Below are 72,089 nucleotides of genomic sequence, written 5' to 3' on the forward strand. Positions count from 1 at the left end.
AACCCTAAAATGTGACATTCAAGGATTTCTTAGATCTAACCTCAAACTATCTGAACAATCTTATGTTCCCCTCATTCTTTGTCATATAACTCACATTTACCCACATTGAGCTGCTTGATTTTTCCCAAACAAACTCTGTATTTTCCACCTTGGTTTTCATGCTCACTCAGATCTCCCTGCCAGCAGACTTTTTTTAGTCCTTGAACTTTTGAAATCCTATGCAACCTTGGACATCCTTTAAAAAAAATTACCCAATATTAAGGAAGAAACCCTCGTTAGCTCCTAAATCCATCCAGTCTGCTGGGTTTACTCCTAAGGCTGGGTTAAGTCAACCTTCAGAGCCGAGCGAGCTAGTCTCAGATTCCACCCAGGAAACCGCAAGCCGAATTCAGAGACTGAGTCTAGGCTGCCACCTGGTGGTCATTAGGAATATCTTCGTTTGAAGCGTTCCTTTGTGAGCCCGTTTTGCGGGATGGGGAGTCAGGACACAGATTCTGCTTGCAGTCTCATTCAATCCATCTGTGGGTTATAAAAATCCACTTCATGGATCGTTTTGAGACTAAAGTTAAGATATATTCATTGTTTTTCACAGAATATTCACTCAATAAATGAGAGCTATTATAATTAGAAACATAAAATAGTATATACTGGAATCATAAAGACCATTTATTTCCATTTATCATTTTATAGTTAAGGAACATGAAATCCAGGAGAGATGCAGAGCAAGGCATAAAAGACAGACTTTTGACCCCTCACTCCTTTAACAAATGTAGGTCCGAAGAAACAAGCTCATTATTGGCATGGCAAAAACTATGATAGGTAATCACAGAAAGTTTTGAGTGGTCTAAATCTTTCATACCCGTCCTCTCATTTACTTCTACCTTCTAAGGTAGAGTGCCAGCTGCTAGCTCCAAGTGGGTAAGGGCAGGAGGGGACTCCAGAGCAGGAGGGAGGAGGACGATGCTTGCGGCAGGGGCAGCTGCCTGGGGAAGGGTGCCATGTTTCCTCCGATGAGGTAGACCAGAGCAATCTGGGTGGTTATGCTTCACTTTCACTTTCTCTTGTGTGTGAATCTCTTCCTTTCAGATTCTCCCCCTGTGCTTCCGTCTGGCTCAGTGTCTCTTCTTTCTTCCTCTCCACCTCTTCCTCCTTTTCTCTAAACCTAACAAAGAGATGTGTCCTTGGCGCCAAGACTCCTGCACAGACCAAGGGCTGGGGTTAACACATACACCATTTCCCCTCCTACAGCTCTCCCTCTGATCAGCAGATGACGGTTATCCCACTTCCTCTGATTAACTGACACAACACTGATACAGCATGATAACGTCTTCCCAGAAATCCTGGTTTGTTCTCCAGTCCATCACTGGGTTCTGCTCCACACACTCTTTCTGCTCGCCAGGGTCTCTAGTCCACTGTGACTGAGGAACAGTCTGACTTTGGTAGGATGGCCCCAGAGCTTCAGGGCTTCCCTTCTGGAGAGATGAGAGAAGAACACGGGCTTAGAAAAGAGCCATCCCTCCCTCCAATCTATTAAACTCTTGCCCCATCTCACTGTAACCCAAGGGCTCATGCTCTACCTCTACACTTGATCTCATATTTGCCCTACATTTTTTTCTCTTCCACCAAATCTACAGCAGCTCCCAAATTCTACCTGCGGTGGTAGCTTTTCATGCCTATCCCTTTAAAGATGTTAGAGTGTTGGACCCAAAGACTCCAGGTTTAAACGTTCCTCAAATCCATGAGGTCACTAACCTCCCGGTGCGTATTCCATAATTCCTCCAAGGTTCAACCCACCTTGAACGTTTTTTTTTTAAGGGTAACTGTATTTATTTATTTATTTATTTATTTATTTATTTATTTAGAGTGCGTGCATGAGCAGGGAGGAAGGGGCAATGGGAGAGGGAGAGAGAGAACCTTAAGCAGGCTCCACGCTCAGTGCAGAGCCCAACACGGGGCTTGATCTCATGACCTCAAGATCATGACCTGAGCTGAAATCAAGAGTCAGATGCTCAACTGACTGAGCCACCCAGGTGCTCCCTTAAATGCTTTTTTACTCAAAAAAATTATACTGCTTTTTTGTCATCCACTCTTTCTTTTCTGCCGCCAATGATATCATTGTTCTGAGTGTCTACTTTACACCAGGTACCTACTAGAAGCCCTCTTCTAAACAGGGAGACCAAGATGAAAATTATTCCACATTTCTTATTCCTCAAGTCCAGGAGGCTGACCTAGCCCCAAAAGAACCCTGACTCTCATCCCCCGACATCCCCAGATCCTTCCTCTTCCACTGAACTTACACTACATCCTATGGGCCCCAGGCTCTGTCTTCCTCAACGGGCTTGTAAAGCACTGAACATTCACTATGTGAGTCCCACTTGAGACGCCAATGAGGCCCTGTGCTTCTAAATTAAACAGGCTTGATCAGAGGAAAGATAGAACATAGCTTACAGGACAATCTTAGGCTCAAAACATCTGAGTGTGATGAAAGACATGTCTATTTAATCTAGAGAAGACAGAACTATAGTGGCTTTAGTGGGGAACAACTTTCCCAAAAATAATTTCCTTGGGATGGTCCTCAAAAAAAATAGACTAACACGTTTGGGAACTACAAACTCTCTCTTTCTAGGAGAGTCACATTCCCTTCAGCTTATTAAAAACTTCAAGAAGCTGTGCCTTAGAATCAGCTTTGTCTTTTGTGTTTCCCCAAACTGTTTAATCTGACTGGAGAGTAAGCCCTCTAAGGGATAGCATTTTATATTGTCTCTCTTCATATCCCCCTGGATCTAGTTTCTTTCTGGCCCTACCCAATAAAATACAATTTGAATAGAATTCTAATTTCAGATCTCTGAAGGAATACTCTCTGCAGAGGCCTGTGACAGATTGCTCTCCCGGTCTACAGGACTTACAAACAGGGAAGCCAGAACAAGACAGAAGGAAGGACTTTCCTGCGACTGAGTTGAGTGATTCAGCGGGAAGGGTGTGTTAGAAAAATTAGCAAGTCCCATTTGTTGGAACCCTGAACTCCCAGAGCATAGAAGCAAAGAGAAGGAGGTGACCTTGGTGGACCCTTTTCTGTCTGGAGAAAGTCTAGAAAACCCTCAATTAGTTGAACCATCACCCTCTCCCCTAAGAGTCTATCCGCTCTCCCCACATTTGAGCCTTTGGTATGGCAAGGAGACAAACTCACTCAAATTCCCACATCGGCGGTGTGAAAGAACCGGACTCAGTGAAGAATGGGTGTTAGCAAAGCCTCGCATCCGAGAAAGGAGAAAAGCTGAGGACTGAAATGAAAGCAGGTCACTTGCATCTGGGTGTGGATGGAAGAGCCCAGCTGCTCGGCCCCGACCAGGGCTAGGAGCTGCAGCTTCTCTGTCACCGGATGGCCTCTCCGAGCAGCTGTCCCGGCTCCAAGGCCCGGATCTGGCTGGGCCTGCTGCCAGCAGAGCGCTCCATCCTGCAGCCTCAGAACCCACCCCCAACTCCAGCTCAGCTGTTGGAGGGACGCATGGGCGTTCAGAAACCATCCTTACCTATCAGCGCTATCCAGCTACCGGTCTGGGGGATAATATCATTCACAAACAATTTTTACATGGCTTTGCCATGGGCATTCTCTATTACCTGCATGATGATTTCTTACCAAAGGTCTGTCACTTAATATTTTCATTTTCCACAATAAATCCATGTAGTCACATGAAAGAAAAGAACAATAGTGCCTGTAGAGGTCATAGATTCCTCGAGGCAAGAGAATCTTTGAAAATATTTCTGTATTTGTCAGAAGAGGAAACTGATGTCCATGAAATTAGGCAACAACCACACGGTTCATGTTAAAGTCTAGGGTCCCTTCTACTCCCAGTTCAATGTTTATACTGAATTCCTTAAGGGCTGAGGGACAGGGCTCCCAGAGGGACACACTGGCCATGTGACGAGGCTTTGTACTGCTAAATCACACAGGCAGTAGGGAGCTAACTCCTCGCCACATTCAGTAGATAGGTTTTTATTTTTAACCAAGAGGGAGAAACAAGCAAAATCTCATTTAAAAAAACTCTGAAATCGGGGCGCCTGGGTGGCTCAGTTGGTTAAGCGTCTGCCTTCGGCTCTGGTTATGATCCCAGGGTCCTGGGATGGAGCCCAGCATCGGGGTCCCTGCTCGGCGGGAAGTCTGGCTTCCCCCTCTGCCCCTTACCCTGCTCATACTTGCTCTCTCTCACTCTCTCTCTCAAATAAATAAAATCTTAAAAAACAAACAAACAAACAAACAAACAAACCTGAAATCCTGGACTGCATTTAGCACCAAAAGGACGACTGGTTTTCAGGATGCATATGTGATAGATGATCAGAGCACTTTACAGTGTCAGGGATGTAGAGGTACTTAATGACTTCAAACATTAGGAAGAGTAGATGAGAGAGATTGCAAGAGAGAGTGAGAGAGAGGGGGAAAAGAAGGAGAGAGAGGGGGAGAGAGAGAGAGAGAGAGATTGGGGGAAAGGGAAATACTCAACAACTGAGAAAGAAGACCAACCCAGAACATGTTTTCCTTCTCCTCCTAGGAATCTCCGTGGGCTTTATTCGGGTCTTCCAGCCACTGCTGGTAAAGAAGGAAACATTTTTTAAAATCCCACACAAATAGCAATTTTCTTTTCTTAGTTAACAAAAAATCTCTAGAAATGTGTTTGAGAAAGGGTTTACTTAAAGAATGAAGTGATTCTGATGTACACAGATACATAGCATGCTGGATAAATTGAAAACAGTATAAAAGAGCTATAAAAAAAATAGCTGTGATTTGTTGAGCATTTGTGGTGAGTAAATACTCTACATTCCTTTATTCCTATAGCTCTGCAACGTCTCCTTTAAGAACATTGTCCCCATTGCACAGACAAGGAAGTTGAGGCCTGGAGATGTCAATTCCTGTGCACTGGACTACAGAGCTACCTAACGGCAGAGTCTGATGCCGAAGCCTGCTCTCCCAACCATGGCACTACCAATGTTGATCAAAAGAAAGAATGTCCAGGGTGCCTGGGTGGCTCAGTTGGTTAAGCAACTGCCTTTGGCTCAGGTCATGATCCTGGAGTCCCGGGATCGAGTCCCGCATCGGACTCCCTGCTCAGCGGGGAGTCTGCTTCTCCCTCTGATCCTCCCCCTCTCATGCTCTCTGTCTCCCATTCTCTCTCTCAGATAAATAAATAAAAAATCTTTAAAAACAAAACAAAACAAAACAAAAGAAAGAATGTCCAATGAAAAAAGACAGTCTCTTCAACAAATGGTGTTGGGAAAATTGGACAGCCACATGCAGAAGAATGAAACTGGACCATTTCCTTACACAACACACAAAAATAGACTCCAAATGGATGAAAGACCTAAATGTGAGACAGGAGTCCATCAACATCCTAAAGGAGAACACAGGCAGCAACCTCTTCAACCTCAGCTACAGCAACTTCTTCCTAGACACATCGCCAAAGGCAAGGGAAGCAAGGGCAAAATGAACTATTGGGACTTCATCAAGATAAAAAGCTTTTGCACAGCAAAACAAACAGTCCACAAAACCAAAAGACAACCGACAGAATGGAAGAAGATATTTGCAAATGACATATCAGATAAAGGGCTAGTATCCAAAATCTATAAAGAACTTATCAAACTCAACACCCAAAGAACAAATAACACAATCAACAAATGGGCAGAAGACATGAACAGACATTTTTCAAAGAAGACATCCAAATGGCCAACAGACACATGAAAAAGTGTTCAACATCACTCGGATTCAGGGAAATCCAAATCAAAACCTCAATGAGATACCACCTCATACCAGTCAGAATGGCTAAAATTAACAAGTCAGGAAATGACAGATGTTGGCGAGGATGCAGAGAAAGGGGAACCCTCCTACACTGTTGGTGGGAATGCAAGCTGGTGCAGCCACTCTGGAAAACAGTATGGAGGTTCCTCAAAAAGTTGAAAGTAGAGCTACCCTACGACCCAGCAATTGCACTACTGGGTATTTACCCCAAAAATAAAAATGTAGTGATCCGAAGGGGTACGTGCACCCCAATGTTTATAGCAGCAATGTCCACAATAGCCAAACTATGGAAAGAGCCAAGATGTCCATAGACAGATGAATGGATAAAGAAGATGTGGTATGTATATACAATGGAATATTATGCAGCCATCAAAAAGATGAAATCTTGCCATTTGCAACAATGTGGATGGAACTATCGGGTATTATGCTAAACGAAATAAGTCAATCAGAGAAAGACAAGTATTGTATGATCTCACTGATATGAGGAATTCTTAATCTCAGGAAACAAACTGAGGGTTGCTGGAGTGGTGGGGGTGGGAGGGATGGGGTGGCTGGGTGATGGACATTGGGGAAGGTTTGTGCTATTGTGAGAGACTGATGAATCACAGACCTGTACCTCTGAAACAAATAATACATTATATGTTTAAAAAAAGAAGAAGAAGATAGTAGGAAGGGAAAAATGAAGGGGGGGAGATCGGAGGGGGAGACGAACCATGAGAGACTATGGACTCTGAGAAACAAACTGAGGGTTTTAGAGGGGAGGGGGCTGGGGGGATGGCTTAACCTGGTGATGGGTATTAAGGAGGGCACGTATTACGTGGAGCACTGGGTGTTATACGCAAACAGTGAATCATGGAACACTACATCAAAAACTAATGATGTAATGTATGGTGATTAACATAACATAATAAAAATAAATAAATAAAAATAAATAAGGGTAAAAAAACTAATGATGTAATGTATGGTGACTAACATAACATAATGAAATAAAATTAAAAAAAAAAAAAGTTAGCATTTTGTCCAGGACAACTGATCATTCCTATGCTGAAAAGTCCTGTACCTTCAAATACATTTAGCATCTTTGGCCCTCAGGCACTGAATACCAGGAGCAGCTTGACTGTCACTCTGAAAATTAAAATGTTCTTCCGTATTTACAAACTGTCTATAGAGGTGCTACTCTCTAGATCCCAACTGTTAAGGAAAATATTGCATTTCAGAAACTTAGGGCTAAAAAGAATTTTAAAGAGTTCCACAAGTTTAGTTGTTTTTGTTGTTGTTTTGTATTGTTTTCATTTTTGTTTTTTTAGAGAGAGAGAGAGCCAGCGAGCTGGAGGGGCAGAGGGAGAGAGAGAATCTTAAAGCAAGCTCAGCGTGGAGCCCAATGCAGGGCTCAATCTCACGACTCTGAGATCATGACCTGAGCCTGAACTAAAAGTCAGGAGCTTACTGACTGAGCCACCAAGGTGCCCCTACTAGTTTAGTTTTTGTAGTTAATTTGTACAGAAAAGAATAGTGATAAAGAAACCAAGAGAATGCTAAGCTTAGTTTTTCTACTTGTTGACTTTGAAGGAATTCTCAAAAAAAAGCACCTACTATGTACTGGAAAATGCATTAGACATTTTCATCCCTACATGTAAATAAATGCATTGTGTGTGTTTGTACATATTTGAAAGAAAAAGAGAATTATTATTTTACTCATATTGTCCTTGAGGAAAATAATGTTTAGAGCACTTCATCTGCTGAGCAAGAATTCTATTTAGGCTTCTTTCCACCATAATACAGCTACACTGTGGATAACCAGTGAAGTCGTCCCATCGGCAATTGGAAATGGAATTTGGGGACATGGTGAAAAGAGACCCAACTGTAGTTATAACCATAAAATTAGAAAGAAAAGAATGGGTATGTGGAAACCAGTTGCATTCAGTACATTTGAGGTGTGCCTTGTACATGAATATTGTGATAAATATTTGTAAATAAATGCTGCAAGGAAGGAAACAGAATAGGATAGGGAAAAAGGGATGGGAGACAGCTGGAATGGTGGACATCAAATGGAGAGAGGGGGAGCAGTCTTGGCAGGAGCTGGAGAAGTGAGGGGACAGCTGGTCATCAATGCTGAAAGCTAGCCAGGGGTGACAGTGATTGAGGGTTGGAGAAAACCTTTCAGAGTTTAAGAAAGCTTCTTGGAACTGAAAGCCAATAAATTGGAGACATCTCCAGGTTGTGACAGAGTTTTAAAAATTCAGCTTTAAAAGTTCCTTGGGAAAGCAATCATTTATTTAGAAAGAAAGAGAGAGAGAAAGAGAAGGAGAGAAAGAGAGGGAGAAAGAGAAAGAGACGAAAGAAAGAAAGAAGGAAGAAAGAGAAAGAAAGAAAGAAAGAAAGAAAGAAAGAAAGAAAGAAAGAAAGAAAGAAAGAAAGAAAGACTTTAAAGTAGTTTGAACATAAAAACAAAGGACTAATAAGTCAACCCCGAAAGAAGTTGTCCACGATGGCATGCAGTATTTGAAAACAAGCTTCTAGAGAATTTACCAGAGTGTGAAAGAGTTATGCAAACTGATCCATTTTGGCTCAGAGCTGTCTCAAGTGTGTGATAGGGCTGTGAGCATTTTCTCTGAGACAAATGTGAGTTAACTTTTAGACACCCATCCTCCTGGGGACAGAAAGCTTTATCACAGTCATGAGATTCCAGTAACATGGTAGGAAGACTCCTACACACGCATTGTTAAATGGGCTGTACCTTTCCCTTAACAGGAAAAGATCTCTTGTTTTACAAAGACCAAGGCAGCCCTCTGACAGGAAGGGCTCCTTAGTGGTGAGCTCAGTGACTGCCGATCTTTTGTTCTTCAGTCTCCTGAGCTAGAGCAAAGGATGTGGCTGAGGTAGGAGGCGGGGACTATGCGTGTGTGTGTGTGCGTGTGTGTGTGTGTGTGTGTGTTCTCATTTCCGCTTCCCCTTTCTGAGCTGGCAACAGCAGTTTAATGAGGACAGAGAGAAAGGTACAACATACAATATGATACTTTGTCACTGTCCTCACTCAGATCCCCATACCTGGGAAGGGCTTGGCCCCACTTTGCTAACCACTATGCCTCAAACTCTGCTCTCTACGCGCGGACAGGTGAGTATAATTTTCACCTTAATTTTAAGACTATACTGATTTGGGATGGTGCCGGGAGACAGGAGAAAACAGGCAGGAGAGAAATCAGGTTGCCAAGAAAAGGGAAAAATCAGGAGAAAATCTCCCACATCCCTGACTTCAATCCCTGACTGTGCTTCTCAGAACAAAAAGGACCCTTTACTTTTTTTTTTTTTCCTTCTTCCTGTTATGGGAGAGGTACTCTATATAGGATCACAAAACATGGGTTCTTTTGATGGTGTGAATTACTATTTAGGAATGTTTCACCTTTTTCATGTGGGAACTTCCTCTCTGTCTTGCTATGCTCCCTTGTGCTGTAACTTTGAAAGGTTCTCAAGGAGAAGTTTCTCACTTCACGGCAGATCCCATTCTAGTGCTCGTAACTGGGAACTAGTAGGAACACCTCGCCTAAATCAGTGCTGTTTTGTGTGGGTGTGACTACTCTGCTCCAAAGCTGCAGAAGAAAGCTGGCCAGGAGATAAGCTACAGCAAGATGTGTTGGGAGTAGACACGAGGAAGAAGTCACACAATTGGACAGTGCCAGGCCAATTTAACTGGAAGGCTCAAGAGGGATAACCACCTGTGGGGATTGCTTCTCAGGCTGTACATCTCGGAGATGGCTATAGGGATACGGTGACCACTTAATGACTTACATCATCTCGGGTGGGGGAGGGTCTGTGCCCCTCCAACATCCCTTGTCTTAGTGGCAGCCGAGCCGAGCATATCACCACCTACACGACTTTTGGGGAAGGTAGAGGAGTGGAAAGATCCTCCACACTGGGGTTTTCCCAGGCCCCTGCTGTGCTGCTGAGCTTTCCAGTGGGTGGAGAAGAGGCGGGTGCTGACACAGAACAGCAACAAGATAAAAGAGCCCCCCAGAAATGGTTTGATAAGATCATGAAGATTTATAAGTACTAGTGACTCTATCACAAATGGCTGCCTGTCTGGGCAAGGGGACTTTTTAGACAGTATGTGGCAGGTGCTGAGGTTATCAGGTTGAAAACTGGAGGCTTTCAGCTTGTGTGTCCAAGCTGCAGATTAACAGTTGTTAGGCTTGAGTGATTGGAGCTAAAAACCTGGTGTGATTCTCCTGTAACAGGAAGCATTACTAGGAGGAGTATAGGCCGGGTTTATTATCTATCTCTACTAGAATATTATCAGAGATAACAAGCAGATGATATAACAAGAGGGATTGAAGGACATCTAACAAAAGAGTTCTTATTCACGGGCACCCCGGAGAGTTTAGAAACTCTTCACAGCCCTACTAATACTGTTTCTCATAACTTCCCCTGGTCCCTGAAAGGGGGATGGAGCCCTGGGATTAAGCATCACATAGTGGCCCTGGGAATCAACACACTCATTTTTAGTTCAGGGTTTCTAATAGAGAATGACTCGTATTCTAATGGAGTTTTGGAGAGGAAGTTTGGTCCCAACTTAGATCATGACTCATGGGTCCACCCTGGGCTCCAGTAAGGGAAAAAGATCAGACACTTACGGCCACTTGATAACTCGCAACTCTTCTGCTTTCCACCTAAAGGACAAAACCAGAGTGGGTATTCCAGTACCCACGGTACTTTGTACCCTACCCACACCCAAGCCCAATGCAGAAAGGCCTAAACCCAGATTCTGATAAGAAAGGGTGCAGACCATTGTGAAAGAAAAAGAGGGGAGAATTAAAATGAGCACCTGAGGGAAAGAGTTGCATTCCCATGCAAACAGGACTGAAGAATTGAAGACTTGGATTCACCGAACTAAGAAATCCGCTCACCCTTACTCCTGTCTCCAGACCAAGCCATCTGCAAACCAGGGCAGGTAAACGGATGTTTCTTCATCCTGCTGTCTTTGTAGCCCATTCAGGTGAAAAAATTTAGTGTCTCCCAACACTGAGAGCACAGGATTACCCTTTTCCAAATGTATAACTTTAATGTTTCCCATGGAACTTCACGAGTCTTCCATAAAACTCATTCAACTGTGGAAGTGGGCATAGAGAAGAAAAAGATGGAGAGCAAAAGAGGTTTTAGATGGTCTTCTTTCAGTATTTACTCAGCTGAAATTATTTATGGGAGAAAGAGGGTAAGAGAGGAGGGTAAAATAGTTACATTCATTCATTGGAATTTTTCTTCATATTATTTATCAAATAACACCCCCTTTTTCCCCGAAATAGATTGACCTGCTGCTTTAGACCATAGGAGGCTCAGAATGCTCAAATGCTATACTCAGGGGAATTTTCGTTCTGAAGGTCTTCTCAACTGCAGTGATATAGAAGAGAACTAGAAATTAGGAATGTATTTCCTATCTGTGAAGGAATGTGAGAGCATATCACAGGTTGGGGGTGTGTGCTGAACAGGGTGCAGTCAACCTGGCTTGAGGTGGAGGTTGTCCTATCTACAGAGAAATGGCTGTCCTGGAATTTCCCACAGCCCTTTGCAATGGCGGTGATACGTGCCTATCTTGGCTGTAAATGCGGATAAGATGCAGAAGGTCTTATGGGCCCCATCATGGAAACTCTGTTTCCTTTTTCTCTCCTCCCACGCTTGTTTTCACTCTCAGTCCCAGTTTACATGCCCTGCTTGGGTGTAGGCACAATACAGACAGAAGAGAAGAGAGGTCTGTCTGATACGTGTTCCTGGGAGGAGGCCCAGAGTGGAAACCAGAGTGGCATGAGGAAGGCAGTGTGATGTAAAGGAAAAAGCATAGACCTGGGGCTCAGATCTTGTGAGTTTCAGTCCCATTTACAACCTTAATAGTCTATGTGATTTCAGATAAACCTCCCCCTCTCTCTTCCTCTCCCCCTCTCTCTCTTTGCACTTTCTTTCCACCCCCCACTCCTTTCTCTTTTTCAAAATGACTGACCAGGATTAGATGATCTCTCGGATCCCTCTTGGCATAAAGTAAGAAGGAAGGAACTACTTGCAGTTTATGTTTTATCTCTGCTCAACAGCAGCGTCCCTCCTTCCGCATCTGGATTTTACATCCACTACTGTATCCTGCTGCTCACTCCTTCTTCCTTCTTATTCCTGAAAGTGTTCTGACTTTAGTGAATGGTTTAGACTGAGGGAAAATTAACAATAATAATTACTATCATTTATTAAGCACTTCCTTTATATTTCAGGGACTTAATATCCATTATCTGATATTGGCCCCCAGTAGCCCAACAAGTTGTGTTATTACCTGTTTTACATATGAAGAAACTTAGGTTTAGAGGGGAAAGGTGATTTTACCAAGGTACATATGCATTAAGTAGATAGAACTGTGATTCCAAACAAGGCTAACTCTGATCCCAAGGCCCTTGCTCTTCCTACAGTTTTCCTTCTCAAGAGTTGGCCCTCCTTACTGGACCCCTTAAAAATATCCCCATGAGACACCTGTAAGCAGAGCTGATATTTGGCAGGTACAAATTGGTAGACCCATAATGATTGTTAAAATATTTCCATACCAGTTTATGATAAGTATCAATTGCCCCCAGCTCACTGAGTGCCCATGACCAACCCGACAATCCCAGCTCTTCCCACAAGGTTCCCCAGACAGGCACCAGAAACTCAATGCCATATACCTGTAGGACCCAGCTACAGGGCTGTGACTGGTGTCAACTCTGATTGGTCTGTGCTGCTCTATAGCCATCCTTAAATGTTCTGAATGGCACAAAAATCTGGAAGCAATGTGGAATCCCAGGCAGACTTTTTGCTCTCAACTAGAACCTAGTTGGACCCTTGCTGCTGAACCGCTCTGTGAGCCCGACAAAGGCAAAATTGCTTCACATAATCTAGTTGGGAGTTAGGAAGGAAAACTATGCTAATAACCAAACAAAGCAACCCTTCCTTCACTAAGATTATCATAAAGCCAAGGGTAAATTAATTTTGGTTTATGCTGCCTCTTCCATACGAGGCTATAAAGGGGAGAGTTTATGTAGCATGTGAAATGGAGAATTTACTGAAATAGTTTCTCTTTTCTTTTATCCCAAATTATATGTGCCACTGATACTTGGGTGAAGATATTAGGCTATTTTCTTGTTCTATAATTAATGGAAAGACCATACAACTAGAGTCAGACCAACCTGAGTTTAATTCTCAACATTATAAGATCCTAATTATATGACCCTAGATAAGTCACACATGTCCCTGAGCTTCACATAACAATAGTTAGCTCAAAGGTGATTGTCAGGATTAAGTGAAATAGTTTACAGGAAGGTTTTATGGATAAATATACAGTACTCTGTACGTCCCAGTTGTTTTAGCACCTATCACTTTGACTGGCCAGTGTTAATATATGCGGAATCTCTGACTACATCCCTTAGAACACAGACTGGAGGTATATGGTGTACTCAGTGCAGTAATAACGACAGACCCATAAAGGTTTCCTCCTGCTACTACACTTGCTGCTTCTGCTGATGATTTGTGTTAGAAGATACTCCTTTCCAAGCTCATAACTCCTAAATCTTCTTTTGTCTAACTTCGATCCTGTCAGCTGAAATTTCTGCTTTGAACTATAACATCCTCAAAACAAAGAGAATTCCCTCCTGCTCTATTTGTTGTAGTCAGATTCCAGAACATTGGCCAGATTGTAGAGAAATATTTAGGGAGTGAACCTCTAGAGATATGTAGGAAAGAGGAAAGGACGAAGGGCTGGAAATGAGAGCAGAAGGGAAAATAAGGCTTTTAAAGAGTGATTCAGGTAAATAGCAATAGAATCAGTGTGGAGTTTTTTGGGTTGGGGGGTGGGCAGTTAGTAGGAAAAAATACCAGCAGCCCAGGACTTCCTTCCTCACAGGAGTTAGATTAAATATAATATCAAATACAATAGATTAAATACAATAAACCAGCATCACGAAAGATGGTTCTCAGATTCCAGAAGGAACTTCTGACCAAGGAGTGGAAACTTCGAACGGAAAACTCTGAAAAAATATTTTTTTAATTTAAAGGATTTGATAGTTTAAGCTTTATAAAATTCAGTGTGACCCCTATGTTTCATCAACAAAAGATCAGCGTGACTATGCCCCAAGCCTCTTTTCTCTTCACTACAAGGTATAAAAATACATATACATTAGGATTTGAGACCCTGTGGAGAGTCGGGAGCCCCTGTCCCATGACATGTGCTAAATGAGGATAATTTTTCAGCACCGGCATGATTCTCGCTCCTCTGCAAGTACAACATCTGCTGAGCCCCTCCTGCTGCAGGTACCCTGCTGGGTCCTGAGATGGGGCTCAGGGGAGGGGTTACAAGGAAGGGGGCATGGTGACCAGACGGGTGACAGCTTCCCTCTTGCCGCATGTGGTGTGAGTATATGTGCTAGTTGTTAGAGGTGGGGAAGAGAAGAGATGACTTGGATAGGCCTTCAAAGTGTAGACAGAATTTGTCTGGATAGAGGGGGAGGTGGATGAAACTGCATAAAGTAAAGGAAAAGTAGCGGAAATGTTCAAACAGTGCTGGAGCTCAGTGAGCAATGCCTAACAGAATCACACTCCTTTGGGCTCCTTCTGGGCCTCCCCCATTCAAGACTCACCACTTTCCTGAGTCCGTGGAAGTTGGAAGTGCAGGCACCTCATAAATCAGTGTCGCTGTGGAAGGGACTCTGCCAAATGGGAAGTAACACCGGAGGCCACGGGACCATTTCCTAATGCTTCTGGGGAAAACCATGCAAAAACATTTTCTTTTCCAGGTATTACCCATACAGATATTTCAAACTCAACTAGAATAAATTCAGATGCATTGGTATTGAAGGCAAATTTGTACAACATTGACTCCTGCCAATTCATTTTCAAGAGGATGAAACTGCTGCCCAAGGAGGAAACCTAACTGACTTGCCAGAGGTCAATGAATTGGACCAAAAGGTTAAAAGAATGCCCACATCTGGGGCACCTGGGTGGCTCAGTCGGTTGGGCGTTTGCCTTCAGCTCAGGGTCATGATCCGGAGTCCCGGGATCGAGCCCAGCATTGGGCTCCCTTCTTGGCAGGGAGTCTGCTTTTCCCTGTGACACTCCCCCTCTTGTGCTCTCTCTCTCTCAAATAAATAAATTTTTTAAAAAATCTTAAAAAAAAAAAGAACGCTCACATCTACTCTGATTCTTAGTAACTACTCTTTTTGCTGCTCCCAACTCTGTTGTACATATAGGTTTACGTGTTTGTATGACTTATCTGAAGGAACTATGTCCGGGCCCCCCTCTCTATTACAAGGAGCCCCAAGACCTTCAAAGGTGCCATCTGCATGCACCCATCCTGCGTGTACCCATCCTGCAATTCTTTTTAAAGCTGTCACCGCTGATGGGCTTGCCTGATATCATTTGCCACTTCCTCCAGATTCCCACAAAGAATACCCAGTTTCTTATCTCTCAGCAACATAGCTTCCTCCTGCGATCTCTAACCAGACAGTTCTATTCCTCCCTCCCTCATAATATCACTGTGCTCATCTTGTTCCCATATAACACCATGAACAGGTCTCTGTGGCAGAGATCAGGGGGAAATGAACTTGTTCAATTCCCTGGGCCCACGTCCAGTCTGCCACATTTGAGATTAGCTTAGATGTGCCTTGCATCTTTTCTTTGACTTCATGAAGAAGGTTTGCTAAGAGCTGGGCTTTGAAAAATGCAGTGTGTCAAAGGCCGAGGGACAGGAAGATGGAGAGGGAAAAGAACATGAGAAAAGCATAAGGTTTAAAAGGAGATAAGCATTTTCAGGGGGCAAAGGGGAAATTAGCCTATATGCATGCAACGTATTTTCAAAGATGCAGGACGAATGTAGAATAGATTCGTATCACAGAGGATATCGAAACCCAAGTAGAGGTCTCTATCTACCATCTCAATTAGCGAGATTCTGGAACTGCACTAAGCATTATGGGGGTTCAGCTATAAAACGGCACATCGGGAGTTAAAATACCAGAAGCATCAAATTTTAGGGCATAATGTCCCAGTTGAGAAACTGAGACCAGAGAAAGGGATCAAATTTTCCAAGGTTATACCACTAGCAAGTGGCAGAGTAAAGTGCAGGAGTCACATCTTCCTTCTTTCCGTCTTTCCTCCTTTCTTTCTTTCTTTCCTTCCTGCCCTCCTTCCTTTCTTCCTTCATTCCCCCCTTCATCTTCCCCCTTCCCTTCTTCCTTCCCTCCTTTCTTCCTGCCCTCCTGCCTTCCTTTTAAATTCCCCTCGTTACCAAAAAAGTCCTTCTTTGTGAGCTGAAGAGTTCTTATGATTTAGATGAGGTCCATTTACTCTGGGAATTAAAGACAGTAGGCAAGTCAGCCTTTGACATTTTCTTTTCTGGACCAACTGACACCAACCTACTCAATATTTCGAAGGTGTAGAATTAGGTAAATAAACCCTGACCAAGGCTTTTTAGATTTCCTAAGTTCTTTCTAGTGGCAGTTTCATCCTCTTTTATCACCTCGCAAGAGCTCTGACTGAAGGGCAAGTTTTCTCTGCGTCCCCCCTTTGTGGTTTCCCTGTGTCACAAGCTGAATTTATTCATTTAATTGCCCTTAAAAGGCCCGGGCAGTGGACAAAGAGCCAGGTGCTCAGGGTTAACAACCTCTCTCCTTGGAGAAGACTGGGCGGTGGGCTGGACCCGAAGTGAAAGAATTTAGATGTATCATTCTTCTCTGGATATGTTTTGTCTCTAGCAAGCAGAGGCATCCAAAACAATTTTATTGCCCTAGGAAGGCGCTTTAGGTTCAGGATGGTCCTTTCAAAAACAGCTATTTTAGGGCCTCCATGGTTCCATGCCTCCCTAATGATTTTGTGTTGAAGTCTTTAAAGAATAGAAGTCTCTGGAAACTGGCACTCTTCTTATTTTTTTTCCTCTTGCTTTCCCTTACTGCAACAATTAAGAGCACAGCTATGAGGATGGAGCTGTTGACGGCAGCTCCGGGGAGCAGAGGGATGAGCCAGTGAAGAGCACTGGTCGGGCTCCTCCGTGTCCACTGTAGCAGGCTGAGTGTGGCAGGTGAGGGAGAGGCAGGAGGATGGAGCATCAGCCAATGAATGTGCATTGGCCTCAAGGCTTTTTAAGTCCTAGTCGGACAACTGAGAGATTCTTCCCCTCTTTCTTCCTCTTTGAATAAGTGGCTAGTGCCATCAGAACGTATCTTTTGGAAGAACACAGAGATGTTGAGCAGACAGTGTTAAATGAAATATACATGGCATCAATGAACTGAGGAGCTAACTCCTAGCTATGGAGAAACCCACATTGACAAATTAGAAAGGAATGACCCTGAGGGTCGTGACTGCTCATTGAGTAAGGCAACGTCTCCCTGTTGTTTGTATTATGGGATTTTTTTTTTTTTCCCAAGAGAAATCTTACGTGGACCCCTGATATATAAAACAGGAAACAAAACAAAACAAACAACAGACTCAGAATGACAGTAGTTGGAGTGACATCCTGGCTGTGGCACCTTGGAGAAGTTGTCTAAAATTTGAGATCTGGGAATTCTTCATGTATCTTTATGAAGAACAAATAGAGTGAATTTTATCAATTGCCGATTTAAAGATATTCTAATTATAGTGGGAGAGTCTGAAAGACAACATTCTTAAGGATTAAAGAAAGCTGTTTTCTAAGGCAATATGCCAGTCGTTGTGAGAGGTAGCAATTCTTTAAGTTAGGAAGAACTTTCTCAATGTCCCTTAAGTCATAAGATGTTTGAAGTTCCAAGATTCGCTGATTTGAAACACTTGCCTTGGTATATGTCAGAGCATTGGGAGGAAGGGGTTCAGGGGTGGGGGGAGACAGAGGAAGGGCTGGACAACTCCCCCCCCCCTTCCTGAATGGGCAGAGGGGTCATGCTCCTTCATTCAGAGCTGGGAAGATGTTGGGGCAGCCCTGGGGTAGTTTCTGAACAGAGGATGGGGGAGTTATCGCTGTATTTCAGCCCTCAGAGCAGCATTCCTGTGCCGGGAGACCCTGAAGTCTGAGCTGGGGCCATGGAGGGCTCTGTGCTGAGCCCCACATCCTGGGAGAAGCGGCGGGCCTGGCTCCGGCAGAGCCGCCACTGGCAGACCCAGGTCCTGGAGGAGGAGGCCGCGGCTGCCCTGCAAGATGTCTCAGATCCTGAGCCTGCCAGCCTGGATGATGTTTTCCAGGAAGGTAAGAGGCAGTTAGACAGCAGACAGCCTTGCACGTGGCCTCGTGCGGGGGGAAAGGTACCAGGAGCCACAGGTCTGCAGAGTGTCTGCAGCGGGTCCCTTGTTGAGGCTGGGCCTTCAGGGAGGCTCATTTTGATGGGTTCAATGCATTTAAAGGAAGAAGAGTAAAGTAATAAAAAATATAAATTATGGGAGAGAGAGAGATAGGCATAAGATTAGGAAAAATAAAGCACATTTTTGCATCATCCCAAGAAGCTGTCTATAAGGGCCTGAGGTCAGGGTTCTCTTGAATGCTTTGGGGTGTTTTTATTTTGCTTAGGCAACAAAGTGATGCTCAGTTTGGATACCTGGACTCTGGCTGCAACTCTGCTGCTAGCAAGTGGTGTGACCTTTGGCAAGTCACTTACCCCATATTTGTCTAATGGAAGTGGTGGTACCTGAAGTCATAGTAGTACTTTTCCTCCATGCCTCTCAGAGTTTCTTTGAGGTTCGAATGAGACTACAAACCTAAAAGTTAAAGAAAACAAAAACATAAACAAAGCAAAAACAAAAAAACCCTCATATAAATAAACCCATCTTTGCTTCTCTGGCAAAAAACAAAAGCACGAACCCAAGATTGTGATTTTTTGTTGTTGTTTTTTTTCTTTTTATTTATTTTTTATTTTATTTTAAGGAGAAAGATCCACCCCTGTTCCCAAACCTTGGGGAGAAGGGAGCAGTGGGCCTGTGATCCTGGGCATTTTCCAGGTTCTGGGAGGAAGGGGGCGGGAGGCAGAGAGGGAAGCAGCAGCCACTATTTTTATACATGGGTGTATTCCTCTCCTATCTTAAAGAAAAGTTTTATGGGGAGGAAAGTCTTAGGATGTGTCTCACATAAGGATACACTTGCAGAAGGAGGTGGGCTGCAGGGAGGAAGTCTGACCTCCTTCAGCTCTCACGGTGCTCTGACCTCTGACATTTCCAGGGAATCCAGTCAACAAGATTGAAGACTGGCTGCAGGATTGCGGGTAAGTGCTGGAAGGCCCTGGCAATGAATGTGGCAGATGTGTGGATACGCTTGCGGGCACTGACTCTTGGGAACTCAGAGACAGGGAAACGGGTTTGATTTGGGCCTAACAATTAGAAGTGAGGTTGAAATGGTGGGGGGTGGCGGGGGCAGATTATAAGGGTTTGGGGTGAGTGTTACCTGTAACTGGGCCTGGGCTGTAAATGAAGTTTACTCTGGGCTGAGACGAAATTAGGGTGGGGGTCTGGAAATCCAGTCTGGATGCGGTCGAAAGCCCAGAATGACGGAAATGCGCTGCTCTGGGGACTGTCTGGGCTGAGTTGCAGATCCCTATTCTTTCGCTTCTCCTTCAGACTGGAGTCTTACACTGTGTAACAAAAGAGGAGTTAGACACCTCATTGTTCTTATGATCACAGGAATTCATCACTGTGTTTATTTCTACTACAGAACACAGGATGATGGGCTAAAGGTTTATCCCAGTTATTCAAAGCAGTGAAGAACGGGAGCAGGTACTTGAAGGCAAAATGCAGTATCTCCCTCCTCGGAAACACTAAAATAGGAGGCCCCACACCTCATCAGTACCGTTTTAGGCTCAGTCTACCCAGACACAGAGGGAAAGCTTCTGTGCCCTATTTAAACCTGATCATTTGTGTGATAATTCTGAGAATTTATAACTCCTGCCTGCTCCTTCTTTCCCCTCCAGGAAGGTTCCAAACTTTATATAGCCTTTAATCTGAACTCATCCATTAACGCCATCCTTGCTTATTTGGCAGGAAATAAATAGCACTGAATGATCTAGGGCTGTTTATTTCAACTCTGCCCCAGAAGGTAATGCCAGGAAGGATTTATTCTGTGTTTTTGTGGGTTTGCAAAACATACTGTCCTTATTGTCCTGACCTGGTTCACAATTCATTGACTTCACAGTCCGTGAAGGGTCCTCAAAGTTCAGGAAGGGAAGGGATGGTGGTAATAGGAATGTTTGCACATTTTGGTGTGTCACAACTGTCCTAGGATTTGGAATGCCTCACTTGGTATCTACGGGAGAACCAGTCAGCTCAGTTAATGTCTTTATGTCATTAACTACTCTTGAGTCAGTTTACATCACTAATTGTTGACAGCACATTTGCTGATGTCTGATTGTCTAAATGGCTTAGAAGGGGGCCAAGGAGTTTAAAATATGCTCCTTGACTTCAGACATACTACATTCTAGCTGAAAAGAATAAATTCACAGGAATATAAGATTGTAAACTCCAGAGATTACCTTTCCCCACCTATATTCCACAGAGATAAACCCAAAACTTGTGCTGAAAAAGTGGTCTGGTGAGTCAAAAGGCTCAAAGAGTTGAGCCTACCCTTGTGCTAACTATCCATGTAAGCACTTGTCAGAAAAAAACCAAAACTCCTTCTATCTCAGACTCCTCGCCAAAAGGTGGAGACTAGAATAATAATGTTTCAAAGTTTCTTGTGAGATTTAAATGAGATAACATATGCACAAGTGTTCTCTGCCCTGTAGTAAAACGTGAGCAGTGAGGTTTATAAAGGAGAGGCTTTGTGCTACTTTAAAATAGTTCTGCCTATAGACTTAGGATCTATCTGTCTAAATCTCGTTGTTTCTCAGAAAAGTATGTCCAGAAGTGATACACACCAACTCTATGATAGTGATTATCGCTGGGAAGGAAAAAAGTAGGAAGGAATGGGAGTAAAATGAAACTTTAGTTATATTTTTAATATTATATTTATATTTTTATTAACAGAGATCAGAAATGAACATGACAAAACATTTACATGTGTGAAAACAGGGTGGCAAGTGCAAGGGTGTCTGTCACATTTTCTTCCCCTTTCTATGTGTTGAAAAAATGTTAATATTTACACTTTGAAAAGCGCACAGGAAAGTCTCTTAACACACATTTGTCTCTGCAGGGGGAATTTAGGTTCATAAAATAGTTCCCATTTTCTCTATTTTCTAATCCTCCCTAATATATATGTAATAGTTTTTAGTTATATGGGAAAATTAGAAAAATTAAAGGCTGATGATGGTTGATGGTAGCGAGAGAACACTGGATTGTGATAATAGATGATGAAGAAGAGGGGGGAAAGGCATTCCAGATATGCCATTCTGAGTCACACAGTGTTCAGTTCTTAGGCTGTCAAGGCCACAGAGGAAGGAAGATGAACAAGGAACCTACGTTCACTGGACATCCGTCCACTCTGTTGACAGGTGCCTGGGAAGCACTTTTCAAATTTTACTTCAAGACTGTATAGTTCGCATTTTCTTTCCAATGCCAAACAGACATCCTCTGGTAGCAAGACGGTTTTGTTTTCTGACAAGCTCTCCAAGAAAGCCCACCAACTTCCTGGGTGATTGAGAGTCAGTGTCTCTCAGTGTATTGAATCTAGTGGCGGACCATTCTGCTGCAGGTCAAGATCATGTATATCTTTACCTGTCCTTGTGCTTCTTCCTCTTAAGGCTCTCAGGGGAGGTTCTAGGACATGAATGTGTTGCTTGTGAATCATTGGAGGTAGGGTTAGGAGCCTCAAAATCTTCTGTGTGGACCTTAGCTTAAATCTCTGCAGGCAAAATCTATGGAAATTGCTGGAAGAACCTAAAAATAGTCACATCCTTCTCACAATCTGATCCTCCTTCCTACTTTTGTTTATGAATTGGGTATACAGGAGGAGGGGCACCTTGGCTCTTCTATTTCAGACTTGAAATGACGCTAAGGGATCTTTCAGTGGAAGACAGAGAGGGAGGAGCAGCTATAGATCTAGTCCCTAGTCATCAATTTTATGTCCTAAGCAATAACCTATGAAAGGCCTGGGACTTGGGCAATGGCTATGAAGTTTTAAATCGACTTCAGTTCGATCAGTAGATCCAGGCGCATGTCCATACTTCTGTGGTAGATTCCACACACACAGCCTACTGTCCCAAGGCTCATCCTGGGCTGGTCCTCAGAGAATACGTATCTGCCTGCTAGGGCACAACTAGAGAAGAGAAATGTAGGAAGAACACCCAACAGAATTTGTATCTAGTGAATAGTACTGAGTTTTGTTTGGACAAACCAGAAATTTTATCAGAGGTATTTTTTTTTTAATTTCAGAAGGAAGCTTTCTTTTAATTTTTTTAAAGATTTATTTATTTGAGAGAGAGGGAGAGCATGGGCGGGGGGAGGGGCTGAGGGAGAGGGAGAATCTCAAGCAAGTCCCTCGCTGAGCACAGAGCTGGAAGCGGGGCTCAATCTCACAACCCTTAGATCATGCATGCCCTGAGCCGAAATCAAGAGTCAGACGCTTAACCGACTGAATCACCCAGGTGCCCCTATCAGTGGTATTTTTTTAATGTAAATTTTATTGAAGTATAACGTATGTATCAATAGCATTTTTCTTTTTAATGCAACTGTAGTACAACTCAACAGGTAGGAGTTTCAGCTATGCTGGGTGAGTCGGTTCTAGAGATCTGTACAACATGGTACCTGTGGTTAACAGTGCAGTATTGTGCACTTCAAAATTTGTTGAGGGTAGCTCTCATGTTAAATGTTTTTACCTCAAGAAAAAAAAGTCAAAGGGAAGCAAGGAGATTCTGGGAGATGTTAGATATGTCTGTTACCTCAACTGGTAATGATATCATGGGTGTTTGCATATGTCCAATCTCTTAACATGGTATACATTCAATATGTACACTTCTTTGTATGTTATACCTCAACAAAGCTGTTAAAATAATAGCCATGTAAGTTATACTGAAAAATAAAATACTTACTGAAAAATAAACAAAGCCCCATGAATTTTCTCAAAGAGAATACATACGCCCATGAAACTTGAAGCAGAACATTACCAGCATTCCAGAAGTCTCCTTCTGGAAGGTCTTCTTCCATTCACTACCCTGCTTCCAAGGGTAACCAATAACCTGACTTATAACATCATAGAAAAATTTTGTACTTTTTAAACTTGCTATAAATGGAATCATACAATATGTGCTGTTGTATTTTTTAATTTTAATTTTTTATTGAAGTATACTTGACTACAATATTTTATTAGTTTCAGATGTACAACATAGTGATTCAACAATTGTATACATTATGAAATGCTCACCATGATGGGTGTAGTCACTATCTGTTACCACACCAAGTTTTTACAATATTATTGACTAAAGTACCGATGCTGTACTTTTCATCCCCATGACTTATGTATTTTATAACTGGAAGTTAGTACCTCTTTCAATATGTAGTGTTTTGTGTCTGTTTCTTTTACTCAGCATTATGTTTGTGATGTTCGTCCATGTTTTTGCATGCAGTGACAAGTCATTTTTTTTTATTGTTGTGAAGCAGTAAATTGTTTATTTATCATATAATTTATCCACTTTACAACAGAGATTTGGTGTCTCCCAGTTCTGGGTTATTATGAATATTATTTCTCTTGGTGAACAAATACAGGCATTTCCATTGAGTGCAGACCGTGGAATACTAGTGTGTTTTAGTTGTAGTTACAATAACAGTCAGCTTTGGCCCTTGCATTAATGTGTAGCTGCAGCCAAGTATTAAATACAAGAGTAAATCTCAGTATTCTAATAGTTGACTATATAAGTTATGGTGGGTTTTTTTGGAGTAACAGTAAATATAAATTTCTACTGATATTTATAATGGTCTAGAGACTAACATTTATGTTTGTGATATTATCTTAAAATACATTTTTATGTAATTATGTTAGGAAAAGCAGCCATATTTGTAGTTCTAGTTATATTATTAGAGTTACCCATTCTTAGTTAGCTTGGATATTGTTTCACGTTTTATAATGTACCTTGATGTACAGTTTTTTTTTCACGAAGAGATAAAAATGCAGATTTTGGAAAACATGGTTGATTTTTCACTACTGAAAGGAAAGCATCAATAGAAGATGTCTACCCATGCAGTGATTTATCCTGTAAAACTTAAACACAGCTTGATCTATAGATGTTCAATTAGTAAACCCATTGCTATTATTAAACATTTCATTGAGTGATTACATACTGAGATTACATTCAAAGCATCATGTGCAACTTCCCTTTTAAAAACTTTCAGGAAAATGAATTCTATAAAACCCATAACACATTAGTCCTTGAAGCGGACTTAGATAATGATCATAGCGAGGCATCCAAGTCCCCTGGGTAATATTTGAGAACAGAACAGCAGCCAGGAAGCAGGAATGCAAGCCAGGAGCTGTGGTTCCAGTTCACCACTTTCCATAGACTGCTTTACTCACCTTCTTAGACACAGAATTCTTCCTTGTTTGTAAAACTGAGTTGTTTCTTGCCACCCTGTATGCTGATTTCGGTCTATTCCTCTTGTGGAGATGGTAAAAGTTTGATAAGACCCTATCTTAAAATGTAAAATTACAATCTGTAACCAAGATGCCATTTCTGCTGCTTCTTGAGAGATATGATCATCAGCAAGAACCTGCTCAGAGAAAAGGAAGAAGGTGTGGGAAGCTAAGTTGACCTCCTAAAAGTTGAAAAATATCAGTATTTGTATCTGTGATGGCCCCAAGCCCCTGCTTATATAAATGTATTTCTCTGGTTTTGTTTCTATATTCTGTCTTTCCAATTTTACCAAGCACCTGTAGACTTGTTGCTCGCCAAGCCAACTGTGGACAGTGTGGTCAGTACAATGGCAGCCCACTCTACAGTGCATACACATGTACAAAAAACATGGTACGGTGCAGCACAAAATCCCGTGCTCTCCAGTCCCACTTCCCCTGGCTACTTTGGTGAACTTGTCAAGTAACTACTCTTAGTTTGCTTCAACCTAGAAGCGATTAAATACTGCTGAATCTCATTGGAAAATTGTGTGAACTTGTGGGACACATCTGAGGAAAAAGCCCCTTGGAAAATATAATTGTTTCCCACCTGTAAGATTATTTTTGGTCCTCAGATACTCTGAAGAAGGGTTTTTTGAGGAAACAGGACAGTCAAGCTACAATGGTGAGTACAGCTCTGTTCTTTCTTCTGTTGTTCTTCTACCTGGATAGTAACATGGCTCTGTGTGTGTGTGTGTGTATATGTACATGCACGTGCATATGCAGGCATTAAGAATGTTGACTGCCTTTTCACTGTCTGCAAAACACCTATTGGTGATCACAAGGCAGTCCAGGAGATCCAAAAGATGGAGTAAACATTGGCTCAGAGCTGACAGGCTGACTAACGCTTAAAGACTATCTTCTGTTAGTGGTTGCTCAGCTAACAACCACTGCTATGGGAAAAGAGCTTTATAAGATGTGTGTGAGTACACACCCCCATGTGCTCACTATCTGACAGAGGATTGTGTCCACGACTATATGATATAGGGGACAGGTTAATTACAAGTGATTGTTTATGTCTTTCTAAATCAAAATATGAATGTGATTTCCGAGGTAGTACATGTAGAGCTGGGGGAAGTTCTGCAAACGTGATGTCTGACGTGATTACATGGTTATAAATGTTCATACGTGTGTGTGTGTGTGTGTGTGTGTGTGTGTGTGTGAGCACAAGCCTATTCTCTGTGACCTTTGCTTTATTTGACAGGGTGCCTCAGCCGTGGAACCAGCTTTGAAGATGACTTGACCCTCGGAGCAGAGGGTAAGTGGCACAGCCTTCTGACACTGGAATCAAGGAAGAGGCTAAACAGGAGATAAATTAAGGGTAGAATGAAAGGGGGAAACTGTAGAAAGAAGCAACCCGTTCCCTGAGGTCTTACCTGTAGGGAAAGAGCAGTCTCGTTATGATCTAATGTAAAGCTCTTAAAGCTTCGTGTGCCCAGAAATACTCCCTCACCAGCCTGACATGACATCAACCAGTCCATCATTAGGGCTCTCATTTGTCCCCTGGAAAGACAACACATAAAATCACCATAACACTGGTTGCCCAGACATCTTTGAAACTGTTGTCTGTATAGGAAACCCAAAGCAGCCTGAACACTGGGTGTAAGCAGGAGACCACACTGAAGGAGAGAAGAGCTTGAATAAAGGATGGAGATATAGAAACCTAACAATGTCTCCTGGGTCCTGTGGAGACTCAAGCAGTGGGGCAGGAACACTAGCCTAGAGGGCTGAATGATGTTCTCTTCCTCGGGACAGAGAAACTCTTGCCTCAACACCAGTCATGGTGTATAAGTTCAGAGGCTCAGGACCACTTGCTCCCTGCCATATCTGCCCCCCTTCCCGGTCTATGTTTGATGAACTTTAGATACTCCCACAAAGAACAGAGTTCATGGGGTTCAGCTAGCCTGCAGTAGTGGCAGAGGGGAGTGAAGGGGGCTAAGTGTTACATTGAGAGAGGCAGCTTAGGTGATTCATTTTCCCTTCTAACTTTCTCTTTGCCTTTCTGTTCCTTGTCCAGCCACACTGTTGGCCACCAATGGCAAAGTCTTCTCCAGGTAAGTGTTAGGTTCACCCAGACTGAATGATGTCTTCTTCAGGAACTACTGAACTGGTGTAGGTATCAGAGACAGATGAAAAATAAAGAGCTCAAGAGTCACAAGAGAGAGTGAGATTTTCCAACCAGGAACGAGGCCCTAGACTGAGTTTTCCCAGTAGACAATAGAAGGTACCCAGCAGGGAGTAAATATGCCCAGTGGAATGTCTTGGATCCAGGGTGCAGACTGCTTACAAGCTTAGGGTAACATCAACTCTGATCCCTGCAGGAGTTTCCTAGACCCATCCCGGCCCTGGCAGCTCCTCGATCTTGGCTGCAGCTTGGCTTCCAGCAGCATGACTGGTGGCACCAACAAGACTAGCTCAAGGTAGGTACTGGATTTGGCAGGGGTGTAAGGGTGGGGAAGAGGAGAGGCCCAAGAGAATGGAACCAAGAACCATTGTCCATTTTTTTCTGGGATATCTTACTGAAGGTTTTATACACTCACATACTTGAGAAGTATGACCATATTTGCTTCAAGAACACTGGGGGATGTGGAGGAATCTACTGCTCAGAGCTGGATGCTCTGTAAGATAGAGGTGACCTTGTACCCCAGCAGGTGTAGCATGGGGATCATCACAGTCCCTGGACTTACAGTAAGTGCTCAATCAACAATCAATGAAGGTATTGATTGGTTGATTGAATGAAACAATAAAATATTAATTCACTAGGGCAATATCATATCTCCTAATGCAGGCCAGGCATTACTATGTGGAATTGAAAAAGATGAAGCAAAGTGCTTGCCCCCAGGAGCTCAACAATCAAATACGGTGAACAAAAGGCACATGAAAATAACTTTAAAACAAGATGGAAAGTGATGAAAACTAATGTGGTATAATAGAAAGTATTTGGAATTCGGTGTCAAAGTTTGAATTTGAGACCCAGTCCTCGGATTTATTAGCCATGTAACTAACTATCTGTAGTGATTTGTCCTTACTGAGCCACAGCTCTGGCCACACCCCACTTCAATTATGTCAGAATCTCTGGAGATGAGACTCGATATCTGCATGTTTTTATTGAAATACACTTAACATACAAAGTTGTATTCATTTCAGGTGCACAACATAGTGATTCCACAATTGTATACATTATGCTGTGTTCACCATGATAAGGGTAGTCACCAGCTGTCACATACAATGTTATTACAGTAGTACTGACTATATCCCCTATCTTGCACTTTTCATCCCCATGACTTATTTCTGTGGAATGGGTAGTTATTGAGCTCTCATGTCACCCAGCTTGGTGGTACACAGATTTGGATGTAGATACATGTGAGTACCATACCGAGAGAGAGACAGAGAGAACTTGATCTGTAATGCAGGGCTTCTGTCCTGAAAATAGTGCTACGAAGGGGTCTACCTTTCAAAATCAGGTTTTGAACATACCTACACTGGTTAATTTTTACCCTCAGGGTAAGAATAAAAAGAATTTTGTGTTTCTTACACACTTTCTGCCTAGAAGTCCCACACAACCATGAGGTGAAGCTGGGGAGCAAGCTGCAAAGCCCTTGGCAAAAGCCAGCCAAACCGTAGTGTGTGCAGGTGGGAAATGACTGGTTAATAACATAACCACAAGATTTCTTTAAATCTAGAATGCTTTTGATTCTTCAAATCCCTCTCATAGCAAATTTTCATTCATATGTTATGATGTTTAAAGTACTGCGATAGGGGTACCTGGGTGGCTCAGTCAGTTAAATGTCTGCCTCTGGCTCAGGTCATGATCCCGGGGTCCTGGGATCAAGCCCTGTGTCCCACTCCCTGCTCAGCAGGATGTCTGCTTCTCCCTCTACCTCTACCTCTGCCCCCGACTCGTGCTCTCACTTGCTCTCTCTCTCTCTCAAATAAATAAATAAAATCTTTAAAAAATATATAAAGTACTGTGATAGAATCTAATTCAGTTTTTTAAACCAAGGCTGGATTGTCATTCCCATGTTTCAGACAGAAAATGTAGGTTCAAAGAAGTGAAAGTTTTTCTCAAAGTCAGAATGGAAGGTAGAGAAATGATCGGAAAGATAGCTCAGTCTCCTGACACGTTTCTTAAATACTCTGGATGACCCTGTAACTCAAAGTTGCCCCTATTTACCAAACTTCCTCTTTTCAGCATCTCTGAGATTCTGGACAAGGTGCAAGAAGATGCAGAGGATGTCCTCTTCAGTCTGGGCTTTGGCCAAGAGGACCACAAGGACACTTCGCGGATTCCTGCCCGATTTTTCACCACCCCGTCTCAGGCCAAAGGCATCGATTTCCAGCTTTTCCTGAAGGCCCAGGTGCAGAGGATAGAGATGGAGGACCCTTGCCTCATGCTGGCCAGTGAGTGTTCCCATGGATCTGCTCCACTTCTCTGCCATTCACAACAGGGATCAGTGGCTCCAGATCCTACTTTCTCTCAGTCAGTTTCACTCCACCCTTTGTCTCCTGTGTCTATTTCCTGGCATGTTGTTTTCAGTGAAGATGGAGAACTTTGATGTATGCTTCTCCCTCTTAAAGAAATAGTCATCAAGAGACCTCATTTCATTATTGCTTTCTTAGGCCTTCTTTCCTTTAGCTGAATCAAATGAGAATAGTGTCTTTAAATTTTATCCCTGTTTTTATTTCTCAGTTGGAACAGTAGAATGTTCCTCATTTACAGCCACTGTATTTTTGTTTGTTTTTGTACAGCCACTGTATTAAAATCATTTCCTTTTAGGGCAATGTTCTCAAAGTTCTCAAAGTTAGATATGTTAAATTGTCCAGGGACTTTATAAAAATTCATATTCGTAAGTTTTTTTTCCATAGAGGGAAAGGCTCAGGAGTATTTATTTTAAACAAGCACACGGGATTCTTATGTATAATCCTTAGATCACATCCAGGGAAACAATTATTTAAGTTGTCCTGATTTCATACTAAGGAAAGATATGAGAGGATTTCTCTAGCTAGATGAGGCATAAAAGACTCTATTTGATTCTATACATTAGAATATGTTTCAAATTATATTCTCTACACCCCCAATATGATTGTATTTCAGATTCTTTGCATCAGATTCAACTTAAGATAAGCTTGTTAAACCACGCTCCTGAGCTCTACCTGTTGCAACAAAGATTTTGAGTTGGCATATTTTCACAACATTAGATGATTCTTATGCACACTAAAATTAGAGTATAATTGATTGATTTTATTTTATGTGCCATGAACATAACTAGGTGTTAAATTCTGGAAGAACAGGCTAGACAAGAGGAACATGATTCTTAAGCCTTTTGGAAGCTTACAGTTTAAGAGATGTATGGCTTATCACAGTGCTTTTCAAACATGGATGTCCATATGAATTACCAAATGGTATTGTTAAAGTGCTTTGAGATACAGTCTGAGATTCTACATTTATAACAAGTTCCCAAGCAGTGCCAATGCTTCTGGACTAGTGACCACACTTTGTGAAGCAAGGTCTAATTGAATGATAAAGTCGTAAGTGCGAGCCCCACATTCGGCATAGAGTTTACTTAAAAAAAAAAAAAAATGACATCAAAATTTCTGTACCCTAGTCCATTGGCTAGTAATTGCCATTTTTCCAATTTGTTGATACTCCCTTCTAGAACCCTAAAGTTTCGTTACTGTCTAAGAAAATGAGGTTGGTTTTGTCCTTTTTTCTGTCATGTTTGTCATCTAAAGCAAACAGTAATCGAAGCCATTGTTTAGAGTATACTGACAGCAGAAAGGATATGTAAAATCAAGATATAGAAAAGTTTCTCATCCCATATAGAATTAATTTTTGGACTGAAGGAAAATATCTATTCGGGATGGGAGTCAAGAAGTCAAGAAAGTCAAGAAAGGGGATCCTGGGTGTGAGAAATCTAAATGGGAGAAACACTGGTGGGGAAAATGGCATCTTCCTTCTGAATTTTGAGCCTTAGGAAGGCTACTGAAGGAAGACTTACAAGAGATAATTTGCTGATGAGCCCCAGATTCACCATCTTCAACCCTTGTGCCCAGGCAGGTTTAAGCAGGTGCAAACACTGGCGGTCACTGCTGATGCCTTCTTCTGTCTCTACTCCTATGTGTCTAAGACACCTGTCCAAAAGTTCACACCATCCCACATGTTCTGGAATTACAACCCAACTGATGTGCCATCCATCAGGATTCTGGCTCCAGAACCTGAACCTCACTCACCCAGAGAGCGCCTCCGGAAAGCCATCTCCAAGATGTGCCTGTATACAAGCCCCCGAGATCGGCTGTCACCATCCCATAATATCCCCAAAAGGAACAGTTTGGACCAAGTGGTGTGGGAAGTGATGGACAGAGTGAGAGGAGAGAAGCTGGTCTTCCAGCAAGACCCTGGATTTGGGCCAGGCTCAGAAGAAGATCCTGTGCCCCTCATCAGGGATGCAATGCTGCCCACTTCTTCTGGTCCATGTGCCCTTTACCCCAAAGAGGAAACACAGCAGGTGTTGTCCCCAATGCAAGCACCATCACAAACTCTGGATCCTAAACCAGAGGCAACCTGTTGCAGGCATTCTCTGCCCGGAGCAGATCTACAGTGGAGCACAGACCCTGCACCGGTAAAGAGAGAGCTGTGGGGTCTACAAGCCACCAATAAGGAAGTCCATTTGGCCAAGGATGAGACTTTCTGGAAAAGAAAGAGCAGAGCAAGAAAGAGCTTGTTTCAGAGGAATCCCATGAGCAGGACGGTTAAGTCATCGGAACTGTCCATCATCCAGCAGAGCCAAGAGCAACCAGCACTGCACCAATCTCTAACCCAGCAGCTGCAGGACACTTGTGACTTGGAGGAGGTGAGAGGGTTGGGGGCAAGAGAGAGGCTGGCAGAGAAAGGTTCTGGATTCTTGCCTTTCGGAAAAGGGAATCCAGGCTCTCTGTCCTCACCAGATATACCAATTCTTGATTTACATTCAGAAACCTTTGGGAACAGGTTAATAGAGAAGGAGAAAGATAAATGGGCTTGATTTCTTAAGATCATCCAGGTTTTCAGAGCTTTTCTAATTCCTCATCTGATCTGATCTTCATTGAAGTTCCTCATCGAGCACACCTCGCTCTATTATTTGTGGAATCCGCAACAGAGTACAAATAGAGGTTGGTTACACACTAAGCTAAACACTATTAAATAAAATATGCTCTCTTCTACCTTAATAAATATATAACCATAAAGACATGGAAGTCCAGGTTCAAAGTTAATATTCTCAGATTCTTAGGACTTCTGTGCTAGAACATGGCAGTGTAGGCAGAGCCACTCCCCAGCTCTGGCCTAGCCCCTTCTCTTCCCATGCCCAGATCTGTCCTAAACCATTAGGGACATTGCATATAGATGTGTGAGCACCCAGCCTGCATATCCAAAAGCCACACACCCTCTACCCACAAAAATAGCCATCTACTGGTCATCACTCATGCCTGGGGCTGCATACACTAGTAGAGAGGTTGACCCTTTAAGACAACAGACACCAGGCAAAACCAGTGCAATTCCCTGAAGCAGACTTGGGGGGGGCATCTGAGCAGCATATTCGGGTATCCTATGTAACCAGAGCATGTTCTAGAAGGAGTAGTGCAGGATCCAGGTGGACACGTCCTGTCGGTCCACCAACTCTTCATCGTGTGCACTCTCAAGAACTCAAGACTCCTCTTGCCTGGGACTAGCACCAATACTAGCATCAAGTGCTGAGCTCCCTTGGGAAAGCTCTCAGATCCTTGCCACAAGGGAACCTGTGATGATTTGCAATATTGTTCGCATATATGTCACCTCTCATTGGACATAGAGCTGCACCTCAACTCCTGCCTTCCTCACTACTGCATTCCTGCCACAAGAGAAGAAGCCGAGTCTCTCAAGTACACTCAGCCTCTTTCCCCTACGGCTACCTGCCATCCAACACCTCTATGCACTGGCTCTGAGTTCTGCTGGGATCTTGGTTACAGGTGCAAAGCCACAGTGAGGAGGGAGAGCTGCTGGCCCAACAGTCCCAGACACGCCCACCTGTATCAGACTTTTGCTGGCAAAGACTGGAGAAGTAAGTGGGTCTCTCTCTCCTTTCTTTCTCTCTCCCTCCTGCCCTCCCTCAGGCAGTGAGTCTCAAACCTGGCTACATGTTATAATTACCCAGGAAGATTTTTTTTTAAATACCCACAACAAAGGGTCCCACATCCTGTGATTCTGATTTCATTGATAGGGCATGGAAATCAGTGCCTGATTTTTTGTTGTTGTTTTTAAGCTCCTCAGATGATTCTATTATGGCTGGTTAGATACTTCTCTAGATCAGTGGTTCTCAGACTTTAGCCTCACCTGGAGGGCTTGCTAAAATACAAATATCTGGGCCCCAAATCCCAGAGTTTCTGATTGAGAAGCTCTGGGCAGGGCCCAAGAAGCTGCATTTCTAACAAATTCCCAGGTGATGCTGCTGCTGGTCTGGCAACCGTCTGAGAACTGTTCTAGGGTTCTAGAAATGTATAACCTTACTATTCAAACTGTAGTCTGCAGGCCAGCAGCATTAGCATCACTTGGGATTTTGTTAGGAATGTGGAATCTCAGACCCCACCTCAGATTTAAGGTATCACAATTTTATCAAGATCCTAAGATGATTTGTTTGCATGTTGAAGTTTGAGAAGTGCACTGCTATAGTTGTTTTAACAGATGGGAACCAACCATAAAGAGCTTCATCCCGGCTCCTGCTCATAACTACATTCTAATCCGCCAACATCACCACATGGGGAAGACTCCAAGTATCTCACAGCCATGCTCCCTTAGGCTCTGAGTTCCTTCCTGCAGTGAGGACCTGACATCCATAGCTCTCCTTCTCTGACAAGGGAACTCACATAGGTGGTTACTGCAGCTAAAATGTCTTTCCTTTCGCTATGAGTTTTGAGCATTAACTGTATCAGAGGTATCCCTTATACCTTTGAATGTTTTGGCTAAAGATCTGTTATTTAAACCAAGTATAAATGAGGCTCCTATAGTTTTTACCACCTATCCCCTAATACCACAGAGAAGATGGCATCAGGAATAAATAAATAAATAAATAAATAAATAAATAAATAAATAAATATTATAAGATAGTAGAAATTGATATCCTTCTTGAATCAAGTCAATGAGTCTTGCTTAGAGTTCCCTCTGTTTTGAATGTCTTAAGTTTATTGCACTTCCCGGCCCAATAGTTATTTTGGGTCAATACTCTAAATTTGCAGTGTTAATTGTCCAGCATCACAAAATCTTTACACTTCTAGCTCTTTTAATTTTAATTCTCTGTGATTTTAGGGCCCTAGTCACTCTTCTTTCTCTCTTGCTCATTACTTTCATCTCCAGGGATATAAATTATATGTATACAGTAGTCACTCACAAAAGAGGTAAATATCAGAAGGCAGCAATATAATATATTGAATATATATATATATATATTTGGGAAAAGTTTAGGATATGGAGTCAAATGACCGACACTATACTAATTCCGTGATTTTGCAAAATTCACTTGACTTTAATTTTATCCTACATAATAGGAGATGTAGAGTTTCAACACCTTACAGGGAGTGTGTGAAGGTAATATAACATATTAGAATAATAATGGATGTTGCTGCAGCTGCTGCTGATTTTAGAAAAGGTAATCATGGGCATAAAATATTTAGATCAGTGATTCTCAATCCTACAAGATTTTTTTGAATTGCTCTTTTCTGGACTCCAATCAATAGACTTAAATACAAATCTCTAAGGTTTGGACTTGGGCATCATTGTTTCTTCTTCTCTTAAAACTTTCATATTGCTGCATAAGAAGCCACCTAAAATGCAGTGGTATAAAGAAAAAGTTGTTCCTTTTTTGTCACTATTTTGTGGGTTTACTGGAAGGTTCTTCTGCTTGTCTCACCTGGGCTCCCTTATGCAACTGGTTTTGGCTATTTGACTGACCTGGACTGAAAGGTCAAAAATAGACTCCCCCACATGTCTGGAACATTGGTGGTGAGCGGCAGGGGGCGCCCTCTCCGTGTGTTGTGTCATTCCTTGGCAGTCTGGCTTGTCTTATGTGGATGTTCAGCAAAAACTGAAATTGCAATGCTTCCTTTTACGGATGTGTGGCAAGTTTCATAATGTCCCCCCTACCACATTACTGGTTAAATCAAGTCACAAGGCCAACCGAGATTCAAAGGGAAGGAAAACAGACTACATTTTAACAGAGTGGCGAGGTCACAGTGCAAAAAGCCATGTTGAATGGGAGGGTTGTTGTGCCATCTTTATAAACAGTCCATCACATTGACTCCGGTGCACCATGAGGGTGAAGAATAACTGCTTTAATCAAAGGACTTTACCCTCGCATATTAAAGATGCACTGAGGGTAAGCCTTCATGCTACAGCTCATTCAGACTCAGCCACAGCATCTGAATTTGAAAAGGAAATTAACTGGTAGGCTTATCAAATTAAAATAGAAAATGTGGAATATGTCCCTACAGTTTCTATGCCAATAACCTAATTTATTCTAAAATGCAAAGCTTTGCTCAAGTGTTATTTGTCCAGCAGATGTCAGCCTCGCACAAGAATATGCCAAGATACCCACCAAGGCAGGCTGGGTGCAGGACCTATCAAGTTATACTTTTCCGGGCAATACCTGCAATATCCAGGACACCAGTTCCCCTCACACATCTGCCCCACGTTTGGCCAACTGTCAGTGTACAGAAAGATTAGAACTGAACTGCCAGGGAAAAAATATTGCTAGGAGCTATATATTTCAGATAAGGAACTAGATTCCATTTTCCTCTAGGGTTATAGGATCTCAGCACAGCACAAGAGATTGTGGTTAGAAATGGATCACTACATCAAAAATTAATGATGTATTGTATGGTGACTAACATAACATAATAAAATTAAATTAAAAAAAAGAAATGCTGTATCTCACTTATTCTAAGGTGTGCATTTTTCCACATTTTAATATCTCTGAGATAGAAAGGGTCTTAACATTGGCAATGTCAGCCAAGGTCTCTAATTTTTTTCCTCCTTAGTGAAATATAAAATAATTGAGTCTTGCAAAAGATGGCTTATCAGATTCAATGAAACACAGTAACTTTAAGAAATTAAATGTACTTATTCTCTCAGGTAAATGAGGAAATGATTTCACAGATTTCCCTTCTGTGATTCCCTAGAAGACTAAGAGATCTCTTCTTCACTGACACAGTCTTTGGCTGAGATGGGGGTCACAGTGGTTCCCAAATCTTTCAGATGTTCCATACATTAGTTTAATCATCTTTTCACAAAGCTATGAATTATCTCTCTCAATCTGCTCCTCTATCACTCTTTAAGAGATCACAAGAAGGGGGGAATACCTATGAAAGCACCTCAGGACTACCAAGATTAAAAGTTATGTGATAGGGCACCCAGGTGGCTCAGTCATTAAGCATCTACCTTCAGCTCAGGTCATGATCCCAGGGTCCTGGGATCGAGCCCCGCATCGGGCTCCCTGCTCCGCGTGAAGCCTGCTTCTCCCTCTCCCTCTCCCTCTCCCTCTCCCACTCCCCCTGCTTGTGTTCCCTCTCTCTCTCTATCTCTCTCTGTCAAATAAATAAATAAAATCTTTTTAAAAAATTTTTAAAAATAGAAGTTATGTGATAAATATGGAAGGGGGAAATTCACTCACTACCATCAAAGGCAGAGCAAGCTGGGGCAGTTCCTCCGATCGACTGAGAAACAAGTCCTCTCTGCCTCCTCCAGGGTCTATAATTATCTCCCAGGGATTAACGACCTCCCAGGAGCTCTGTAGCAAGTCCCAGTCTTCACCGACGACTTGTCACCAGGCATGAGAGGGATGTGAGCATGAGTAGGAAGGGGTAACAACCCCCAACCAGCCATAGGGTCCAGTTGTGTAGTCCTCACGTTGCACAAAGACTCTCAAAGAGACAAAGGGGGTTGAAATTCAGCTCTGCTGTGCTTACCATCCAAAATCTCAAGGGTCTTCATCTTCTAAGAGGGAGTTCCTTTTTTTTTTTTCTAACTCATCTACATAAGGTGAGTGCCTTTCTGTGGTTAACAAAAGGGGACCTTCTCTTAAAAGAGGATCTTGTCCCCAGCTATCAGCTTTCTTCCCTTCCACTCTCTCATTTAGTCTCTGCAGGAGAAGAAGTCTTAATCTTCCTCCCAGATCTTAGGAAACGATGACCCTCATCATTCCTCATAGTTTGCACCATATTCAAAAATGTCAGATGCACAGCCCTTTCTCTTAGTGCCCCGTTGCTGAAATTTAAGCTGTTTGACCTTTATCAAGTTTATAAGAGGCAGGGCCAAGGTTTTATTTTTTGTTACTGTTTGTTTACTTTACCAGATCTGAGGTAGCACAGGCTAATTTATATTCTATTTGCAAAGTGATCATATCTAGAGACAGGAGTTGCATTTTCTGGGCAGTTCTGCTGGTGGCAGTGGGAGGAGACAGGCAGGATTAGGCAGGGAGGCCTGTGCAGAGCATAGGATAAAGAAGGAAACTAGTCTTAGATGATCCCAAATGGCAGGTAATCCAAAGCTGTCGGTTGGTACTTAGTGGAACCTATATGAGCCAGGTACCTACAGACTTCCTCTTTGCTGTAAGATTTTCCCATGTGACAATATGAACCACAAATGTTTCTATATAGTGCTTACTACATGTCAGGCGTAAGCCTTAGCACTTAATCATTTAATCCAATGATATAACTTTTTTATTGTTCCTCATTTTATAGATGATCACACTGGGCACTGTTATTTTTATATCAAAATAAGTTCTGAAGAGAGACTATCAGATACGAGGTATAGGGAGAGATGGGGAAAGGGAGAGGGGAAGGCAAGAGGATATCATGAGAATGTGACGATTATTTTTCTGCCTCATTCGCAATTCTTACCAAGTTATTTTGCATCTATTGGGGAAATATCATTAAAAATAAAATCTTCTGGAGCACGTGGGTGGCTCAGTTGGTTAAGCATCTGACTTGATCTTGGCTTAGGTCTCAATCTCTGGGTCATGAGTTCAAGCCCCGCATTGGGCTCCGTGCTGGGTGTGGAACCTACTTTAAAAAAAAAAAGTTCTAAAAACAAAATCTTCTACCACCACAGAAAACCTCTCCAGAAAGGTATAAGAAAAAGAAAACAGTTTTATTTTTTAATATGATGTGTGTCAGGGGCCATCCACTAAAGAGATTGCAGAGACAGAAAGAAATCCCTCTTCTATAAGCAGGCAGATAAAACCCCTTACATACATATAATAACTAGTCCTCAAGGAAGATGACTTGGCAGGACCATTTGTCACACACAGTCCATTCTAGATGCACCTCGGAACTGGGGTGGCCAACTATGTTAGCTAATTGCCTTTATCCAAAGGAATAATAAAACTTCTCATATCTTTATGGCAGAGGTGGTTTTGCCAGTGAGAGCCAGGCACCTAAGTTAGACTCCTACCCTCTCGTGGAGACTGAGAGATAGAGGCACGAGGGTCTTTGATGGTTACATTTCAAAGCAATGGCTTCCATAATCCTTGAGAAAGACATGACAAGGAAAATCAACAATTACTTTTATTGAATTTCATTAAATGCCACAGGGACATGGAAAAATGAACTTCCCAGAGGATGACATGTCCAGATGAATCTGGACACATGAGGAAAGGTCAAAGAGGGGAAGAATGGGTGGGGGGGGGGAAGTAGAAGAAGAAGCAATAGGGCACTGATATACTAGATAGAAGGATAAACATTTTCAAAGGCAGAAAGAAATAGAATATCATAATATCTTCAGAAACTACACCTTGTACCACTTGGGAGAAAGGGGATATGTGGGAGATCAAAATTAAGAATAGGAAAGATAAATACAAATTAGATATGAAACAAAAGTCATCAATGTTATTTTAAATGTTTTGATTTAGTCTAGAAAGATAAGGAGCCACTTAAAAATTTACAAAAGAAGTTATACAATTAGATTTATCTTTCAGAAAGATCATTCTGGCAGAAATATGGGAGATGGATAGAATAGGGAGCCAATGGAGAAAGGAAAATCATTTAAAATCCTACCACAGAAGACCGAGAGGAAATGTGACAACCAGAAATAAGACGAGCATACTAGGAATGGAGGGGACGAGTGGCACTTTGAGATATTTAATATGCCCAGTGGCTAAACCAAGGACCAATCATACTTGTGTTTGGGGAGAAGGGGGAGGAAAAGAAAAAAACAGAGAAATTTCCGGGTTTCTTCTTGAGTGACTAAGTGAATATGAATATCTTTTTATTAAGAACAAAATACAGTAGAAGTAGCAAGTTGGAAGGCAAATATTTTAAAGTATAATTTTCAAAAAGGCAAAATAATGACTCTCATGTTAATATAAGACAAACATGTTCAAAGATTTTATTCAACTCATCAATTAATAAGAATTCCAGTAATGTGCTTGAGTTGGTCCAAAGAGTATTTGAGAAGCTAGTTATAAACAGAGAACCTGAGTTAGCCACAAGACTAGTTACCAAGCAGCACACAACAGGCTCTCATCTCTGAGATTATTGGTTACACCAGAAATAAAGTACTTGCATCTCTACTCAACATAAATTTATGAGGTAACTTCTGCCCCAACAGAGTAGTAAAATAGCCCTGGAAAGAGAAACTCAAGAACATCCAGTAATCTTGTGATTACTGAAAGAACATCCAGTAATCTTGTTTGTCTGTTTTCAAGTCTAGAATAATTTTTTTTTAATTTTTTTATTGTTATGTTAATCCCCATACATTACATCATTAGTTTTAGATATAGTGTTCCATGATTCATTGTTTGTACATAACACCCAGTGCTCCATGCAGAACGTGCCCTCCTCAATACCCATCACCAGGCTAACCCATCCTCCCAACCCCCTCCCCTCTAGAACCCTCAGTTTGTTTTTCAGAGTCCATCGTCTCTCATGGTTCTTCTCCCCCTCCGATTCCCCCCCTTCATTCTTCCCCTCCTGCTACATTCTTCTTCTTCTTTTTTTCTTTCTTAACATATATTGCATTATTTGTTTCAGAGGTACAGATCTGAGATTCAACAGTCTTGCACAATTCACAGCGCTTACCAAGGTCTAGAATAATTTGATGAGTTAAGATTTAGATACAATGAATTTGAGGTAGTTCTGAAATACTAAAATAGAGAAAGAAGTCCATAAGGCAACCAGATATATGAACTTGAGGATACAGTTTGTTGGAATTCAAGGCTTACTTATAATAGGTGAAGGCATGAGAGATAATAGTTCACCTAGGGAAAGTATGCAGAGTCAAAAGTTGAAGTGTAAAGGGAACCCTTAGAAATATTAATATTTAAAAATCAATCAAACCCAAGATGTTTATAAAGGAGTAGCCATATGGATTGGAAAAAGAAAGTTTCAGATAGAAGCCAAGTGAGATATGTTTCAAGAAGGAAGGTGTAGTCTTCAGTAACATATGTCATAAAATATACGGAAGGAAGGAGAATGCGAAGATACCATTGGATTTGCAACTACACAATGATTAGAAACATTGATAAGAGAATTTTTATTTGTATGACAGGGCTTTAAAATATTAATGTGAAAAGTGAATAAGAAATTGTGCAAATAAAGTAGATAAGGGAGTCAAGAGACTCTAAGGAGTGTTCTGGGTTTTATTTCAGGATGGGGAAGGTTTAAGCATATATATTTGCTGAAGGGAAAGAATCAACAGGGTGGGGGAGACCATGGTTCAGGAAGGAAAAGAGAATGATGATATGAAGTCACTGGAAAATTGGAACGAGTTAAGATCCAAACCACTTTTGAAAACTTAATTTAAAAGTAAAAACCAAGTGATTTTGGAGGGTTTAGCCATGAGCTAGAGGTACAGATCTTTGACTGAAATTAGAGGAAAGGAAAAAGGACAAGTGTGAATATAGTTACATTGGTCACCTGGAGAAGAAGTGAAGAAATTTCTGCCTATTGGTTTCTCTCATTTTCCTAAAGAAAGGGTCATCCCTAAACAGTGTGAGGCAGGAAATTTGAAGATAATAGTAAAGGTTAGAGATTGTCACTATGAAAAATAAATGAGAAATGTTTATTAGTAGAAGCACATATTAATAGTTGAATAGGTGAATAATATTAGGGTTCAGCTCAAGGTGCAGAATATGCATTGATGAGGATTTAATAATTTTCTCCTAGGGCACCTGGGTGGCTCAGTCAGTTAAGCGTCTGCCTTCCCCTCAGGTCATGATCCCGGAGTCCTGGGATCAAGTCCCGCATCAGGATCCCTGCTCAGCGAGGAGTCTGCTTCTCCCGCTCCCACTGCCCCCCCCACTCATGCTCGCTTGCTCTTTCTCTCCCAAATAAATAAATACAGTCTTTTAAAAAAAAAAATGATTTTCTCCAGCCATGTTCAACAATCCATATAAACAAATAAGGATAAAAGTATATCTTTGTAAGTATAAAAAACTAAGAAGTGAACCCTTCCAGGAACCTTACTTCATGGTGAGCACAGCAGAAACTCTCAGTTACATGAGGGTTTCTTTGCTGCTGCTGCTGCTGCGGCTGCTAATCACTCTAAATGTGACTGTCAGTAGTGAGAAACATTTCAACAGGTGGGGTAGGAAAGCATCTACGAACCTTGGTACCCAGAGGTGTCTCAAAAATTCATGATGTGGGGGGAGGAGCAAGATGGCAGAGGAGTAGGAGACCTGGATTTCATCTGGTCCCAGGAATTCAGCTGGATAGGGATCAAACCATTCTGAACACCTACAAACTGAACAAGAGATCAAAGAAAAGAATAGCAACAACTCTCTGAACAGAAAAGCAACCACTTTTTGGAAGATAAGACGTGTGGAGAAGTGAATCCAAGGCGATATTCGGGAGGATAGACGGCGGGGGACGGGGCCTCCATCCGCCACTTCTAGCAAGTGATAGAGCCGCAGAGCACAAAATCGGAACTTTTAGAAGTCGGCTCCTCTGAGGGACGTCGCTCCAGTGGCTAAGCGGGGGATGGAACCCTCGTGGGACAGTGTGGTCTCAGGACCCTCGGGGTCACAGAAAGACCGGGGATGCCTGAGTGTGGCAGAGCTCCCAGGGATCAGAGTGGGGAAGCCGGCTGCCGAGACGGAGCCGAGGAGCGGGCTCTCAGCTCGGGGTTGCCATAAACCGTGATCCGTGGCACAGTCGGGCCACTGCTCCTCCAGCAGGGACCCAACAAGCAGCAGATCTGGGGAGACACCCCTTCCTCCCCCGGGGAGGAGCAGCGCAGAGCGCACTGCAGGGATCTGCTGGGTTTGGAGACTCCACACGGGGTCGGGTGCCAGAGATAGAAACACTCGGTCACAGGCCGGTGAGCATGGAGTGTGGCCGGAGACCGGGGAGACAGGAGTGATTGACTGCTTTTCTCTGGGGGTGCACTGAGGAGTGGGGCCCCAAGTTCTCGGCTCCTCTTGGGCAGAGATTGGGAGGCCACCATTTTCACTCTCATCCTCAAAAGCTGCACGGAAAGCTTGCACGGAGCAAAAGCTCCCGAGAGCAAACCCGAGCAGATTACTTAGCCTGGACCGGCAAGGGCGGGGCAATTCCGCCTCCGGCAAAGACATTTGGGAACCACAGCAACAGACCCCTCCCCCAGAAGACCAGCAAGAACAGCCAGCCAAGACCAAGTTTACTGATCAATGAGAATGGCAGAACGCCAGCGCTAGGGGAATACTGCACATAGAATTCATGCCTTTTTTCCCAAGATTCTTTAGTCTTTCAAAGTTAATTTTCTTTTTAACTTTCTTTTTTTTCTTTTTGAATTTTTCTTTTTCCCTTTTTCAACCAACATCTTATCAATCCCTTTTTTAAAAAATCTTTTTTATTTTTCATTTTTAGAATAATAATCTATGCCTTCATAGTACTTAACCTTATTTTTGGTATATATATATATAAGTTGTTCTCTCTTTAAAATTTTGGGATACAGTTTCTTCTAACAGATCAAAATATAGCCTAAATCTCTAGTGTAATGCTCTGTTCTAGTCTCCTGCCTGATCACATTCTCTCCCTTTTTTTTTTAAATCCTCTTCTTTCTTTTTTCAACCAACTTCTTATCTTATCATTCCTTTTATAAAATCTTTTATAATTTTCATCTTTACAGTCATATTCCATCCCTTCATCGTATTAACCCTTATTTTGTACATATATAAGTTCTTCTTTCTTTAAAATTATGGGAGGCACTTTCTTCTAACAAACCAAAATATGCCCAAAATCTAGTGTGTGGCACTGATCTATGCACCAGCCTGATCATATTTGATCATATTCTGTTTTTTGTTTTGTTTTGTTTTGTATTTGTTTGTTTGTTTTTATCTTTTTCCTTTTCTTTCTTTTTTTTTTTTTTTCTTTTTTCTTTCTTTCCCTTTCTTTTCCCCCAGTTTCAGGTCTTTTCTGATTTGTTTAGTGTATATTTTCTGGGAACATTGTTACCCTGTTAGCATTTTGTTGTCTCATTCACCTCTTCTCCTCTGGACAAAATGACAAGATGGAAAAAATCACCTCAACAAAAAGAACAAGAGGCAGTACCAACTACAAGGGACCTATCAATACGGACATTAGTAAGATGTCAGAACTAGAGTTCAGAATGATGATTTTAAAGATACTAGCTGGGCTTGAAAAAAGCATGGAAGATATTAGAGAAACCCTTTCTGGAAGAGAAAAGAACTAATTTCTAACCAAGTCGAAATCAAAAAGCCTATTAATGAGGTGCAATCAAAAATGGAGGCTCTAACTGCTAGGATAAATGAAGCAGAAGAGATAATTGGTGATATAGAACACCAAATGATGGAAAATAAAGAAGCTGAGGAAAAGAGAGATAAACAACTACTGGATCATGAGGGCAGAATTCGAGAGATAAGTGATACCATAAGACAAAACAACATTAGAATAATTGGGATCCCAGAAGAAGAAGAAAGAGAGAGAGGGGCAGAAGGTACATTGGAGCAATTTATAGCAGAGAACTTCCCTAATTTGGGGAAGGAAACAGGCATCAAAATCCAGGAGGCACAGAGAACCCTTCTCAAAATCAATAAAAATAGGTCAACACCCCGAAATCTAATAGTAAAACTTCCAAGTCTCAGAGATAAAGAGAAAATCCTGAAAGCAGCTCGGGACAAGAGATCTGTAACCTACAATGGTAGAAACATTAGATTGCAAAAGACCTATCCACAGAAACCTGCCAGGTCAGAAAGGACTGGCATGATCTATTCAGAGCACTAAATGAGAAATATATGCAACCAAGAATACTATATCCAGCTAGGCTGTCATTGAAAATAGAAGGAGAGAGAAAAAGCTTCCAGGAAAAACAAAAACTAAAAGAATTTGCAAACATGAAACCAGCCCTACAAGAAATATTGAAAGGGGTCCTCTAAACAAAGAGAGAGCCTAAAAGTAACATAGACCAGAAAGGAACACAGACAATATACAGTAACAGTCACCTTACAGGCAATACAATGGCACTAAATTCATATCTTTCAATAGTTACCCTGAATGTAAATGGGCTAAATGCCCCAATCAAAAGACACAGGCTATCAGATTGGATAAAAAAACAAGACCCATTGATATGCTGTCTGCAAGAGACACATTTTAGACCCAAAGACACCCCCAGATTGAAAGTGAGAGGGTGGAAAACCATTTACCATGCTAATGGACACCAAAAGAAAGCTGGGGTGGCAATCCTTATATCAGACAAACTAGATTTTAAAACAAAGACTGTAATAAGAGGTGAGGAAGGACACTATATCCTACTTAAAGGGTCTATCCACCAAGAAGATCTAACAATTGTAAATATCTATGCCCCTAAGATGGGAGCAGCCAATTATATGAGCCAATTAATAACAAAAGCAAAGAAACAATACAATAATAGTGGGGGACTTTAACACCCCCTCACTGAAATGGACAGATCATCTAAGTAAAGATCAAAAAGGAAATAAAGACTTTAAATGACACACTGGACCAAATGGACTTCACAGATATATTCAGAACATTCCATCCCAAAGCAACGAATACACATTCTTCTCTAGTGCCCGTGGAACATTCTTTAGAATAGATCACATCCTAGGTCACAAATCAGGTCTCAACCAGTACCAATAGATTGGGATCATTCTCTGCCTATTTTCAGACCGCAATGCTCTGAAACTAGAACTCAATCACAAGAGGAAAGTCAGAAAGAACTCAAATACATGGAGGCTAAAGAGCATCCTACTAAAGAATGAATGAGTCAACCAGGAAATTAAAGAAGAATTAAAAAAATTCATGGAAACCAATGAAAATGAAAACACAACTGTTCAAAATCTTTGGGATGCAGCAAAGGCAGTCCTGAGAGGAAAGTATATAGCTATACAAGCCTTTCTCAAGAAACAAGAAAGGCCTCAAATACACAACCTAACCCTACACCTAAAGGAGCTGGAGAAGAAACAGCAAATAAAGCCTAAACCCAGCAGGAGAAGAGAAATAATAAAGATCAGAACAGAAATCAATGAAATAGAAACTAAAAGAACAGTAGAACAGATCAACAAAACTAGGAGCTGGTTCTTTGAAAGAATTAACAAGATTGATAAACCCCTGGCCAGACTTATCAAAAAGAAAAGAGAAAAGACCCAAATCAACAAAATCATGAATGAAAGAGGAGAGATCACAACCAACACCACAGAAATGCAAACAATTATAAGAACATATTATGAGCAACTATATGCCAGCAAATTAGATAATCTGGGAGAAATGGATGCATTCCTAGAGATGTATCAACTACCAAAACTAACCAGGAAGAAATAGAAAACCTGAACAGACCTATAACCACTAAGGAAATTGAAGCAGTCATCAAAAATCTCCCAAAAAACAAAAGCCCAGGGCCAGATGGCTTCCCAGGGGAATTCTACCAAACATTTAAAGATGAATTAATATGCATTTTCTGAAACTGTTCCAAAAAATAGAAATGGAAGGAAAACTTCCAAACTCGTTTTATGAGGCCACCATTACCTTGATCCCAAAACCAGACAAAGACCCCATCAAAAAGAGAATTACAGACCAGTATCTTTGATGAACATGGATGCAAAAATTCTCACCAAAATACTAGCCAATAGGATCCAACAGTACATTAAAAGGATTATTCACCACGACCAAGTGGGATTTATCCCTGGGCTGCAAGGTTGGTTCAACATCTGCAAATCAATCAACGTGATACAATACATTAACAAAAGAAAGAACAAGAATCGTATGATCCTCTCAATAGATGCAGAAAAAGCATTTGACAAGTACAGCATCCTTTCTTGATCAAAACTCTTCAGAGTATAGGGAGAGAGGGTACATACCTCAATATCACAAAAGCCATCTATGAAAAACCCACAGCGAATATCATTCTCAATGGGGAAAAACTGACAGCTTTCCCCCTAAGGTCAGGAACACAGCAGGGATGTCCACTATCACCACTGCCATTCAACATAGTATTGGAAGTCCGAGCCATAGGAATCAGACAACCAAAAGAAATAAAAGGCATCCGAATCAGCAAAGAAGAAGTCAAACTCTCTCACTGTTTGCAGATGATGTGATACTTTATGTGAAAAACCCATAAGACTCCACCCCAAAACTGCTAGAACTCATACAGGAATTCAGTCAAGTGGCAGGATATAAAATCAAGGCACAGAAATCAGTGGCATTCCTATACACCAAAAACAAGACAGAAGAAAGAGGAATTAAGGAGTCAATCCCATTTACAATTGTATCCAAAACCATAAGATACCTAGGAATAAATCTAAGCAAAGAGGCAAAGGATCTGTACTCAGAAAACTATAAAATACTCATGAAAGAAACTGAGGAAGATACAAAGAAATGGAAAAACGTTCCATGCTCATGGATTGGAAGAACAAATATTGTGAAGATGTCAATGCTACCTAGATCAATCTACACATTCAATGCAATCCTTATCAAAATACCATCCACTTTTTTCAAAGAAATGGAACAAATAATCCTAAAATTTGTATGGAACCAGAAAAGACCCCAAATAGCCAGAGGAATGTTGAAAAAGAAAAGCAAAGCTGGCGGCATCACAATTCCGGACTTCCAGCTCTATTACAAAGCTGTCATCATCATCAAGACAGTATGGTACTGGCACAAAAAGAGAGACATAGATCAATGGAACAGAATAGAGAGCCCAGAAATGGACCCTCAACTCTATGGTCAACTCATCTTCGACAAAGCAGGAAAGAATGTCCAATGGCAAAAAGACAGTCTCTTCAACAAATGGTGTTGGGAAAATTGGACAGCCACATGCAGAAGAATGAAACCGGACCATTTGCTTACACCACACACAAAAATAGACTCAAAATGGTTGAAAGACCTCAATGTGAGACAGGAGTCCATCAAAATCCTAAAGGAGAACACAGGCAGCAACCTCTTCAACCTTAGCCACAGCAACCTCTTCCTAGAAACATCGCCAAAGGCAAGGGAAGCAAGGGCAAAAATGAACTACTGGGACTTCATCAAGATAAAAAGCTTTTGCACAGCAAAAGAAACAGTCCACAAAACCAAAAGACAACTGACAGAATGGGAGAAGATATTTGCAAATGACATATCAGATAAAGGGCTAGTATCCAAAATCTATAAAGAACTTCTTAAACTCAACACCCAAAGAACAAATGATCCAATCAACAAATGGGCAGAAGACATGAACAGACATTTTTCCAAAGAAGACATCCAAATGGCCAACAGACACATGAAAAAGTGCTCAACATTGCTTGGCATCAGGGAAATCCAAACCAAAACCTCAATGAGATACCACCTCACACCAGTCAGAATGGCTAAAATTAACAAGTCAGGAAACGACAGATGTTGGCGGAGATGGGGAGAAAGGGGAACCCTCCTAAACTGTTGGTGGGAATGCAAGCTGGTGTAGCCACCTTGGAAAAAAGTATGGAGGTTCCTCAAAAAGTTGAAAATAGAGCTACCATACGATCCAGCAATTGCACTACTGGGTATTTACTGCAAAGATATAAATGTAGGGATCCGAAGGGGTACCTGAACCCTGATGCTTATAGCAGCAATGTCCACAATAGCCAAACTATGGAAAGAGCCAAGATGTCCATCGACAGATGAATGGATAAAGAAGAAGTGGTATATATATGCAATGGAATATTATGCAGCCATCAAAAGGAATGAAATCTTGCCATTTGCAATGACGTGGATAGAACTGGAGGGTATTATGCTGAGTGAAATAAGTCAAACAGAGAAAGACATGTATCATATGATCTCACTGATATGAGGAATTCTTAATCTCAGGAAACAAACTGAGGGTTGCTGAAGTGGTGGGGGGTAGGAGGGATGGGGTGGCTGGGTGATAGACACTGGGGAGGATATGTTCTATGGTGAGCGCTGTGAATTGTCCAAGACTGTTGAAGCACAAACCTGTACCTCTGAAACAAATAATACATTATATGTTTAAAAAAAAAAGAAAGAAAGAAAGAAAGAAAAAGAAGAAGAAGATAGCAGGAGGGAAGAATGACGGGGGAAATCGGAGGGGGAGACAAACCATGAGAGACTATGGACTCTGAGAAACAGACTGAGGGTTCTAGAGGGGAGGGGGTTGGGGGGATGGGTTAGCCTGGTGATAGGTATTAAGGAGGGCACGTTCTTCATGGAGCCCTGGGTGTTATCCACAAAAAATGAATCATGGAACACTACACCAAAAAAAAAAAAAAGACTGATTTTCCTGGCGAGGAAACTGAGGCTCAGAGGTAAATGGTTTGTCCAAGATCACACCATTAATAAGTTTCAGAAATGAGATTTGAACTCAGGTTTTCCAGAATCCGTATTCTTTTCCCAACACAAGCTGTCTCATCAAGGAAAAGACAACTGCCATATATTGGCAGCAAGGAATTAAGATTGTTCTCAGGCATGAAAAAAAAAATGCATGATGTGTTTCTTTTTATTCCCATTCCAGGCTTTCTCCACCACCACGACCTTACATGCTCTGATAGCACTGGCTTCAGAGAAGAGCCTAATTCCCACCTCCTCTTAGAGGAGGTTGTACTGCGCCCAAATCCCAGCTCCTGCTCCCTGGCCCTACAAAGCCCTGAACTCAGTAGGAGAAAAGCAGCACAGTACACTGGAAAGAAGACCAGACTGAGAGACTTGGAATCTTTGTCCTGAGGCTATGGTGCATGCTGCATGCACAGAGAAAGACCTGACACACGTCACTTCGTTTCTCTGTGCATTGGTTTCTCTACCATTGGCTATCATGACCTGACCTTCAGCTCAGGTCATGTTCCCAGGGTCCTGGGATCGAGCCCCACATCGGGCTCCCTGCTGAGCAGGGAGCCTGCTTCTCTCTCTCCCTCTGCCTGCGGCTCCCCCTGCTTGTGCTCTCTCTCTGTGCCAAATAAATAAAATCTTTAAAAAAAAAAAAAAAAGAATATACAAGATGGACAGTGGTAAACTAGACAAAGACTTAATTTGCTCCCAAGCTTTGACACTGCTTACGCAGTTAGAGGATTTAACAATAGTTGAACAAGGGGAACAAGGATTGCTACTGGAATATTCTCAAAGGACTCAAGCTAAATGAAGAAGGAGAAATCCCACCTTCAGGCTCTGAAACCTTGGTGCACCCAGCCCTGGGATTCTTTGGAGCCTCTCTATATCCTTATGTGTTCCCAATTAAGTTCGAGGAAGTCTCCCACACAATACCAGAGTCCTGTTCTTCTTGAAGCCTCACCTGAAAAGCCTCCCCCTTATCCCAAATTTCTCCCTCTGTCTCAAACTTTATATCTTCATAGGAAAAAAGATGAGTGGGATTCAGCGTTCCTCCTCTTGGCCATTGCAAAACAATCAGTATTTTCTGCTGGCAGAAAACAAAATACAAATAAAAATAGTTTTTAAAACCTTGGCATGTTTTAAAAGAGAATTAACAGTTGTGGCTTGTGTAGTAGGGAAAATATTTTTTTTAACAAACAAGACTTGAGCCCCTATAATACTCTAGCAGGCAGTAGGTGGTACAGAGCGTTTTAGATATGTTCTTCCCCTAAGATAATTTCAGTATAGAGTAGGAGAGGTAATACACACACACACACACACACACACACACACACACACACACACCCCACACGTATATATTTCCTGTAATGTATTACTCAGTTGCCTAATAAATTGCAAGACGGCAAAGACCAGAAGAGAGGGATTTGAGGGAAAGCATCACCATGAGGGTCAAAGAAAAAAAATCATACCAGGTATGACCAGCAGACAGAGGTTGATTTTATTTCAATAATATTACCAGCCAGAGGGGAGAACGTGTGGAGCATTGACCAAGTCTGGTTGTTAAGCTGGATGAAAACAAAGAACTAGAGAGTTTAAGAGCTGGGGTGGAGGGATCTTAGACCACCTATGTTTGCTAATTGGCCTTATCTAAAGGAAAAGTAAGCTTTCTGGCATCTTTATGCCTCCTGGGAGCTACGGCCCCGCTGAAGTTAGGACGCCACCCTTTCACAGAACTTGGAGGATAGGGGCCTATCTTCTTCCTTGATATTTACATTTCAGAGAGATGATTCTCAGGTCCCAGAGAAAGAATTGCCTGGGTTGTAAAATTGGAATGGGTCTGGGAGAAGATTTGTATCTCAAAGGGTCTGAGAAAGGATTTACAGTACAAGCTTTCTAAATTAAACGCTGTAAGAAAACGGAGGTCAGGGCCTAGAGTCAGGAGGGAAAAAAAGTCCAAAATACAGTCAAGCTGAGAGGAATATTAGGGCCACCTTGGTCAGGAAATAGAACAGAAAGATCTGAAATTATTTCATTTAAAGAGCCTAAAGGACAGTATATCTGACCCCCATCTCATTGAGGAAATGGGTTGGGGCTGCAGAAAGAGGCAACCCTGACATTCAGCCTTGCCGGATTCCTTACAGGAGTGAGTTACTGAAGGCTTCTAGAAAGTGCCTCTGGCGGGAGATGGAGCTCGCATTCTGGGGCAGGGTATGGACAGGATAACCTCCTCAGGTCTGTAACTGATGGAACCGCATAGGCAATAACTGAGAGACGGAAAAAAGAATGCATTTGCTTGCTGGTCCCCTCTCAGGCAGATTCCCAAGAACTTGGACAGTAATCAGAATCATTTGGGTAAGACTCCATGATTAGCCTGGGGAACAAAGGCTCCCCCAGCTCCTCTCTCGCCTTAGCTCTCTCCAGCATTTGCCTTGCTCCACCTCCTCCCGTACGCTGCTAAGGACAGCCAGGCAACTCCACCCGTGTCCCCAGTCACAAAACGTCCCCACAGTGACGGTGACGGGGGAAGGTGGGACAGAGCTCCAGGCTGGTCGCAGCTGGATAACTGCTCACAGTTCCCGGGCCAATCCGCAGTTCTCGCCTCTCCCCTCTCTGGTGTGGGTGAGAGGGACTGAGTGGGTAGCAGGGCAGGCGCCCCGTTTAGGAAAAATGGATTGGAGGCGTTAGCAGGTGCTAGGCAGGTGCAAGTGGCTAGGCAGGTGCAAGCGGCGCTCAGGGGCTGTAGTAAAGCTCCCAGAGCCCGATGTACCACTCCTTACCAGTCGTCCCCATCAGGACAACCGAGCTACTACACCCCGGTGAGACCAACAGGGAAGGGGTTGACATTCCCATTCCCACTGAGAAAATCGAGGCCTGAGAATCACTGAATGTCACAGCTTGAAAGGACTAGCTCAATTGTCTGATTGTAAAGAAAAAAGGGCCCAGAGAAAGGGAATAAATGTAACCAAGATCACACTGCGGCAGCCAGGACTAGACTTTTTTCTATTAGATCCATTCTCTGTGCTGTCCAAGCATTTCCACACAATCCTCTTTCACCTAACACCCTTTCAGTGCTGATTTGTCTCTGCCACAACTACTCCTGCCCCACCCCATTGCCCCATTGCCTCATTGCCACTCTGAATTACCTAGGAAACCCTGTGTAAGAAAGAGAGGCCAATCTGGGAGATGGGACCTGCAAGAAACAGGCTGGAGGTCCTACTTGGGACCCCACAAGGCAAAGTGACAAGTATTTATATTCAAATCGGAGTTCTTAAGTAAATTCTAAAAGGATAGGGAATACCAAGGTGGTTGCAGCAAGCAGGTTCAAAGGAAAGTAATGTGAGTGGAAAAGCCTTTAGGAGATGGTTTTCCTGAACTACAGAAAGGCCTCTGAAGGCTGCTTGGTGGAAGGCGGGGAGTTGGGGGTTACTATTGGAATGGGGAGGGAGGGACTAGAGGTACTGAGCAGGGTTGGAGAGGGTATAGGCTTCCAGAGTTGCTAAGATCCGAGATTCTGGTGATTATTTCAAGTTAGCCCTTCCCAGGTATCTGGCTCTAGTCAGATTCACAGCTCTAGAGTGCAGTCAGGATTTGAACCCCAAAGCTTGGGTTTAGAAAGAATAACTCAGAAAGAAATATACTGGGGCGCCTGAGTGGCTCAGTCAGTTAAGCGTCTGCCTTTGGCTCAGTTCATGATCCCAGGGTCTTGGGATCAAGCCCCGCATTGGGCTCCTTGTTCAGCGGGGAGCCTGCTTCTCCCTCTGCCTCTGCCCCCACCCCCTGCTTGTGCTTGTGCTCTCTCTCTCGGTCAAATAAATAAAAATATATATTTATTTATATACATATAAATTTATATAAAAAATATATTTACTTGGATTGTTCACTACCCAGCTGTGTGAATAAGCAAACTGTTTAATATTCCTAAGTTCTCAACTATAAAGATACAATTACTTGTCCTGTCTAGTTTATTGGGTTGGATCAAATGAAATAATGGAATAAAAGTGCTTTAGAGACAGTGATATGTATTCTAGGCAGGATTCAAATGAAACAGAAAACCATGATTCATGACATCAGTATGTCAGCAAAGAGAGGAGGTAGTACTAGAATCAAGGCACTCACTAACTGTGTGATCTTAGGCAAGTGACTCAAGTGTTCTGTGCCTCGGGTTCTTTAATCAGTAAGTTGTAGATAATGTCAAAGTAAAATTGCACCAAAATTAAACAGGCAAGAAAGACTTCACTGTGGTTATTGCAGTAGGGGAGAGAGGACAAAACTAAGTCTGACCTCAACTCTGCTGAAGCAGGGGTGATAGAATTGGGGGGGGTGACAGAATTTTTTTTAAGATTTTATTTATTTAATGGGGGAGGAGCACGAGAGAGCACGAGTGAGTGGGAGGGGCAGAAGGAGAGGGAGGGGGAAAGGGAGAGGGAGAAGCAGGCTGGGGGGGGCGGGGGGCTGGCTCCATCCCGGGACCCTGGGATCATGACCTGAACTGAAAGCAAAAGCTTAAGTGACTGAGCCACCCAGGCACCCCTGGGTGATAGAATTTTTAAGAGCTGGACTGAGCTAATGGAAAAGTACTAGAGGACCTTAAGAGGTAGTCATAGGCCATCTGTATTCTAACTGGCTTTATCAAAAGAAAAATCTCATATCTTTACGACAGGAGATACTTTTGTTACCCGGAGCTAAGCATCCTCTAATGTTAAGCTCTTAGCCTCCCACGGAAATTAGGAGATAAAGGTGCTAATCTTCTTTGATGACTCTATTTCAAAGATATGGCTCCCTGTCCTGGAGAAAGGCTTCAGTGAGTTATAAAACTGGCCAGAGCCTGGGAGGAGATTTACATCTCAAAGGGACAGAGGAAGAATTTACAATGGTGATAAATTCTCTAAAGGAAACACCAGAAGAAAATGGAGGTCAGGGGCCTAAAATCTGGAAGAAGCCTGCCTAAAACCTAGTCAAGTTAAAGGGAACATTAAGGCCATCTTATTCAATAATGATAATACTCACTCCATTCATAAGCTTGCTGTGAGCATTGAATGACTTATTCTATGTAGAGAACAGAGAAGCATGCTTTGCACTTATTAATCACTTTGGGTAAGATTCTATAATTAGCCCAGGGAACAAAGGCTCCCCTTTGAAATTATTAATGTTAAAAATGATGTCTCAGATTTCTTCCATTCTGAGCTTCATTAAATTTTTAGGACACACTGACTTTAAAACAGGAAAAGAGTATTTTCTCATGAAACAACGATCTCAATTACCTGGTCATCAGCTTGTACTCTGGCAGTTTTCCAACGTGCATTTTCTTTTTCTTTTTTTTTAAGATTTTATTTATTTGAGAGAGGGAGAGCAAGAAAGAGTACAAAGGAGAGGGAGAAGCAGACTCCCTGCTGAGCAGGGGACCCAATGTGGGGCTCAATCCCAGGACCCTGGGATCATGACCTGAGCCAAAAGCAGATGCTTAACAAACTGAGCCATCCAGGTGCCCCCCAAGGTGCATTCTCAATTCGCAGCCAGTTTCCTGCCCTCGTTCAGTACATATTCTGCTGCCTGTTCTAAAACCTGCACAGTCCATAGGTCCCAGGAAATATGAATTAACTTCACAGCCTTTATAAACCAAACCACATTAATGACATGAATTTTATAGGGACAGAGAAGTCTGATGGTCAGTGCTTGTTAAGATCTAATTCAAAATGGCTGTTGTTTTATCTGCTGATGCCCATGATCATTTCCCCTAACTGCCTCTTTATTAGTGTGAGGATTGGAATTACTAGCATGTGGGTGGCCAGAGAAAACACCTCCTTTTGATCCGTCTTTCCTTACTTGTGTCTCCAGGCAGAGATGTTTCCATCAAGGCTATGACAGGAGACCTGAACTGAAATGACAAATGGCTCTGAACAATGCCAAAGAAAATTGTTTTATAAAAATTTTTCTCTCATAAGAAAATTTCTTTCACTGTTGTTTAGTGCATGACAAAATTATGATTCTTTAATATAGTTTTCTCCTTCCAAACTCATCGCTAAGACTATAATTGGTCAGTGATAAAAAATTATATGAGAGCAAATGATTTCTGTGCATGAAAGCAAACACACAATGTGGCTGCGTGGGTTCACAGCCTTATAGATCTTGCCTGGGGTACACATCATACTTCAAACAGGTTGATAAGGATAGAGTGGCTTTGTCCTGGCCACAGAGGACACACACTACCTTGTGAACTTTAGAAACTGAACTTTATCACTTACTCTCTGTGGGCCTCAGTTTCCTCACTGGTTAAAAATGGGAATAATAATGTGAAAGCAGCCTTTCTCTCAAGTTATTGTCATGAAGATCAGATACAAGAATAAAAGAGTGCTTTGTCAACTGAAAATCATATACATAATAAAGCATTATATTGTTTCTTCTAACAAGCTACCACACCCCAAACTGACCTATAAACTTAATTTTTATGCTATAATCACAATCAAGATTACTGTAGCTATATTTTAAGAAAAGTGCACTGTTCAGCCTTTGTCCCCATTGACTTTCATCAGTGTGATCAAGATGCAGTAGCTTCACAAGGGTGCCTTCTGATCTTGGCACATGTAGAAGGAATATAGGAATGAACACAGGACTGTCAGTAAGAGACCTTGCCTCCAGCCTGCTGCCCATCCCTGGACAAGGCTCTTTCCATCTCTCAGCCTCAGAGTTCTCATCCAGTTCCTCTTGTACCTTTGGCAGCCCAGCATCCCTCAATCCATAGCCCCCTTCCCTGCTATAATTTTTTCACAGAATTATACCATTTAACATTCTAGGTTTATTTATACAATTTGTTTATTGCCTTTTTCTCCTTAAGACTATGTAAACTCCATGTGGGAAAACATTTCTGTCTATTTTCTATCCAGACTAGAAAAGCCCCTGATAGATGACTCACTCTATTTGTTAAATGAATGGATGAGGACTGAGAATATGAGATTAGATTATCTCAAATCTACTGGTCTTAACTGTTCGAATCTTTGATTTAGTCATGAGATAATTTCACCATTTGGTCTCATTGTCCCAAGTGAACTGTAAAAATAACTTCTACCATCTTGTGAGCTTAACAAGAACAACAAAGGTTCAGGTTAGAAGGAAAAAGTTCCTGATACATAAAAATTAAACCTATGTTAACTCTTACACCAGAAATGGCTCCCAATTTTTCCATTTATATAAAATTTATCTTCCAGTATGCTAAAATTGGTAGAAGACAGAGAACTTCTCTTTATCTGTAGACTCAAAGGAAAAAGGTAGGAAAATTGAAATTAGGTCCTTAGTGACTCTCTGAAGAAACTGTATGAGGGAATCCTGGAACTCATTCCCTCTCCTTGAGGATCCTAGCATTCCTTTTTCTTTTTTTTTTTTTTTAAGATTTATTTATTTATTTGAGAGAGAGACAGAGAGAGAGCACACGCACAGGGGAGGAGCAGAAGGAGAAGGAGAGAGAGAGAGAGAATCCTCAAGCCAACTCTCCCCAGAGCACAGAGCCTGATGCAGGGATCAATCTCAGGACCCTGAGATCATGACCCGAGTCAAAACCAAAAGTCAGATGCTTAACCGAGTGAGCCACCCAGGCACCCCAGGATCTTAACATTTCAAAAGAAGAAAGACTATGCTCTGCCTGGCAGGAGGTCATCCTGACCAGAGCCTGAGAGATGGGTCAGATGAATTTTTTAAGTTCTCTGTTGCCCAAAGTGCCTTAAAATTAGATTGGAAGGTTTCGATCTGTCCAGTGGACATTAGGAGGATTTAGCTAAAGAATAGACGAGGTGAGTAATGAGTGTTGTCTACACATCAAAGCCACATTGTTACCTGTGGAAAATGAGGAACAGAGGGAGAAGTTAAAATGGCAGAGAAGTAGGGGGACCTGGGGCTTTCCTCATCCTTTGAACACAGCTGCATTGAGGTCAGATCACTTGGAACACCCAGGAAATTTATCTGAGGATTTGAAGAAGGAATTCCATGGTTAGAGGGAGACAGTGTGGCTCGTGCAAAGTGCATGGAAGTGAATTGGGGAAGAGAAAAGCTGCTATGCTGCAGAGGGGAGGGAACCCTTTCCACGGGGAGAGAAAAGAGAGGGAGAGAGGGATCGAGAGACTGCAGCATTGGGTTCGCACAAGAAGAAAAGTTGACTGGGGAGCTGGGGAAAATGAGTGGCACAGGTTTTTTGCAAACAGTGAGTGTAGCTCAAACTCTGAGCTTCTGGAAGTGTGTGACTTTCTCCAGAGCAGAGCTGTAGGGTGCAATCCTGGTGAGAAGGACAGCTCTGGCCAGGGAGCATTCACTATGTGGTGTAGGGATCTCAGGGGTTGCACTGGGAGAGATCATTCCCCTTCCTGAAGTTCATTTGGAAGAAGGTATATGTTCTCTCCAAGGACAAAAGCAAATGACCTTTCATCTGGGAGGGACTAAGGCACGTACAGAGGGGGGATAACCTGGTCGCTGCTTTTGGTGTTGTCAGAGCATAGAATCTGTGCTCCCCGCAGGCAGGGGACTGTTTTTCTGGGACAAAGAGCATGAGTCAGAGTGCAGGGAGCCTCTAATCCAGAGGAGGGAGCAGATCCAAGCACTGCTGGCTCCTTTAAGATTTAGAGTTTTGAATCCCTGCCACACCAGAGATAAATCCAGGAGAGTTGGGCACTGGCCAGCTGATGGCCCTCGATTTTCTGTGAGGGCTTCCTGAACAGAAGGGGGTTGAGATCCCCTGTCCAGGTGGAAAGAGAGTGGAGTGTCTCCATTTTGCCCCCACAACCAACACTGTCAGATGGCAGAGAGCAACACAGCAGCCCCCAGTGGAAGTGGAAGCTGCTTACATCAAACCTCACCCCCCTGTGCTTGGCAAGTGTTTTTTTACTGGGGCAGGATTGACTCTGGGCCAATGCAGCAAGGCTCTCCCCCAGAAGAGCAACACAGGCAAGACTCTTCATTCACCAAATTTACTGATCATTTAGTGCCCCTCTGCATCCCCTTCAGTTCTGGTGGAAATAGGACGAGGTGGTTGGTTTTTGTTTTCTCTTATTCTTTTCCTTTGGAATCAGAATTATAGTCTTTTGTTTGTTTGTTTGTTTTTTCATTTCCTTTCCCTTTTTTGGAGGGTGGGATAAGGCTTCTTTTTTTCTTTTCTTTTTCTTTATTATTTGTTCCTCTCTTTTTCTTTGGAATCAGGCTTATAGTTTTTGTTTGTTTGTTTTTGTTTTTGATTGTCTGGGTTGTTTTTTTTTTCCTTCCCTTTTCTGTTATTCTTATTTTTGGATCAGGCTTTTTTTTTTTTTCTTTCTCTCTCTCTCTTTTTTTCTTTCTTTCTTCTTTTTACCGGCTTTTTTCAAAAAACAAATCAAAGCACACCTAGATAAAGGTCCAAACACCCCACTGCAAGCAAGAAGGAACTCTGCCAAGGACAGGCCAGTGGGAAAGAGCAGCCAAAATGCAACAGCAGAGTGCACACAGCATATTCCAGAAATACTCCCTGAAGTGCCATGCCCTGGACATTGTATGACCTCTTTTTAATATAGCATTACTCTGAGTGCAGGAAACATAATAAGCTTTCATAATACACAAAAGATAGAAACTCAGCCAAAATGACAAGATGGAGGAAGTCTCCCCTAAGGAAAGGTCAAGAAGATATCACAGCCAGGGACTTGCTCAAAGCAGATATAAGCAATGTATCTGAACAAGAATATAGATCAACTGTTATAAGACTACTAGCTGGCTTGAAAAAAGCATAGAAGACACCAGAGAAACCCCTGCTGCAGAGGTAAAAGACCTAAAAACTAGTCAGGCTGAAATAAAAAATGCTAAAGCAGAGATGAAAACTGCAAGGATGGAAGAAGCAGAGGAGAGAGTAGGTGATATAGAAGATAAAATTATGGAAAATAATGACGCTGAAAAGAAGAGGGAAAGAAAACAGACCACAAAGGTGGACATAGGGAACTCAGCGATTCCACAAAGCAAAAGAATATCTGTATCATAGGAGTTCATGAAGAAGAAGAAGGAGAAAAAGGAGGAGGAGGAAAAGGGGTAGAATGTCTATTTGGACAAATTATAGCTGAGAACATCTCTAATCTGGGGGAAAAAACAGGCATTCAAGTCCAAGAGGCACAGAGAACTCCCCTCAAAACCAACAAAACCAGGTCAATACCATGACATATCATCATGAAACTTGCAAAATACAAAGACAAAGAGAGAATTCTGAAAGTAGCCCAGGAGAAAAAGTCCTTAAACTACAAGGGTAGACACATAAGGCTGGCAGCAGACCTGTTCACAGAGACCTGGCAGGCCAGAAAGGATGGGCATGATATATTCAACATGCTAAATGGGAAAAATATGCAGCCAAGAATACTTTATCTAGCAAGGCTGTCATTCAGAATAGAAGGAGAGATAAAGAGTTTCCAAGAAAAAACTAAAGGAGCTCATGAACACTAAACCAACCCTGCAAGAAATATGAAAGGTGACACTTTGAGTGGAAAGAGGAACCAAAAGTAACAAACACTACAAAGGAACAGAGACAATTTACAGGAACAGCCACTTTACAGGTAATACAATGGCACTAAACTCATATCTTTCAATAATTACTCTGAATGTAAATGGACTAAATGCTCCAATCAAAAGACATAGGGTATCAGAATAGATTTTAAAAAATAGACCCATGGATATGCTGCTTACAGGAGATTCATTTTACACTCAAAGTCACTTCCACATTGAAAGTGAGGGGGTACAGAACCATTTATCATGCTAATAGACATCAAAGGAAAGCTGGAGTAGCCATTCTTATATCAGACAAACTAGACTGTAAGCCAAAGATTGTAGTAAGAGACAAGTAAGGACACTATATCATAATAATGGGGTCTATCCAACAACAAGATCTAACAATTATAAATATTTAAACCCCTAACTTGGGAGCAGCCAAATATCTAAATCAATTAATAACAAAGTTAAAGAAACTCATTGATAAAAATACAATAATGGGGGGACCTTAACACCCCACTGATAGCAATGAAGAGATCATCTAAACAGAAGATCAGCAAGGAAACAAGGGCTTTGAATGATGCACTGTACAAGAAGGACTTCACAGATATATTCAGAACATTTCATCCTAAGGCAGCAGAATACACATTCTTTTCAAGGGCACATGGAACATTCTCCAGAATAGATCACACACTGGGTTACAAATCAGGTCTCAACCAGTACAAAAACATTGAGATTATACCATGCATATTTTCAGGCTACTGTTTTATGAAACCTGAAGTCAACCACAAGAAAAAAATTGGAAGAACCACAAATACATGAAGGTTAAAGAACATCCTACTAAAGAATGAATGGGTCAACAAGAAATTAAAGAAAAATTTAAAAATACATGGAAGCAAATGAAAATGAAAACACGACAGTTTAAAACCTTTGGGATGCAGCAAAGGCAGTCCTAAGAGGGAAGTATATAGCAATACAGGCCTTCCTCAAGAAGCAAGAGAAGTTTCAACATTAAGTTATACCAAAAGAAGCTGCAAAAAAAAAAAAAAAAACAGCAAATAAAGCCTAAACCCAGAAGGAGAAGGGAAATAAAAAGTTTAGAGCAGAAAGTAACAATATAAAAATAATAATTAAAAAAAAAAAACAGTAAAACAGATAAAAAAACTAGCAACTGGTTCTTTGAAAGAATGAAAAGAGAAAGGACCCAAATACATAAAGTCATGAATGAAAGAGGAGAGATCACAATCAACACCAAAGACATACAAACAATTGTAAGAGAATTTGATGAGCAATTATATACCAACAAATTAGACAACCTGGAAGAAATGGACAAATTGCTAGAAACATATGAACTACCAAAACTGAAAGTGAAATAAATAGAAAACCTGAACAGATCCATAACTAGCAAGGAAATTAAATCAGTAATCAAAAATCTCCCAACAAAAAGGAGTCCAGAGCCAGATGGCTTCCCAAGGGAATTCTACCAAACATTTAAAGAATTAATACCTATTCATCTGAAACTGTTCCAAAAAACAGAAATGGAAGGAAAACTTCCAAACTCATCCTACAAGACCAGCATCACCTTGATCCCAAAACCAGACTAAGATCCCACTAAAAGGAAAATTACAGACCAATATCCCTGATGAACATGGATGCAAAAATTCTCAACAAGACACTAGCTCATTGGATTCAACATTATATTAAAAGGATTATTCACCATGACCAAGTGGAATTTATTACTGGGCTTCAGGGGTGGTTCAACATCCACAAATCAATCAATGTGATACAGCATATTAATAAAAGAAAAGATAACATATTATCCTCTTAATAGATGCAGAAAAAGCATTTGATAAAATACAACATCCTTTCTTGATAAAAACCCTCCACAGAGTAGGGATACAAGGAACATACCTCAACATCATGAAGGCCATATACAAAAGACCCACAGCTAACATCATCCTCAATGGGGAAAATCTGACAGCTTTACCCCTAAGGTCAGGAACACAACAGGAATGTTGACTACCGCCATTGTTGTTCAACATAGTAGTGGAAGTCCTACAGTCATCAATCAGACAACAAAAAGAAATAAAAAGCATCCATATCAGCAAATAAGAAGTCAAACTTTCACTTTTCACAGATGACATGTTACTCTATCTAGAAAACCTGAAATACTTCACCAAAAAGTTGCTAGAACTGATACAGGAATTCAGCAAAGTCAGAAGGATACAAAATCAACATAACGAAGTCTGCTGCATTTCTAAACACCAATAATGAAGCAGCAGAAAGAGAAATCAAGGAATCCATCCTATTTAAAATTGCACCAAAAACCATAACATAACTAGGAATAAATCTAACCAAAGAGGTAAAGGATCTGAACTCTGAAAACTATAGAACACTTATGAAAGAAATGGAGGAAGACACAAAGAAATGGAAAAACATTCCATGCTCATGGATTGGAAGAGCAAATATTGTTAAAAATGTCTATACTACCCAAAGCAACCTACACATTCAATGCAATACCTATCAAAATACCACCAGCATTTTTCACAGAACTTGAACAAACAATCCTGAAATTTGTATGGAACCAGAAAGGACCCTGAATAGCCAAAGGAATGTTGAAAAAGAAAACCAGCTTTGGCAAGATGATGGAGGAGTAGGGGTCCTCGTTTCAAATGGTCCCCTGAATTTAACTGGATATTTACCAAACCATTTTGAACACCCATGAAATCAGCCTGAGATGTAAGAATATATATCTGGATCTCTACAAGCAGAAAAATGACTGCTCTTTGCAAGGTAGGACGTGTGGTGTCGTGAATCTGTGGGAAGATATTGGAAGATAAACAGAAGGCCGAGGGAGCCTCCATAAGCTGGCTCCTGGAAAGTGATATAACACTGGAGCACAAAATTGGAACCCTTAGAAATCTGCTCTAGTGAGAAACATCCCTCTCTGAAAGGGGCTCTGGAAATGAAAAGGCAGAATTCTAGGCAGGGCATTGTGGTATCAAGATCCAAGGAGCCACAGGGCAAAAGGGGCTTCCTGAACCAGTAGAGTGCCTGAGCAGTGGAGCCAGGAAGCAGGTTATGGTCAACGAGCCCAGGAAGGGACACTCAGTTCAGATCGCCATAAACCACTAGCTGGGCTGGTGGATAAATTGTTCTTCTCTTGGGCAGCCTGAAAAAATCTGGAACCTATGCCTGCAACCAGGCAAAAACTCACAGAACAGTAGTGGCCCAGAAAGGGCATTAGAGTGGCACCCAGACATGATCCAGGAGCTTCATGTGTGCATGTCAGCCCTCAGCCACTGGCAGTTTTAGAATCACTAAGGACAGAGGAACTCCAAGGCCCCTGAGACTACCTTTAAGAAAGTTGCTGTGGGCACACACTGCAGGAGGTTGCAGTTTTCAGGGGTGCATACAGAAGTGGAGACTGTCCTGGAGGGTTTATTAAAGGGCAGACTGTGAATTTTCTGCTCTGGGCCAGAGGTTTGGCTGTAGTCATTTTTGCTCTGATCCTCTGAAGAGGAGCAGAAAGCCCCCAGGGAACAAAAGCCACACAGAAGACCCTTTTCCACTGAGCCCATCCCCCTGACAGGGGGCCGGACAACTCCTCAAAGGCAGGGTTACCTGAGAAACAGCGCAGCTGGCCCCTCCCCCAGAAGACAGGCTGGAAGAACAGGTGGATGAAAACCCTATGGATCCCATAAGACCATAAAATTCCAACACCATGGGAAAATTGTATATTGAGCTCCAGGTGTGGCCTCAAGACTTGTTTATTTTTCAGATAAAATTTTCCTTTTTTCTTTTTTTCTTCTTATGCTTTTTCTCTGTTTTTTTTCTTTTTATCTTCTCATTTCAAATAGATGTTTATTATATCAATTTTATTTCGTAGTAGCTTTTTAACTTGTATTTTTTCACACCTATATTTTTTATAGACATAGGCTATATTGTAGAATTTTTATCACTCTTCAATTTCACCTTTATACATACACAAGTTTTACTTTCCTTGTAATTTGGGGACGTAGTGTCCTCTAACACACAAACCAAAATACACCCAGGAACAACTGAAATAGCCTGCTTTGTCCATACTAAGATATTATAGCCCCCCTTCACCTCCTCCCTTTCTTGAAATTTTAAATTTTTTTTAGTGTTCTCAACAATTTATTACATACCTTTTTATTCCTGACTCCCTTTCTCAGACTCCCAGCAGGCATCCAAACACATAGAATATACCAGAATATGCATACAATATTTGAGCTTAAAAAAAAAAAAGAACAAAAACAAAAACAAAACAAAACAAAAAACCCACCAGTCAGCTTTTCCAAAACAGACGGACTTCAGCACAATGAAATATTTCCTCAATCTGCTGAAAAAGATGGCATAGAAGTGGGGAACCTATTCCAACCAGTCCCTGGAATTGAGCTGGATATCTACCAGACCACTCTGAACACCCCTGAAATCAGCCTGGGATGTAAGAAGATATATCTGGATCTCTACAAACAGAATATCACAGGTGGTTGGTTTCGAGGTATGAAGCAGAGAGCCATGATTCTGTGGGCACATATTGGAAGATAAACAGAAGGCAGAGGGAACCGTGGGGATCCTGCACCACTGGTGAGCAATAGCCTCCTGAGCTGGGGACTGGGCACAGACTCGCAGACCAGCAGGGGCGGGGAAAGGATGTTAGGGCAGCACCCCACACTGAAACCCAGAGCGGTGGAGCCGCACATGCAAACTGGAGGCGGCTGACGGCTTTAGAAGCACAGAGGGCAGAGACATGCCCCTGTGCCCCAACCTGGAGGTGATGACTGGGAGCCCTGCTGAGGGGCGCACAACCCAGGACGCTGCAGTTTATAGCAGCACAGAGAGAAACGGAGATAGTGTGGCCTGGAGAGCTCACTGAAGAACAGACTGTGATCTCTCTGCTCTGAGGCAGATGGTTGGAAATTATCTCTTCTGCTCTGACTCTCGAAAGAGACACAGAAAGCCACCAGGGAAAGCCGCCAGAGAACAAAAGCCCAAAAAAAAACGGTTTTCACTGAGCCCATCCCCCCCCATAGGGGGCAGGACAACTCTGCCCAAACAAGGTTGCCTGAGTAACAGTGTGGCAGGGCCCTCCCCCAGAAGATAGGCTGGAAGAACAAGAGGCCAACAATGCTAAGGTCCCTAGAAAACAGATGCATCTTGCTTGGGTCGTGGTCAATAATTTGGACTTTGTACATCCCCTCAATCACCACTCAACAGAATGACTAGGAGGAGGAACCCCCAAAATAGGAAAGACTCAGAGACTGTGACTTCTGCCACAGATTTACAAATGGATACAGATATAACCAAGATGTCAAAAATGAACTTCAGGGTAGCAGTTGTGAAGACAATAGCTAGAATGGAGAAATCAATTAATGGCAACATAGAGTCTCTAAGGGCAGAAATGAAAGCTGAACTGGCAGAACTTAAAAATGCTATCAATGAGATCCAATCTAATTTAGATAATCTAACAGCTAGGGTAAGTGAGGCAGAAGAATGAATTAATGATCTAGAAGACCAATTGATAGAAAAGAAGGAAAAAGAGGAGGCCAGGGAGAAACGACTCAAAATCCATGAAACAGAATCAGAGAAATAAGTGACACCATGAAATGCTCCAATGTCAGAATTATTGGGATCCCTGAGGGGGTGGAGAGAGAGAGAGTGGACTAGAAGATATATTTGAGCAAACTGTAGCTGAGAACTTCCCTAATCTGGGGAATGAAACAAACATTTGTGTCCTAGAGGCAGAGAGGACCCCTCCCAAGATCAAGGAAAACAGGCCAACACCCCGGCATGTAATAGTAAAACTCGCAAATCTTAGAGCCAAGGAAACCATCTTAAGGGCAGTTAGGGGGAAGAGATTCCTTACGTACAGAGGGAGGAACATCAGAATAACATCAGACCTATCCACAGAGATCTGGCAAGCCAGAAAGGTCTGGCAAGACATATTCAGGGTACTAAATGAGAAGAACATGCAGCCAAGAATAGTTTATCAGGCAAAACTGTCACTTAGAATGGATGGAGAGATGCAGAGCTTCCAAGACTGGCAGAAACTGAAAGAGTATGTGACCAGTAAGCCGGCCCTGCAAGAAATATTAAGGGGGGTTCTATAAAAGGAGAAAGACCCCAAGAGTGATATAAGACAGAAATTTACAGAGACAATCTATAGAAACAAGGACTTCACAGGCAACATGATGACAATTCATATCTTTCAATAATCACTGTCAACGTGAATGGCCTAAATGCTCCCATAAAACGGCTCAGGGTTGCACATTGGGTAAAAAGACAGGACCCATCCATATGCTGTCACAAAGAGACTCATTTTGAACCTAAAAATACATCCAGACTGAAAGTGAAGGGGTGGAGATCCATCTTCCATGCCAACAGACCTCAAAAGAAAGCTGGGGTAGCAATTCTTATCTCAGACAAATTAGATTTTAAGCTAAAGTCTGTAGTGAGAGACACAGAAGGACACTCTATCATTCTTAAAGGGTCTATCCAACAAGAAGATCTAACAATTGTAAATATCTATGCCCCCAACATGGGAGTAAGCCATCTACATAAGCCAACTGTTAACCAAAATAAAGAGTCATATTGATAATAATACGTTAATTGTAGGAGATCTCAATACTCCACTCTCAGCAGTAGACAGAATATCTAAGCAGAAAATCAACAAAGAAACAAGAGCTTTGAATGACACACTGGACCAGATGGACCTCTTAGATATATACAGAACTTTCCACCATAAAACAACAGAATACTCATTCTTCTTGAGCACACATGGAACTTTCTCCAGAATAGACCACATACTGGGTCACAAATCAGGCCTCAACTGATACCAAAAAACTGAGATTATTCCCTGCATATTCTCAAACCATAATGCTTTAAAACTGGAATTCAATCACAAGAAAAAATTTGGCAGAAATTCAAACACCTGGAAGCTAAAGACCACTCTGCTCAAGAATGTTTGGGTCAAACAGGAAATCAAAGAAGAACTTAAACAATTCATGGAAACCAATGAGAATGAAAACACATTGGTCCAAAACCCATGGGATACTGCAAAGGCCATCCAAGCCTCACTCAAAAAAGTAGAAAAATCCCGAATTCACCAACTAACTTTACACCTTAAATAACTGGAGAAAAAGCAACAAACGATGCCTAAGCCACACGTTAGAGGAGAAATAATTAAGATTAGAGCAGAGATCAATGAATTAGAAACCAGAAACGCAGTAGATCAGATCAATGAAACTAAAAGCTGGTTCTTTGAAAGAATTAATAAGATCGATAAACCACTGCCAGACTTATCCAAAAGAAAAGAGAAAGGACCCAAATTAGTAAAATTATTAATGAAAGGGAAGAGATCACAGCTAACACCAAGGAAATAGAAACAATTATTAGAAATTATTATCAACAACTATATGCTAATAAATTAAGCAACCTGGAAGAAATGGGTGCCTTCCTGGGAACTTATAAACTACCAAGACTGAAATAGGAAGAAACTGACAACCTGAATAGGCCAATAACCAGTAATGAGATTGAAGCAGTAATCAAAAACCTCCCAAAAAACAAGAGTCCAGGGCCTGATGGATTCCCTGGGGAATTCGACCAAACATTCAAAGAAGAAATAATACCTATTCTCCTGAAACTGTTTCAAAGAATAGAAACAGAAGGAAAGCTTCCAACTCATTCTATGAGCCAAGCGTTACCTTAATCCCCAAACCAGGCAAAGACCCCATCAAAAAGGAGAATTTCAGACTGATACCCCTGATGAATATGGATTCCAAAATTCTCAACAAAATCCTAGCTAATAGGATCCAACAATACATTAACAGGATCATCCACCACGACCAAGTGGGATTTATCCCCGGGATGCAAGGGTGGTTCAACATTCGCAAATCAATCAATGTGATAGAACACAATAATAAGAGGAGAGAGAACCATATGGTCCTCTCAACTCATGCAGAAAAAGCATTTGACAAAATACAGCATTCTTTCCTGATTAAAACTCTTCAGAGTATAAGGATAGAGGGAACATTCCTCAAGTTCATAAAATCCATCTATAAGAAACCCACAGAGAATATCATCCTTAATGGGGAAAAGCTGAGAGCCTTTCACTTAAGATCAGGAACACGTCAAGGATGTCCACTCTTGCCACTATTGTTCAACATAGTACTAGAAGTCTTAGCAACAGCAATGAGACAACAAAAAGAAATAATATGTATTGAAATTGGCAAAGAGAAGTCAAACTCTCTCTCTTCACAGATGACATGATACTTTGTGTGGAAAACCTAAAAGACTCCACCCCCAAATTGCTAGAACTCACACAGCAATTCAGCAATGTGGCAGGATACAAAATCAATGCACAGAAATCAGTTGCTTTCTTATACACTAACAATGCAACTTTAGAAAGAAAAATTAGAGAAATGAATCCATTTACAATTGCACCAAAAACAATAAGATACCTCGGAATAAACCTAACCAAAGAGGTAAAGGACCTATACCCTAGGAACTACAGAACACTCATGAAAGAAATTGAAGAAGACACAAAAAGATGGAAAAATATTCCATGCTCATGGATCAGAAGAATGCACATTGTTAAAATGTCCTTGCTACCCAGAGCAATCTATACCATCAATGCCATCCCAATCAAAATTCCAATGACATTTTTCAAAGTGCTGGAACAAACAATCCTAAAATTTGTATGGAATCAGAAAAGACCCGAATCGCCAAGGAAATGTTGAAAAAGAAAAACAAAGCTGGGGGCATCAAGTTGCCTGATCTCAAGCTATATTACAAAGCAGTGATCACCAAGACAGCATGGTACTGGCACAAAAACAGACATATAGACCAATGGAACAGAATAGAGAGCCCTGATATGGACCCTCAACTCTATGGTCAAAACAAAGCAGGAAAAAATATGCAATTGAAAAAAGTCTCTTCAATAAATGGTGCTGGGAAAATTGGACAGCTAGTATATACAGAAGAATGAAACTTGATAATTCTCTTACACCATACACAAAGATAAATTCTAAATGGATGAAAGACCTCAATGTGAGACAGGAATCCATCAAAATCCTAGAGGAAAACATAGGCAATAACCTCTTCGACATCAGCCACAGCAACTTCTTTCAAGATACATCTCCAAAGGCTAGTGAAACAAAAGCAAAAATGAACTTTTGGGGCTTCATCAAGATAAAAAGCTTCTGCACAGCAAAGGAAACAGTCAACAAAACAAAGAGAAAACCCGTGGAACGGGAGAAGATATCTGCAAATGACATTATGGATAAAGGGCTGGTATCCAAGATCTATAAAGAACTTCACAAACTCAACACCCAAAAAACAAATATTCAAGTCAAAAAATGGGCAGAAGACATGAACAGACACTTCTCAAAAGAAGACATGCAAACAGCTAACAGACACATGAAAAAATGTTCATCATCATTAGCCATCAGGGAAATTCAAATCAAAACCACACTGAGATACCACCTTACACCAGTTAGAATGGCAAAAATTAACAAGGCAGGAAACAACAAATGTTGGAGAGGATGTGGAGAAGGGGGAACCCTCTTAAACTTGTTGGTGGGAATGCAAGCTGGTAAAGCCACTACGGAAAACAGTATGAAGGTTCCTCAAGACGTTAAAAATAGAGCTACTCTATGACCCAGCAATTGCACTACTGGGTATTTACCCCAAAGATACAGACATGTTGAAAAGAAGGGGCATATGCACCCCAATGTTCATAACAACAATGTCCATAATAGCCAAACTGTGGAAGGAGCCGAGATGCCCTTCAACAGATGAATGGATAAAGATGAAGTCCATATACACAATGGAATATTACTCAGCCATCAGAAAGGATGAATACCCACCATTTGCATCAACATGGATGGAACCGGAGGGATTATGCTAAGTGAAATAAGTCAAGCAGAGAAAGACAATTATCATATGGTTTCACTCATATATGGAACATAAGGAATAGTGCGGAAGACCATGCGGGAAGGGAGGGAAAACTAAAGAGGGGTGGAAATCAGAGGGGGAGACAAACTATGAGAGACTATGGACTCCAGGAAACAATCTGAGGGTTTCAGAGGGGATGGGGTTAGGGGATGGGTTAGCCTGGTGATGGGTATTAAGGAGAACACATGTTGTGATGAGCACTGGGTGTTATACGCAACTAATGAATTGTTGAAACTACATCAAAAACTAATGAAGTACTGTATGGTAACTAACATAATAAAAAAACAAAACAAAAACATATTTACTAGCATAGAATTGAATACATAAAAAATAAAAATAAATAAATGTAGTTATATTAGGTTAATGTCTTAGAAAAAACAATAATGTTAAGGTATCAATTTATATCTTCAATTCAATCCCAATTAAAGGGTTAAGGGTTGGCAGGCTTTTTGTAAAAATTGACAGATTCCACAATGTACATGGCAAAGTAAAACTGACAGGTAGCCAAAAACATCTTAAGAAAGACAAAGTTGAAAGAATTATATATATATATTACATTACTCAATATATTATATATATATATATATATATATATATATTATTCAATATATATTACTCAACCATCAAAAAGAATGAAATCTTGCCATTTGCAATGACGTGGATGGAACTAGAGGGTATGATGCTAAGTGAAATAAGTTAGTCAGAGATAGACAAATACCATATGATTTCACTCATATGTGGAATTTAAGAAACAAAATTAATGAACATAGAGTAAGGGAAGGAAAAAATACAATAAGATAAAAACAGAGAGGGAGGCAAACCAAAAAAGACTCTTAAGTATAGGGACCAAACTGAGGGTTCCTGGAGGGGAGGTGGGTGGGGTATTTGGTAAATGGATGGTGGGCATTAAGGAGGGCACTTGATGTAATGAGCAGGGGGTGTTATATGCAACTGATGAATCACAAATTCTACCCCTAAAACTAATAATACACTATATGTTAACTAAATTGAATTTAAATAAAAAACTTTTTTCATTAAAAAAAGGAGAATCACACCACCTGATTTCAAATTGATACAGCTACACTAATCAAATCACTGAGATATTGACTTAGAGATAGAGAAATGGGTCCGAAGAACAGAACAGAGAGCCTAAACCTACACCCACACATATACACTTAATTCATTTTGGACAAAAATGGTAAAGCTACTCAATAGAAAAAAGGAAAATTTTCAACAAAGTATACTGTAAAAAGTACTACTACCTGTTTGATAAAAGAAATAAACCATGGGGAATTGAGGAGCAAGATGGCAGAGGAGTATGAGACTTAAATTTCATCTGGTCCCAGGAATTCAGCTAGATAGGGATCAAACCATTCTGAACACCTACAAACTCAACAAGAGATCAAAGAAAAGAATAGCAGCAACTCTATGAACAGAAAAGTGACCACTTTCTGGAAGGTAGGCCATGCGGAGAAGTGAATCGGGGGGATATACCAAAGATAGACCGCAGGGGGAAGGAGCCTCTGTCAGCTGGCTACCAGCAAGTGTAGAGCAGTGGAGCACAAAATTGGAACTTTTAGAAGTCTGCTCTGCTGAGGGATGTTGCTCCAGTGGCTAAGTGGGGGGTGGAACCCTCGCTGGGACAGTGTGGTCTCAGGACCGTCACAGAAAGACCGGGGGTGCCTGAGTGCAGCAGAGCTCCCAGGTATTGGAGTGGGGAGGCTGGCTACAAAGACTGAGCTGAGGAGTGTGCTCTCAGCTCAGGCTTGCCATAAACTGTGATCCGTGGCACAGTTGGGCCACTGCAGGGACCCAACAAGCAGCAGATCCGGGGAGACTCCCCTTTCTCCCCCAGGAGGAGCGGCACAGGAGCGCACCACAGGAATCTGCTGGGTTTGGAGACTCCAAACGGGGTCGTGTGCCAGAGATAGAAACACTCGGTCATAGGCCGGGTGAGCACGGAGTGCGGCCAGAGACCGGGGAGACAGGAGTGATTGACTGCTTTTCTCTGGGGGCCCATGGACGAGGGGGGCCCCATGCTCTCTGCTCCTCGGGGACCAGAGATTGGGAGGCCACCATTTTCATTCTCGTCCTCCAAAGCTGTACAGAAAGATTTCAGGGAACAAAAGCTACTCAGAGCAAACCTGAGCAGATTACCTAGCCTGGCCCCTGATGAGGGCAGTGCAATTCCCCCTCCAGCAAAGACATTTGAGAATCACTGCAACAGGCCCTTCCCCCAGAAGATCTGCAAGAAAATCCAGCCAAGACCACATTTACCGATCAATGAAAACTGCAAAACTTCAGCACAAGGGGAATACAGCACATAGAATTCATGGCTTTTTTCCCCATGATTCTTTAGTCTTTCAAAGTTAATTTTTTTTATTTTCTTTATTTTTTCTTTTTTTTTAAGAATTTATTTATTTATTTGACAGAGAGAGACACAGCGAGAGAGGGAATACAAGCGGGGGAGTGGGAGAGGGAGAAGCAGGCTTCCTGTGGAGCAGGGAGCCCAATGCGGGGCTTGATCCCAGGACCCTGGGATCATGCCCTGGGGCCAAAGGCAGACACTTAATAACTGAGCCACCCAGGTGCCCCCTTTTTCCCTTTTTCAACCAAAATCATATAAATTCTTCTTTTTAAATCTTTTTTAATTTTCATTTTTAGAGTCATATTCTATCCCTTCATTGTTGTTAACCTTATTTTTTGTATATATATGTTTGTCCCTCTTTAAAATTTTGGGATACAGTCTCTTCTAACAGACCAAAATATACCCTAAATCTCTAGTGTATGGCTTTTTCTAGTCTCCTGCTTGATCACATTCTCTCCCTTTGTTTTGTTTTATTTTTTGTTTTTCATTTTTCTTCTTTCTTTTTTCAACCAACTTATCTTAAATTCCTTTTATAAAATCTTCTATAATTTTCATCTTTACAATTTACATCTTTACATATTCCATCCCTTCATCATATTTACCCTTATTTTTGTACATATATAAGATTTTCTTTCTTTAAAATTTTGGGAGGCAGTTTCTTCTAACAGACCAAAATATGCCCAAAATCTAGTGTGTAGCTCTGATCTATTCACCATCCTGATCGTATTCTTTTTTTTTTTCTTTCTCTTTCTTTTCCCCCTGGTTTTGGGTCTCTTCTGATTTGTTTAGTGTATATTTTTCTGGGGTTGTTGTTACTCTGTTAGCATTTTGTTCTCCCATTCATCTATTCTCCTCTGGACAAAATGACAAGACGGAAAAACTCATCTCAAAAAAATGAACAAGAGGCAGTACTGACTGCCAGGGACCTAATCAATATGGACATTAGTGAGATGTCAGAACTAGAGTTCAGAATGACGATTATAAAGATACTAGCTGGACTTGAAAAAAGCATGGTAGATACAAGAGAAACCCTTTTTGGAGAAATAAAAGAACTAAAATCTAACCAAGTCGAAATCAAAAAGGCTATTAATGAGGTGTAATCAAAAATGGAGGCTTTAACTGCTAGGATAAATGAGGCAGAAGAGATAATTGGTGATATAGAACACCAAATGATGGAAAATAAACAAGCTGAGAAAAAG

General features: G+C 41.7%; 1 protein-coding gene across 2 annotated transcripts; it reads left to right on the forward strand.

The window, feature by feature from the left end:
• Positions 1-8,758: 8,758 nt before the first annotated feature.
• On the forward strand, positions 8,759-33,448 carry TESPA1 (thymocyte expressed, positive selection associated 1). Of its 2 annotated transcripts, XM_032420855.1 has the most exons (10): positions 8,759-8,903; positions 10,459-10,733; positions 17,776-17,990; positions 18,954-18,996; positions 24,896-24,945; positions 25,525-25,578; positions 26,338-26,374; positions 26,642-26,740; positions 28,513-28,721; positions 30,375-33,448. In XM_032420855.1, exons 3-10 carry the CDS (start codon positions 17,828-17,830, stop codon positions 31,340-31,342), a joined length of 1,623 nt encoding a protein of 540 aa, XP_032276746.1. In that variant the 5' UTR covers positions 8,759-8,903; positions 10,459-10,733; positions 17,776-17,827; the 3' UTR covers positions 31,343-33,448. The 2 variants fall into 2 exon arrangements, with proteins under 2 accessions (XP_032276746.1, XP_032276745.1); XM_032420854.1 differs by lacking the exon at positions 10,459-10,733.
• The last annotated feature ends 38,641 nt before the right edge of the window (positions 33,449-72,089 follow it).

This window comes from Phoca vitulina, unplaced genomic scaffold (genome assembly GCF_004348235.1).
Source record: "Phoca vitulina isolate PV1807 unplaced genomic scaffold, GSC_HSeal_1.0 scaffold23, whole genome shotgun sequence".
Lineage (NCBI taxonomy): Eukaryota > Metazoa > Chordata > Mammalia > Carnivora > Phocidae > Phoca > Phoca vitulina.

Excerpts from the sequence above, each read along its gene's own strand:
- TESPA1 (XM_032420855.1), top strand. The coding sequence starts at position 17,828 with ATGGAGGGCTCTGTGCTGAGCCCCACATCCTGGGAGAAGCGGCGGGCC. Across the intron at positions 17,991-18,953 it reads GGATGATGTTTTCCAGGAAG|GGAATCCAGTCAACAAGATT; the intron begins GTAAGAGGCAGT and ends TGACATTTCCAG. Across the intron at positions 18,997-24,895 it reads GACTGGCTGCAGGATTGCGG|ATACTCTGAAGAAGGGTTTT; the intron begins GTAAGTGCTGGA and ends TTTGGTCCTCAG.